This window comes from Abrus precatorius, unplaced genomic scaffold (genome assembly GCF_003935025.1).
Source record: "Abrus precatorius isolate BTA unplaced genomic scaffold, Abrus_2018 Scaffold10, whole genome shotgun sequence".
Classification (NCBI taxonomy): Eukaryota; Viridiplantae; Streptophyta; class Magnoliopsida; order Fabales; family Fabaceae; genus Abrus; species Abrus precatorius.
The window spans coordinates 15,303,064-15,375,152 of record NW_020874292.1 but is presented as its reverse complement, the minus strand read 5'-3'; the positions used below and the strand labels follow the sequence as shown (position 1 = coordinate 15,375,152).

General features: G+C 34.6%; 3 protein-coding genes and 1 non-coding gene across 8 annotated transcripts; 1 reads left to right on the top strand and 3 right to left on the bottom strand.

Moving 5' to 3' along the window:
* The first annotated feature begins 23,055 nt into the window (after positions 1 to 23,055).
* LOC113853386 lies at positions 23,056 to 23,162 on the top strand. The gene has a single exon (XR_003502558.1). It is a non-coding gene; the product is annotated as a small nucleolar RNA R71 (small nucleolar RNA).
* An 8,993-nt stretch (positions 23,163 to 32,155) lies between these two features.
* On the bottom strand, positions 32,156 to 40,238 carry LOC113868341. 2 transcript variants are annotated; one of them, XM_027503823.1, is made up of 7 exons: positions 40,038 to 40,238; positions 38,533 to 39,700; positions 37,878 to 38,072; positions 35,995 to 36,850; positions 34,894 to 35,740; positions 33,106 to 34,734; positions 32,156 to 32,239 (listed from the first exon to the last, which is right to left on the bottom strand). In XM_027503823.1, the coding sequence occupies exons 2-7, from the start codon at positions 39,596 to 39,598 to the stop codon at positions 32,210 to 32,212; spliced, it is 4,623 nt and encodes a 1,540-aa protein (XP_027359624.1). In that variant the 5' UTR covers positions 39,599 to 39,700; positions 40,038 to 40,238; the 3' UTR covers positions 32,156 to 32,209. The 2 variants fall into 2 exon arrangements, with proteins under 2 accessions (XP_027359624.1, XP_027359621.1); XM_027503820.1 differs by having other exon boundaries at positions 33,106 to 35,740; positions 35,995 to 36,892.
* A 3,617-nt stretch (positions 40,239 to 43,855) lies between these two features.
* LOC113870752 (transcription termination factor MTERF15, mitochondrial) lies at positions 43,856 to 47,532 on the bottom strand. The gene has a single exon (XM_027507199.1). It carries the CDS (start codon positions 46,316 to 46,318, stop codon positions 44,993 to 44,995), a length of 1,326 nt encoding a protein of 441 aa, XP_027363000.1. The 5' UTR covers positions 46,319 to 47,532; the 3' UTR covers positions 43,856 to 44,992.
* LOC113870758 (cleavage stimulation factor subunit 50) lies at positions 47,488 to 57,038 on the bottom strand. Of its 4 annotated transcripts, XM_027507218.1 has the most exons (15): positions 56,974 to 57,038; positions 56,704 to 56,883; positions 56,559 to 56,642; positions 56,369 to 56,475; positions 55,895 to 55,967; positions 55,724 to 55,807; positions 55,555 to 55,641; positions 55,267 to 55,337; positions 55,105 to 55,156; positions 54,961 to 55,018; positions 49,258 to 49,358; positions 49,010 to 49,164; positions 48,433 to 48,541; positions 47,987 to 48,043; positions 47,488 to 47,910 (listed from the first exon to the last, which is right to left on the bottom strand). In XM_027507218.1, exons 2-15 carry the CDS (start codon positions 56,803 to 56,805, stop codon positions 47,755 to 47,757), a joined length of 1,296 nt encoding a protein of 431 aa, XP_027363019.1. In that variant the 5' UTR covers positions 56,806 to 56,883; positions 56,974 to 57,038; the 3' UTR covers positions 47,488 to 47,754. The 4 variants fall into 4 exon arrangements, with proteins under 4 accessions (XP_027363019.1, XP_027363012.1, XP_027363027.1 ...); XM_027507211.1 differs by having other exon boundaries at positions 47,727 to 47,910; positions 56,704 to 57,005; XM_027507226.1 differs by having other exon boundaries at positions 47,727 to 47,910; positions 55,105 to 55,132; positions 56,704 to 57,005.
* Positions 57,039 to 72,089: the final 15,051 nt, after the last annotated feature.

Below are 72,089 nucleotides of genomic sequence, written 5' to 3'. Positions count from 1 at the left end.
CACAATTAATAAGAAAAATATATGAAGAAAGTAGAAAAACTCAGAAAAAAGAGAAGGAATTGAAGTTTATTTACATATGTAGTTATTTTAGTAATTGTAGAAATTTTGCTTAGAAATTAAGTTTTTAATCTTGTTTTTGAAGGAATAAATTGAGCAAGGATCATGGAAATGGAGGCATGATGACAAGGAAGAAGAAAGAAGCAAGTCTAGACTCCAAAAACACAAGACCAAGAAAGTGCAGACTAGGCGTGATCACTATTGTCAGTAAAAGTGATCACTCTAGAGTTCAAAGAAGAAGAAAGCTTGGGCGTTATCACTTTTATCAGTAAAAGTGAGCGTTCCAGAGAGGCAAATATCAGGAAAAGCTCTGCGTAACCACTATTATCAGCGAAAGTGAATGTTCCAGAGAGCCTTCAACCTGACGAGTTGCGCATAATCACTTTTATTCATAAGAGTGATCACGCGCAACCACTTTAGCTCTGCATAGTCATTTTTATCAGCAAGAGTGATAGTTCCAGAGAGCCTTCAATATCAGGAAAGTTGCGCATGGTCACTTTTTCTCATAAAAGTGTTAACGCGCAACCATAAACCTTCTGCGTGGCTACTATTTCTCATAAAAGTAATAATGCGTAAATCTGGGAAATTCTATAAATAACAGAAACGTGCAGATTTTTTGAGAGTTCAGTTTTATTTTTCCTTTTTTCTGTTAGATCTCGTTGAGAGAGATTGAGAGAGAAGATTGGGGTCAAGTCTTAAAGCTTCCACAAAGAGGAATCAGATTGGAGCTTCCGGCCATGGCTTCTTGGAGTTTTTCTTCTTCTTTCTCTATCTCTTCTCCCATGTCTAAGTAGTTTTCTTGTAGTTAGGGGTTTATGGAACTCGAATTGATGTATTGATTTGACTCTTGCTTTTGAATTTTGAGTTCTTGGATTAATTGAATTGTGAATTCTATTTTTCTTGCAATCTATGAATGGAAATTCGTTTGATTCATCTTAGAGGAACAATTACTAATGGAAGTTGGATTTGCTTCTCCGATCTGAGTTAGCAATCAGAATTTGGGGATTTCTTAGGGATAAGGAGACCTAATTCTGCAATCTTAAGGTTATAAGTCTTAATGTAACTTGAAATTGAACTTCACCTAAGGGATTAGGGTGGTTTAGTTGCTTATTAGGGTCAATGAGTTAAGGAATTAACCTTTGGCTATTGCTATGCAAAACTGATTGTCAATTAACCAAGTTCTTGAATGTTCAGAGGCATAATTGAGTTAATACTGATATTCTTGTGAAGTAAATTCGTAACTATTCTTCATTCCTATCTCATTTCATTACATACTCTATTTTTTCTGCAAGTTCTTTGCTTTAATTGCTTTCGTTTACTGTTGTTATATCTTACAAATCTCATTCCAAAATTCGTATGGTTTAAATGGTTAAAATTCTGTGAAGTGGTACTTGAAACCTAAACTCCCTGTGGAGACGATATTATGATCTTAAATTTACTCATCACTTGCTGCAATCCTAGTGCACTTGCTAGTGTTAGATTGCGAACAACAGTAAACCCTTATAGAACCAAAGCCCTGAGCTGAACCAGAGCAACCTCTTGAATCCCAGCCTGAGTGAAAAGACATAGCAGTTGTGGAATCATTTATTCGACCTATACCTCAACGCCCACTGAGAATTTCCCCTCCCCCATTGGATAGAGTAGGACCTTTTGTGAGACGTCCCTCATTGCCACCACCGCAGCTTGCTTCCTATTCACCACCTCCCACTGTAGGGTGGATTGACAGTGACGATGATTTACCACCCTCGCCTCGACCTAGGCAGGGAATGTTTTGTCTTGTTTTGATAGGATGGAGTCTAATCATAGTGAGGATTCCTTTCTATTAGATTATTTTGGTTAGATTTTACTCAGTCATGGATTGGACTTTTGCTCATAGGAGACAATTATCATTTTGTTTATAAATATCATGTATTAGGTGTTTGGACTTAAACTTGTTGGAACAAGGTCTGGAAGAATATGATGGAATTATCACTCCTATTATGATTATATGTATGTTGTTCATATACTTTTATACTACTATACTTGAATGTCGAATATTAATTTTATTAATGTGATGAGTGGGTGACGTAAATTCTAGTTGATGATTATTATGCTAAAAACATGAATAACAGGTACTATTGAGTCCAAATAGATTCCTATTTGATATGATGATGGTTGCTTGTGCCATGAGATCGATGTGGATTACTCGGTACATGTTAATAGGTTATAATGTGAATAGTATTCTCCTCTATGAAAAATACCATGATACCCTATGGTTGAGTATGAGTTCAAGACAAAATAAGAATAGGGGAAAAGCCCATTAATATTGTTATAATGGTGATAGCAGATTGAATCTATTTTGTGTGGTATTGGAATATCTGACACCCTTTTTAAACATAGGAAGTATGCTTTGCAGTTGCGTTATGCTCGTTAACACTTTTTATGAATTATGATTTACTTATAGTTAATAGTTAAAAATCGTGACATAACGCACCTGACACTTTTTAGAGGTGTATGATGAGCATTTTTTAGGATGTCAGGCCTGTGATTTATTATTGAGTAACCTATAATATTTTATACTTGTTAAATGTTAATTGAAGGATTAATTTGGTATTGGAATAGATTTAGATGGAGTTTGAAATTATTTATAAAAAAAAAAAAAAAAAAGTGAACAGTACCGTATGAACAGTGTCAGATGAACAGTAAAACCGCCTATGAACAGTGCAAACCGCGTATGAACAGTGAAAACCGTGTATGTACAGTGACTGCTGACATCATCAGTGACATCATCATAACGTCATGGCTGACGTCACATACGCGTACATAGTATTTTTCGGTGTTAATAGTGCCCTAAACAGTGTTTCCGGCGTGAACAGTAAGGCGGTGAACAGTGTTTCCGGCGATGAACAGTAAATTTTGAAAATTTTCTATAAAAAGGGGGCTTCACACGAAATTTTCATTTCTTCACCCCTATCCAAGGTTCTCAAAGATTCTAAGGCCAAATACCACCATTTCTCTCATACTAAACCTTCTTAAACTTAGATTTCTTGCCAGATCTGAGATTCTACGTCTATTCTGAGGGATTTGAAGTAAGTTTGTTTAAGTTTGAAGCTAGATTTACCGTTCGTTTCTCTTCTCCTTCTCTTTCTCATAGAAGTTCATGGTGTTCTTAGGAGAAACTTCGTTCTAAAGCTGAATCTTCGGTGAATCTTGCATTAAAACAAGTAATATTCGGTAGATCTAGTGTGAATCATCTTTCTGAGGTAAGGGGAGTTTACTTTAACCTATGAACTACGTTTTGAACGGTTAATATGCTATTTCAAGATGTTTTGATATGATTTTGTTAGATCTATTGAATAAAAGCTATTTTCTAAGCTGTAACTGCTGTTAATTGATTTAAAATGCTAAGATTTTGGCTGATCTATCTTAAACTTGCCTTAGCTGAGCTTTTAAAATAATTTTGGCGGTGTGAATCATGCTGAGATATATGTTTTGCATCATTATAGAGCCGAGTTACATGTTTAGGTGGGTAGACGTGTAACGGTAAGTTCATGCTGAGCTGCTGTACTGTGCTGTCTGGATCCAGATACCGGAATGGGTCGCTCCCGGACCGGCTCGATTCCTTCTGGATTACTTAGGCTGTGAAACTAGTTGGAAACCGTTTTCATGTTGTGCATTAGATGGGCTGGAAATGCATGGGATTATTGCTGTGAGAAATATTTTGCTCTATATATATGATTTTATTTTAAGTTTGGTAAGCTCACCCTTGCATTTCTTTCTATGTCGTTGTGTGCGTGTGTACTGCGATGATCGTACGCTGGTACGTGAGGAGATGTAGCAGGTGTTGCATCTACTTCACAGGCTGCGGGGCCAGTGGAGAAATGATAGAAGCTGAAGTTGAGTAATATTGCATCTAAGTCCTTTTTCCTTATATTTTAAGACCTCATGTAGAGGGAGCTACGTAGTATAATTTTGGGTATTTTTGAATATTATGAACTAAATGTAATATTATGTTGTTCTGTTGGATATTTGTTGTAAGAAACTCTGTTTTATTTTGAATGAGAAGAGAATTTCATAATTATATTTTCTATACTTTATTTCAAATAAGTTTGTGATGTAGAAACAATGTTCTCGGTTCCTTATAAAAGGGGTCGTGACAGAGGACTTCCTAGGGACCTCACTTGAAGTATTCATGGACAACTTTACTATTTATGGATCTTCATTTGATGCATGTTTAGATAGCTTGTCTAGAGTATTGTATAGTTGCATACAATTCAATTTGGTTCTGAATTATGAGAAATGTCATTTTATGATGACTAAGGGGACTGTATTGGGACATGTAGTGTCAAGTAGGGGTATTGAGATTGACAAAGTAAAGATTGATGTAATTGTTTCTTTGCCTTACCCCAGATTTCAACAGAATTATATCCATTGTCCAGCCTCTTGTAGAAAGATTCAGATTTCATCTTTAATCAGGACTACAAGGATGCCTTTGATGAGCTGAAGAGGCATCTCACCTTCACTCCTATCATTTAGCCTCTGAGTTAGGAGATTTCATACGAGTACATGTATGATGCCTAAAACTTTGCAGTTAGTGTTGTCTTGAGTCAGAAAGTGAAGAAGCAACCCCATGTCATATAGCCTATGCTGCTCGCACCTTGGATAAAATACAAGCGAATTATACCACTACAAAAAATGAGCTTTTAACTATTGTTTTTGCTTTAGATAAATTTTGTTCATATTTACTTGGTTCTAAAGTTATTGTTTTCTCTGATCATGGAGCTTTAGGGTACTTGTTTAAGAAGTCAGATTCTAAACCGAGACTGATTCACTGGATGCTTGATAAACAAAAAAATTTGTCGCGAATCCTCATCAAAATATAAACAGAAATTAATGTAATACTAGGGTGCTAACTTAGATCATCTACCATGAATCATTGGATGAGTAACCATATATCAAACATGTAGTGTGCAATGTATTCAGAAAGCAAGTAAAAAGGGGGGTTTTGTGATTTCAAGTTCAATCAACTTAAGCAGAAAATTAAATTGCAAAGTTCAATCGATAAAATGTAGTAACCCCTAGTTCATTCATATAAACTCTATCCCTATTCCTCTAAAGATTTAATACTCTTCCTCTCCTCCCAGAATCAGGTTGATTTAACAAGTGAAAATCAACCTTATATTTTCATATGCATTAAGCAATCCAATGAACTCCAATCTCTCATTCCTAGATTACGCAATTGATGAATCCATATTTTACTAGTATTTTACAATAGTTTTTAGTGCAATTAATAAAGAAAACATGCTAGAAATAGTAGAAAACCCTTAAAAAATTAATAAAATGTTGCATGTCACTTTTAAACATAGTTATTTTAAAATTCATTGATTTTCTATGTAAAAAGTAACATTTCAAGTATGCCTTTGTAAGGAATTCTGAGCTAAGTTCATGAGGATTGGATGATCAAAGGAAAAATAGAAGAAAAGTAGCAAAAATTGGAGGAAAGAAGTTGATAATTGAAGAACAGCCTCTGAGTGATCACTTTCGCTGGTGAAAGTGATCACTCCAGAACCATAAAATGGAGAAGAGCTTCTGTGTAATCACTTTTGCTGGCAAAAGTGATCGTTCCAAAGAGGTTGCAATGAGAAGAGCTTCTGCGTAATCACTTTTTCTGGAAAAAGTGAGCGTTCCAGAGAGTCCTCCAAGAAGAGTAGCTACGCGTGTTCACTATTTTCAACAAAAGTGAACACGCGCAAGAAAGCAGCTTTTGCATGTTCACTATTTCCAGCAGAAGTGAACACGCGCATGACATTAGCAAAGGAAGCTTCTGCATAGCTACTATTTTCAACAAAAGTGAACACTTTTAAGTGCGCGTGACTACTATCACCAGCAAAAGTGAATACGCGCAAGTGGAAATGAAGAATTAGCCTCTGCGTGATTACTATTGCTGGAAAAAGTGATCATGCCAGCAGAGCAGGAATTCTATAAAAGGCAGTTAGCTCAGGAATTTTGCAGTTTTTTGTTCATTTTTTATTTTCCATTTGTTTTTGTTGTTGAGAGAGTCAGAGAGGGAGATTGAGGACCAACACCAAGCTTCATTTCTTGAGGGATCAGATTGGAGATTGGGTTGAAGATGTTTCTTCTTTGTTCATTATCTTCTTCTCTTTTCTTCTCTTCTCTTTTTGTAATGTTTTCCTAAACTCTTTGTGGTTAGGAATTGTGAATCTGAAATAGAAATGTTGATTTGATTTTGGATCTGAATTTTGAGTTGTGGATTGGATTGAGTGATTGATTCTGCTGTTGAAGTAGTGATTGAATGGAAATTTGATCAACTAATCATAGAGGAACTCTTATCAATGGGAATTGAATTTGTTTCTCAGATCTGAATTAATTACCAAGGTTATTAGTTTCTTAGGGATAAGATATCTTAATCTTGCAATCTTTTGGTTTCTCAAACTTAATGCAGCATTTGATTGGATTAGATCTAAGGGATTGGAGTAATTTGATTAGATGCTAGATTCATTTAGGCAAGGGATTGTCCTTTGATTAATACAACGTGAAACTGATTGTCATTCCATCTAAATGCTTGAAAGTTCATAACTTTATTGATTCAATGTTGATGTTTTGGTGAAACAATTTCCTAACTACTCTTTCTACATTTGTTTACTATATACTTTTGTACTAACTGTTCTGTTTTGCTTTCTAATTTCATTTTTGATACATTCATACCAATTCCATCTGAAATTTGTAAAGCTCAACTAATTGTGATCTTGTGAAGTGGTAATTGAGAACTTTATTGCCTGAGGACGATACTTGGAACTCAATTTGATTCTAAGATTTTTTATAACTTGCTACAACAACACTAGTACACTTGCTAGTAAGTTTACCTTCATTGCAACAGCAGTTGTAAAAAGTGTGACAGTAATCTTGGAATTAAACAAGAATTAAGCAATTCAAATTTAGAATTTCCTTAAAACAAATTAGGGTTCATTACGCAATGCTCCCCTCATCCAACCATTAATTCAATTCAAGAGTTTGGAAGGAAGAAATTCATGGAAGAAAAAAAACAATATTAACATTTAAAAACCAAGGAATTCAAGAATCCATATGAACTCAGTAAGGATTACAAAGGTTTAGCGCTCCATGAGGATGGGTCTCACCATTACAAAGTAAAATTAAAGGGAAATCAATAACATCAAGATGAAAAATCAAAGAGAAGTACGAAGAAAATAGAAATCAAACCCTAGGTAGGACCCTTGGCTGTCACCCAAGGCCGACCTAGGCTCTCCAAGCGTTCCTAAATTGGTAAGAAATCTTCAAGTGTGTAAAAGCTCCTAACCTAATTTCCAAAAATCTATATATACTAAGTCTGACGCTACTTCATAGTGATCACTCTTGTTACAAGAGTGATTATGCGCAACATTCCTCAGGTTTTTTCCTTTCTAGAGTGATCACTCTCACTTCTGAGAGTGATTACGCGCAAGGGTCTGTGATTCTGGAGCTTTCTGGAGTGATCACTCTCACTTCTGAGAGTGTTTACGTGCAGGCCTAGGGGTTCTCTTTCGCTTTGGAGTGATCACTGCTGCTTCTGAAAGTGGTTACTCTGGCCTATCGCTTGGAATCAGCTCCCTGGAGTGATCACTATGGTACTTGAGAGTGATTACTCTCAGTTCATATTTTTTCCAAAAGCCAAAAATTCATGAAATTTGTCTAGAATTTCCTGCACAATTATTTAAATGATCAAAATTGTAAAATATGTTCACAAAAATTAGTGGAAATAAGACAAAAATTAAGAAAGCTATAATATTTGACCTAAATGAGGTTTTATGTTATTTACAGTCTCTAAGTCTATTTTTCCTATTAAAACTCTATGAAAAACCAAACAAAATATCTATAAAGTATGGATTCATCAATGCTTCTTTTGTAAGAATTTGACATTGAGATCGGGGATAAAAGTGGTGCAAAAAACTTAATAGCAGACCATTTGAGCAGAACTCAGCAGCCACTTGAAGATCTCCCTATCTGCGACACCTTTCCAGATGAGCACCTTTATCACATTGGAGGGCATAATCCTTCATATGCAGACTTGGTGAATTACTTGGCTGCCAAGGAGATTTCTACATATTTTACCAAAGCTCAAGCTGTCAAGCTTAAGAGTGATTCTAAATACTATATTTAGGATGACTCATACTTGTGAAATATGTGCATTGACAAGATTATCAAATTATGTGTGCCTGAACCTGAGTTCCAATCCATGCTCAGATTTTGCCATTCCTTGGCTTATGGTGAACACTATAGACCTCAGCGTACAGCCCAGAAGATCTTAGATTTTGGAGTTTATTGGCCTACCATGTTTCAGGACGCACACACTTTCTGTAAGACATGCGAACGATGCCACAAGATTGGGAACATCTCGCGTAGGAATAAGATGCCTTAACTACCTCTTCTTTTCTATGAAGTGTTTGATCTATGAGGTATAGATTTAATGGATTCCTTTCCTATTTCATTTTGCTATGTTTATATTTTGTTAGCAGTGGACTATGTCTCCGAATGGGGGGAGGCAAAGGCTATTTGTACTGATGATGCTTGTGTTATTGTAGATTTTGTCAAGTCACATATATTCTGCAGGTTTGAATTTCCTAGAGCATTGATCAGTGACTAGGGATCACCCTTTTCAAACGCACCATGGATGCCTTACTTTGAAAGTTTGGGATTATACAGAGTTTCCACACTATACAACTCCCAGACTAACAGACAAGTGGAGATCTCCAATTAGGAAATAAAGCAAATCCTAGAGAAGACTACTCAACCCAATAGGAAGGATTGGAGTCTGGGCTTGGAGGAAGCTCTTTAGGCTTACAGGACCACCTACAAGACACCCATAGGAATGTCTCCTTATCAGGTTATTTTTGGCAAGGCATGTCATCTACCAATGGAAGCGGAACATAAGGCATTCTAGGCGATCAAGCAATGTAATCTGGATATGGAGGCAGTTAGCTCACACAAGAAGCTTCAATTACAAGAGTTGGAAGAAATTTGTAGAGAAGCATATGAGAACTCCAACATCTACAAGGAGCGCACCAAGGCTTTTCATGATAAGCGTATAAGGTGTGACGCCTAAAAATAGCAGGATTTTTTTTTTTGGTACGAACATAAGCTCTCTCTTCATAGAGAGTTTTAATCACACAATGGGATAAGGATAAACATAACTCATGACATAAAGGTACCTCAAGGTATTTAAACATCAGTTTGGCAGAAATAGTAAAATGTTCAGATGGTGTCGAGAGCAACAAACATTAATCCAATCCATCAAACAGAATAGCAACATAAGTAAACCAAACGCCCTAAGAGCAGTCCCATTAGGACAAAAACAAACAACAAACATCACTCATAAGGTGAATAATCCTCAATGGGATCAGACTCCTCAGAAGATGTCGGGGAAGCAGAACTAGAAAAAGCAGCGTCCTCAGTGTCCTCTTCAATCCATCTAGCAGTGTGAGGTGGCAAATGGTCTGTAGTGAAGGGCGAATAGATGTTTGGGTAGGTAGGGAGCATGTGGGGCAATACATCATCATTCCTCACTGAGGGTTCTGCCATATGGACATCTCTCTCAGTGGCCACAGGGGGTGGAGTAGGATCCTCAGTAGGGAATGGTACAGGTGCAGGTACTGGTCTAGAACTAGGAGTACGGGGATCAACAGACATGGGAGAAGGAGTAGCTGCAAGGGGAGGATAAGGTAGGTGAGCATCTCCAGGTGGGGTGGAGAAAACAAGCTCGATGGGGGTGTCAACCATAAAGTGGGTAGTCCATGAGTGTCCGACATCCTGTCCATGAATTACTTGTGCCATTCCATGGAAGATGCTTTGCTGTGCTGCTGCGTCGAACACCTAAACGTCCTCGTCAGATGGCAGGATCCATACCTTCACTCGGAAGCTGGTCATCTGTATAAGGCATATACAAAAGTACAACAACACACACAAACAGGGGTGAGTTCTCCAAACACAAACAAACATCCAATAGCCATACCCTAAGGAAGGTGGCTTTTCACACCATTACCCAAACCACATCATTATCCAATCTCAAAACAAACATTGATACAATATAAGTCGGTTCATACTTCTCATAGAAAATTCCTAGGTTCATCAAACTAATAATGCACATGATGCATGAATGCAAGTTTCTTTCCTCGCTATCCATCCCTCGAATTTTTGTTTTAATGCATATGGTATACATGGGGATCCGTTACTCTACTGCCAGTGACTTGCCCAGCATTTAGTGTAGAGTTAACAATTTCATATCCAAGTCGTGTGGCGATCGGAGGACTCCATTCCCTGCATCACAATTGCACAGAAAAGAATTTGTATCATTATTCAAAAACACCCAAACTGGTGCTGGCCCTAAACTGGGTCTCTTCGGGAATGGACCTCAATGACCCTAGGATGTGGAGTTCTTGTCGGGCTTGGCTAAGGCTTGCAAGTAGGGTCACGACCCGGCCACAGAGAGCTCTGCTGCGCCATCTAGGTCGACTGTTCCCCCTTTCGCCACCCCCGTAGGTCTACTCGGGACCGAACCTCCAATACCTACAGTTATGCCTCTGTTATGCCATCAAGTCATTCCAAAGAAATGTTATAATGCATGGAGCATGATTTTCTTTTCCTTCCCCAATGTTTTCTCAATCTTGGATCACATGGAATTCAAGCACAGAATCAAAGCCCTCACAAGGCCTGCTCAATCATTATTCACTTTCTCATCCAGCATAATTTTGTTAAACGACAAGGTTTAGGAATTACATATGAGCTTCCAATCCCATCAATACACATCCACTACTTCTCAACACAGAAGTTTCAGTAATTTGACATAACCCACTCAGATTTTCCTCATCCAATTCCATTATAATAATTTACAATATCACCATTGCTCATTTTATCATTTCCCTCGCTATTAACTATACTACTTCCTATTTAGATATAACGTGTTTCCAGTTTCCTCTTTCCCTCTGGTTTTTCCATTTAGTTATTTTCTAATTACTTGTATTGATTCCCGATTACCTATTCAATTCAAGGTTACTTAGTTTAGTTCTAGCTCTCTTTAGGTTTATTAATATTAAGTCCTCACGCGATGGGTTCTATTAAGTAGTTAATAGTGAGATCTTTCCAAGAATGACTTTTATCAATTAACTACTATGTCCAGACCCTTAATTACCATCTCCATACCTTTAATTACTATCTTTTTAGTTTGGGTAAACTTTCCATCAAAAAGGGCTGCACTTGATTTTTTCTTTTTCCCTTTTCACTCCTTATATAATGCAATGAACATGATGCATGATTTATCTTAATACTCATGAATCCAGGTGCAAACAGCAAACACGCCCTATCATTACTCAATCCTTATCACTCATATTTCATCAAAATTAACACAATTTCAAGTACAACTTTTAGGATTCCTTATCATCAAAACCGAGAGTGAATAGTTTTCACTTTCTTGTCCACCAAAAATTCCCAAAGCACCACATGCATGAAACTTTTAAACCAAGTGGAAACATACATCACAATCAATTCAATCATCCATCATCCAAACTAGCAAGCAACCATTTTCATGCAAATCACACAAAGTCTAGCACGGTTTTCAAATTCTAAAGTGTAGTTCAATATGCTAGTCTTTTTCATGAAAGGTCAAATCTGTCCAGCCTTTCCACTAGATTTCTATCAAGTTAAAAATAGGTAACACAAAGGAAATTAACATACAATGACATAGTTTCATCGTCCAAGTGCAGCGGCAACATTTCCAAGTGACATTCAAACTTCCAAGGGAAAACCGAAACACTTAGGGACTGAAATCAACATGCAATGGCTTCCATTTCACATGCAATCCAAGGTTTATTGATTACAAGAGTAGATCGACATTTTAAACAAAGAATCCAGCTAAACAAAAGTGAAACCGAGGCATGCACAAAGGGATCCAAAGCATTCCATGGTTAAAATTCAACATGCAAGTGAAAGGATATGTTAATCAAGTTCACAGTTCATGGTTTCAATGAAGAAATATCATTAATTCAAAGATTTCTCCAAGGAGACATAAAAATCGAACATGCACAAGGGAAAATCCACATCCACACATCAAAGTTTCAAGCTTTTAAGGAACAAAGTTGATTAAAAGTGGAATCAAACTCTTTAGGATGTAACCGAGGCATGTAAACAAGGAAATCCACACACTTTTCAGATAAAATTTAACATGCAAGTTCAGATTTGAAGTTCTTCAAACATGCAGTCCAATATACACTATTTTTCAAAGGGAAAATGAGCAAAAACAGCCAAGAAATGGACATGCAAACACATCAATGGTGAGAACTCCCCCTTTGCCTTGAATGTGTCAAAAATTTGTGAGTAAAAGGAGTTGATCTTGGCTGGTTCTTCCAAAGAAAGGTGCTAGACCGAGAGGATGAGTTTCAAACTTCAATCTTTCTCCTCTTGGCTAGGTTGTCTTCCTCGATTCTTTGAAGAGAAAAGGGGAAAAGCTTCAAAATGGTTAAGATCAAAGTGAGAAAGGAAGTTTTAGGAGCTTTTGGTGTTAGGCTTCCAAGGTTCTTCAAATCAAAGAAGGAAAAAGGGTGAGAAAGCTTACCTCCTTGAAGGAATGGTCACGGTTTTGAAGAATCAAGCAAGAGAATGCAAGGGTGAAAGCTTGGAGCTCCTTGGCTTGTCTTGAAAGGTTGAGAAGATGAGAAATTTTGAAGGGATTTAGGGAGAGAGGGTCTCAGTTTCTTTGAAGAAAATGGAGAGAATGGGACTTGAAATAATTTTGAGAGAAAGAGTGGGAGGCTCACGGTTTTTAGAGTGAAAAAAGAGAGGAAATAAGGTAGCTTGACCTATTTATATGAAGTGTTCAATTTTCCTTTGCCAAATGTAACTTAATGCTCACGGTTTGGGCTTGTGGGACAAGATTCAAATGCCAAAACTGCACAAAATTGATTTGAAGCAATTTGGAAGTGAAATTTGGTGAAAAACTTGAATGATAAGGGTGCCACGGTTTTTGTGCATGAATAGTGAATTCATTTTGCAAACTTGCAAGTTAAGTAAATACAATTTGGCAAGCAAAATGCATGGAGGAATATGGAGGCTACATGCACACAGTTTTGGAGTAGAATATTCCAAGAATTGCACAAATTTCCAAAGGCTAGATTCTAAGCAGCAAATGCATGCAATGCGATTGGCCGACGAGGAATTTGATGTGACGAGATTAACTTTTGAAGGGACATTTGACATGGTGCAAATTTCAAGAAAAGCATTTAATTAAAGTAATCATGATGCCGGCCTTTTAGAAGACAAGACAAGAAAGTTCCGGAATAATTATGTCTACAAATCAGGAGGCAAGAATCTTTTGCATGAAATTCTAGTGGCTGATACTAGATTTAGAAATCTTTACAGTAATGATTACTAGATTTCGTGAGATTCCGTGCAGAATTTCGACGGCTAAGGAATGATTACAAAATCTTAGTAATGATTACAAAATCTCACGTTTTTCAAGGCGAATAATTTTGATTTGACAATTTAAATAAGATAAAATTTAACTTTTCCGGATAAAATTATCAGGGTTATTGCGGACAGTACAGCTGAACATACTCAAAGAAATCCTTGGATGATATTGAAACCATATATTGCATGCAATTATCCTAAAATGCCGAACTTAGAAATAAATCAATATTCTATAAAAATAAAATAATTTAACCTCTATCTAATTATTTCGGTACTAAAGAACTAGAATAAGCAAGTACGTATGATTCAAGGGTCGCTAGCTAAATCAGGAGGATCGGGGCGTTACATAAGGCGTAAAGAGTTTCACATTGGTCAAAAAGTCCTATTATATAATTCTAGACTTAAGTTGATGCCTGAAAAATTGAGATCTAGATAGGATGGTCCCTTTCTTGTTATTAATGTTTTTTCTTATGGTGTTATTGAACTGTAGGATATGAGATCTCAAAGGAGCTTCAAGGTTAATGGGCATCGGCTCAAGGTTTTTCATAAGGACTTGCAGGAATATGCACAAGAAGAGGTCACTTTTGGATTGGCCACCTACCCCGATTCATAGGAAGTTTTTTTTACATCTCTCTCATTTATTGGATTGCTTGAATTGTTCTTGTGCTTATTGTGTTTCCATTGAGACAATGTTAATTTCAAATGGGGGAGTATTATGTTTTTTGTGTACATAGTCTAATTAAGAGATTATTTCATGACTTTGATGATTAATTGAATCATACTTTGGTTTGATAGGTGAACTTTGAAACATCTTGTATGTTGGATTATTTGTGATAGAATATATACCTTATGAGTTTTTGAGCCATTGATATAGATGACAACATCATGTCATTTTACTTTCTTTCAAAGTGTGATCGCACTCATGGTTATATGACATTAGAACTTGCTTTGAACCTTTTTGAAACTATATTTCCATATGCTTGTATTAACATGATAGAGACATCATTTCTTTCTTGCAAACTACTAACCAAAAAGCCAGCCTTGCATTATTTTGATTGTTTGAGCCCCTTTGAGTTAATTGTCCTATTTCTTGTGATCCTATCTCATATCAAGCCAAAGGTGTAAAACAATGTCATGACCCAACACTAAGGTTGTTTGTTGAACAAGTGTACCTGTTGAGAAGTAATAAATGGTTCTAAAATAAGTTTCCATAATATCGTCTCACAATGATTGATTTTCAATTACTAAGAATTTCTTAATTCAATTTTGAGCCTAAAAGATGTGAAATTTAATAAGAACCAGAATTTAATTATAAAATTAATAATGAATAAAAGCAAATAAAATAACATACATCTTGGTTGAACTTATAGGAAAGGAACCTAAGGCGTGTATAGTTTTCTTATTCAATCCTTTATTTTATTTTTCCATTTAAATCTAAATTTGATTTCCTTATGATTACCAATTATTTATACAAATACTATTAATACCTAATGACCATACAATATTAATATTCTTTTTTTAAAATAAATATCCTCAATGATCATGCAAGATATCAATTAAAGAAAGTATAAAACATCTATGAACTTGTTAATTTAAAAATAATTGAAAAAGAAAGATTAGTTTGATCCACCTAATCTTTTGTCTCGTTTTACCCTTTAAATCTATTAATTAATCAAGATACGATCGCCTAATAATATAATTAATTAGGATTATAATTATGCGTAATAGGATAAAAGCTAATTATAAATGGAAACCAAATATAGATTCAAACTTCAAAATTGCATAAATTCATGAATAATAGTTCTCATAACCCTAACTATGGACTTAGTTACTCATGTTAAAGAAAATAATTAAAATAATCATAAACAAAGCCATAATAATAAAAATAGCAAACTAGAGTATGAGGTGAATTCTCGGTCTTCAAGTACGATCCCTTGAAGCTCCAAGTCCCACCAAAAGTATGCCCAAGATCCCGTACAAGAGAAAGAAGATGAGAAGCGTATCAAAGAGTAAAAAACAAGATCTAAACGATGTCCAACAAGATGTCTGAGGTATCTTTATAGGGTTTAAAAACCCTAAAAGATCCTTATAATTGAGCTTTCCGCAGATAAGTACAGTCGTGCAAGGCCATGTTGAAAGGGTTTGGGCTTGCTGACTGTTGTTAAACTCTAATCTATCATTAATTTGGGCCCAAAATTCACTTGTGGCCTCTTCATACTAAACTACACATTTAACATATAAATCAGTGCAAAATCCAATTAAAATAAAAGTTAAACATAAAATATATGAGTCATAGAAAAGGCCCTAATTACAAACTTCTCAATTTTCCCATACTTATCTTTTTGCTTGTCCTCAAGCAAAGTGCTGGTTAAGAAAATAACAAAATAACTTGAAATAAACTATACAAGGAACCCGAGAGAAATGAGATAAAAAGAGAAATAAGAGAAATATTACCGAGCATAAGCAATCAAAAAGATTCTCAATTAGAATATTATATTTTCATACTTTTCACTCAATCATCAAACTAAGTTACTCTACTTTTCTTTCTCAGTAAGGGACAAAATGAGATATCACTCATTTCTCCTAAAAAAAGTGTACCACCATAGGCTTGACTATAAACCGACTCTCTACTAAATAAATTAAATGCAAGTAAAAACTATGAGGTTTTATTTCAGGTTATAATGTAGCCAAAGGTTATAATAATTGAGGTGAGATAAATGAAAAGAGGGGTATACAAAGGGGTAACAAATTATAAAAATTACAAACATCTCTTAAGTTTACAAATGAAGCTCGTAGAGTAATTTTTTATATATTTTTTAATATGCAAACAATATCTTTACTTCTCTCTCCTTTCATTCATATATAACCTTTTTCTTTTCTTTTTGCTATTTTTTTTTCATACTTTCTTTCTTTTTGCACATGAGAGATATAGAGAAGAATTTGTCAAACAATTCAACAACCCAATTGCTCCATTCATAAACTCAAGGATATCACAATATATTATAAATTTAATTTAAGAACTAAGAAAAAATCAATAAACCTCAAAGTAGGTAACTAGTTGTATCTCAAACATGTTGAAGGTCAAGAATAAAAATCCTATTATGCCTCAATTGTAACACCTTAATTTAATTCCAAAATAATAAATTTCGCAAAATAGGAAGAATAAAATTATCATTTAAGAGTAATTTCCCAACACAGAGTTTCATGAAAGTATTTCAAAATAATAAGGGATTACAAGTTTATACCAATAATTGCTATAGGGCCAATTCAATTACATCAAAATTTTAAAATAAAATCTAAGTCCTATAGCAATTTCATCATCCCTTCATTGAGTCTGGTGTTGATTGTCTTAGTCACCTGAAAAATAAATATAAAGGTGAATACTCTACACTGGACACACAAATATAGAGACTCACCTTACATACTCCACATGTATTTCTCACATATTCTACTTAATTACAGTCGATCACAAGCAACAACTTCAAGCAATTCATTTCAATTCACAACCGGTGTGTTCAATGCACCAACAACATTTCACACACACGTGCGCTCACTGCACGTAACTACGCTCACTGTGGCACTATGATTACAGTTTCACACCATGGATGGTCGCCGGTTACCCCCGCATTGATAGCTCATATTTTGTTCTCACATTTATAGTCTTATTGCATCCTTTACATGTCTTTTCATTCCCTTATTTCTTCCATTTAATGTGTTTTCGCATTTATCATGTTAATTAGGAACTTTCGTAAATACTATACTTTTGTTCATGTTTTCCATTCTGACCTTTAGTTACTAATTTGACCATAACCTTTTCTGTAGATATCCTTTTTGGCTCATTCTTTTTGCATTGGATTCCTTACTTCCAAGGCTTCAATTTCAACATATGGATCGTACTATTTGAGTCCGGAGCTATTTTCTACAAATTTTAGAAGTTTAGACTTTTAGTTTGACTTTTGTATAGTTTTTATTTTGCTTTTGTTTTGCGGTTTTGTTGTATTTATTTTCGGCCCAGCCTTGGCCCATTCGGTTTTGCTCTTTTAGGACTACTATTTATAGAGGCCAGGGGCTGATTTGGAAGCACCTTTAATTCATTTTTTTGGTTTTTAAGTTTTGTAATAATTTTTTACCCATTCTCTTCTTCTCTTGCATTTTTTTCAGTTTGAATTTTCATTGCTCTACATTTTACAATGGAAAGGTGATTAAGTTTTTGCAAGTTTACGACGTTTTCTTCCATGTTTCCTCTTCAATTACGTTGCCGAAGTCCAGATCACATTTGTTCAAGACATTTTTTATGCTCCGAGTTTGTTTCCTGATCTCACACTTTTGCGATTGCATAGAAAGCATTGTTCGATTGAATTGTGCCCTGTTCTTAATCGTATAACAAGCAATTGATTAATTGATTGTTGTGCAGACGAGATTTAAGCAAATTTGGTTTTCGTTCTCGGTTTTGGATATTATGTGTTCTTGATCGCGATTTTAATTTTTAATTGCGGATTTATTAGTTGTGAATTAATTATCTATGTTTACTTCTCTACAATTTGATTTTTGTGTTTTAATTCTCTGCAATTCAATCATTAAACCCCAAACATACAACTTTTTTGCGCAATTGATGTTAAAGCAATGTGTATTTGCATCCTTGCGAGAGATGACCTAGGTTGCTCCCTAAACTACATATTTTTGTGAGGAATTTAGTTACTTTTGATACCACTGCGATATGGCTATCACGCATCACGGATACCGCATGTGCAGTCACGAGCTGTTAGGAAAATGTGTTGGTCAGAGCTCTAGTCAAGGGGAGAGTGTGTGGCCTGTGGTGCACCTATGCTCACTATTGGTGTCACCACCACTCTCTCTTTCCTAAGATATTTCTATCAACCCCATCTTCCACACCTCTAGTGTATCGTTGAACCATTTGTACCATATTTACAACCGCATTAACATGCTTTTTTACACACATTTCAGCTACATACAGTATTCATTCATAGTACACGGCACACAGGCCCACATTCATTCATAACACATTCAACGCACAGCATTTTGAACATAATTTAAAGTACGACAGCCGTTCTCAACACTCATTACTCAACACCGACTACATTGTAGTCAATCATGAAATTTTCATCATATACATCATACAATCTTTACTACATTATGCTCAATATCTATCACATGCAACATCCAACAATTACTATGTCATATTTCTACCCAAACACAATTTTTGAACTTCTATCTCGACTACATTGCAATACATAGCAAAAATACACGATATTCAAACACAATGAGATACAGTAAAGTCGCCTTTACCTCAAATTGAAGACGACACGAATTCAACCAAGGAATTGCTCCCCAAGCGAATTTCGTTCTAAATACATGGAAGAATCCCATGAGAACCAAGGGAAACCGAGAAAACGGAGAATGGAGGCAAGAAACTGAAACTCTAACCATTAAAACTTACCTCTAAGCGTTCCCAACACGATTTCAACCTTTAATCTAGCTCTCGAACAACTTTGAAGGCAATTTAATCGGTGAAATAAAATTTTAGGTCGAGAGAATCAGAGAGATTTTGAAGAGAGGAAAGGGAAAATGAGTTTCCCAAACCCTAACCTCTTCAAATACCCCTTTGGTCGAGACACTCTCGCTACAGCAAGACCCTCTGATTGAAATGAGGCATCTCTCACTGCGGTGACGCCTCTTGTCGCTACAGCAAAAATTTCATAGAAAATTGTACTCTGATTTCTGCAGAATCTCACTACAGCGAGACTGCACCTAGAAATGCACCCCTCACTGTCGCTCTCTCGCTCTTTCACTACAACAAGAAGGCGACAGTTTCACGCCTTCTTCTCAAGGCCCTCTCGCTGCAGCAATCATATTAAAATATGCAATTAAAAAAATAATTTAGTCTTGAGTCAATTACAAGTTAAGTTCTAAAATACAAACCTTAGGGAGATAATCACACAAAATAATGAGGAAAGGGAAACAATTAATTTAGAATAAAAATCCCTTTTAAGGCTCAAAACTCACATTTGTGAGTTAAAGTTTAATGTAGAGCAAAAAAGTAAGAAACTTAGCTAATTATTAGTTTCCAAATGAAAGTAAAATGCCAATGATAATTACTCAACATATTCTTTTATCTAAAAAAAATTAGATTCCATGAGAGAAAAAGTTTCAAATTATCATAAAAAATAGCATAGGCATTTTACTCAAGAACATGTTATAGCAATCATATATTTAGGAACCACTCCCCCGTACTTAAAGCAAAACATTATCCTCAATGTTTGAAAAAAATTAAATTAAATGCATGCAAAGAGAACAATTGAACAAAAGGAAAGATGTTTGTCAGGCTTGTGATTTATTATTGAGTAATCTATAATATTTTATACTTCTTAAATATTAATTGAAGGATTCATTGGTATTGGAATAGATTTAGATGAAGTTAAAAAAAAAAAAAAAAAAAGTAAACAGTACCTTATGAACAATGTCAATGAACAGTAAAATTGCCTGTGAACAGTTAAACCGTGTACAAACCGTGTATGAACAGTAAAAACTGCATATGTACAGTAACTGCTGACGTCATCAGTGACATCATCATGACGTCATGGTTGACGTCACATACGCGTACAGTGTGTATACAGTACGCGTGCACAGTATTTTCAGTGTGAATAATGCCCTGAACAGTGTTTTCAACGTGAACAGTAAGGCAGTTAACAGTGTTTCCGGCGATGAGCAGTAAATTCCGGCAGTGAACAGTAAATTTCAAAAATTTTCTATAAAAAGGGGGCTTCACACAAAATTTTTATTTCTTCACTCCTCTCCAAGGTTCTCAAAGGTTCTAAGGCCATATACTTCCATTTTCTCCCATAATAAACCCTTCTAAACTTAGATTTCTCGCCAGATCTGAGATTCTACGTCTATTCTGAAGGATTTGAAGTAAGTTTCTTTAAGTTTGAAGCTAGATTTACCGTTCATTTCTCTTCTCTTTCTCTTTCTCATAGAAGTTCATGGTGTTCTTAGGAGAAACTTTGTTCTAAAGCCAAATCTTCGGTAAATCTTGCTATAAAACAAGTAATATTCGGTAGATCTAGTGTGAATCATCGTTCTGAGGTAAGGGAAGCTTACTTGAACCTATGAACTATGTTTTGAACGGTTTAATATGCTATTTCAAGATGTTTTGATATGATTTTGTTAGATCTATTGAATAAAAGCTATTTTCTAAGCTGTAACTGTTGTTAATTGATTTAAAATGCTGAGATTTTGGCTGATCTATTATAAACTTACCTTAGCTGAGTTGTTACAATAATTTTTGCGGTGTGCATCATGATGAAAAATATATTTTGCATCATTATAGAGCCAAGTTACATGTTTAGGTGGGTAGACGTGTGACGGTAATTCATGCTGAGCTGCTGTGCTGTGCTGTCTGGATCCAGATACCGGAATGGGTCACTCCCGGAACGGCTCGGTTCCTTCTGGATTACTTAGGCTGTGAAACCAGTTGAAAACCGTTTTCATCCTGTGCATTAGATAGGCTGGAAATGCATGGGGTTATTGCTGTGAGAAATATTTTGCTCTACATATATGATTTTATTTTATTTTTGTAAGCTCACTCTTGCATTTCTTTCTATGTCGTTATGTGCGTGTGTACTGCGATAATCGTACGGTGGTACGTGAGTAGATGTAACAGGTGTTGCATCTACTTCACAGGCTGAAAGGCCAGTGAAGAAATGTTAGAAGCTGGGGTCGAGTAATATTGCATCAAAGTCCTTTCTCCCTTATATTTTGAGACCTCATGTAGAGGAAACTATATAGTATAATTTTGGTTATTTTGAATATTATGAACTAAATGTAATATTATGTTGTTTTGTTGGATATTTGTTGTAAGAAACTTTGTTTTATTTTAATTGAGAAGAGAATTTTATACTTATATTCTCTATTATTTATTTATCTTAAATAAGTATGTGATGTACAAACAATATTCTCGGTTCCTTACAAAAAGGGGTCGTGACAATGTTCCCTGATAATTCTTGGCATGACAGCTTCTAGTGAAGGAGCACGATCATGCTGAAACCTTAAGGATGCTCATGCTTATAATGTAAACTCTCCAGCTTTTACAAGTACATTCTTCATTATGCCTTTGGGGTATGTAATTGACCTATCTGCCAGCTGAAGTGACATGGAAGTTGGCTTAGGTTTATGCATTCTAAGCTTCCTGAAAACAGAATAAGGCATAAGATTAATACTTACTCCTAAATCACATAAAGCTTTATCAATATGAGTTTTTCCAATTGTGTAAGAAATAGTCAAACTTTCTGGGTCCTTAAGCTTAGGTGGATGCTTTTTAAGGACTATAGCTGAGCACTCCTCGGTAAGCTTCACAATTTCATGTGCTCTCAGCTTCCTCTTATTGGTCAAAATTTTCTTTAAAAATCTAGCATATTTAGGCATTTTGGATATGGCATCAATGAAAGACATATTAATGTGCACTTTGCCTAATAGGTAGAAGAACTTGTGGAACTCTTCATCATAAGGAAGGTGACCCTACAGCCATTGTGGGAAAGGTATCTTAGGCTCATAGGGCCTTGGTTGAACAAGAGACTTTTTTTTCTTTTATTTTTTAGGCTTTGCACTTGAAACACAACCTTGCTCATGGTGATGCACAGCCATACTTTTATGATTAACAAGGGCATGCTTGTATAAACATAGTACTGCTTCTATTGCAACAGAGGCGTGCTCATTGGTAAGCATAGATGTGCCTATAGGATCAATGTGGGCATGCTTCTTATTAAGCATAGGCGTGCATGTTCGGTGATTCTTGTAATTTCTTTTCACTTCTAAGGGTGATGGCATTGCATTGCTCCCTTGGGTTTGGTTCGGGCTGAGATGGTAATGTTCTCATCACTCTTTGACTAAGAAGATTGGTAAGTTGTTGAAGTTATGCTTTTATTTCTAATAACTGGGTTTTCACATCAGAGTTTATCTCAAAGAACCTTCTATCCATTGTTTGGGCTTGTTGCTCTATGCGAATGTTTTGTTGTTCGAACTTAGATTTAAGCTCAGTCATTCTCTTGTCAGAATAATGCATATACTACATCATTTGTTCTTGAAAGTTTGACTGAAATCTAGGAGCCTCATTTCTCTCTAGTCTTGCTCCTTAATTTTGTATATGGGGAGGACGATAAACATTTGAATTTGGAGAATTATTTTGCCATCCCGAATTGTAGTTGTTGCTTAAGAAGTTGACCTCCTTGGCCTTTGGAGGTTTTGCCGATAGATCTTGTGCTCTTAATAATAATTTCTTTTGTCTTGACAAAATTTTAGCTTATTTGTTATTGTGTCGCTGCTTTCTACCTAATAGAATGAAGCGACTTCCTTCTCTTTGCTTTTGTTATGATCTGTATGCCATTGGAAATTGTTGAAGCTATATTTTCTATCAATGTATAGACCGCAGTTGGCCCTTTGCATAGAAAGGATCCTCCAGCGGCTGCATCAACTGTGGCTCTATTTGAAGATGAGAATCCAGCATAGAAAATCTGCATTTGCTTGCACACAGGAAAACCATGATATGGACATCTCCTCAGAAGTTCTCCAAAGCGCTCCCATGTCTCAAACTGATATTCAAACTCATATTGTTGAAAATTGGAGATTTTTGTCATTAGCTTTGCAAAGAGTGATGGTGGGAAATATTTGGCTAAGAATTCCTAGGTTAGGTCATCCCATGTTGTGATTAAATTAGATGGAAGTGTAGAGAACCATGCATTCACTTTTTCTGTGACAAAAAATTGAAAGAGGCAAAACCTTATAGCATTTTGGTGACACCATTGTATTTGATGGTATCAGCGAGTCGAAAGAAATTTTTCAAATGAAGGTGGGGATCTTCATTAGGTCGCCCTGAAAATAGTGTGGAGATCTAGACAAGATTAATCAAGGCCGATTTTAATTCAAAATTGTTGGCCTCTATATCAAGTGCTCAATGCTCCCGGCATTACCCTCAATAGTAAGTGTCATATACTCTAAAATTGGTCGTTCTTCTGCCATTTTATTATATGTTGTCTTCTTGATTTTTGAATCAAATAAAAAAGCAGTAGAGCACTTAGAATGAGTGAAAATACACTAAAAAATATATATTAAAATAAAATAAAAAAATAACTAAAATAAATAAATAATATTTATTTATTACTTTTTGAAAATAAAAAAATAAAATTAAAATAAAGCAAAACACAAATTACTCAAATCAATTAAATTCGAGATTTTCTTAATATTGAAAAAGCAATTCTTGGCAACGGTGCCAACAACTTGTTCGTTGGGCAAGTGTACCTGTCGAAAAGTAATAAAGGATTCTAAAATAAATTCCTAAAATATCATCCCACAAGGATTAATTTCCAATTACTAAGAATTTCTTAATTCAATCATTTGCGCCTAAAAGATGTGAAATTTAATAAGAACCAAAATTTAGTTATAAAATTAATTATAAATAACGCAAATAAAATAACAACCACTAGGTTGTAGTCACAAACAACTTTTTCCTATCCTTATAAAACAAAAACACACAACACACAACATTGACGAACTAGTCTCATACCCTAGGCTGGTTTAGATGAACCAAACTCTGAAACCAAATTGTAACATCCTAAATTTTTAGTGTTAAAACTGCTTTCAGACTGGGAATAAAATAAGAATTTTAATATATGACAAGCATTATAAATACGATAAATAAAATATCTTTATATGAATAAGATTGTTTTCAGAATTTGCCAATCAGGCAATATTGATTAAATAATAGTCAATTTGAAGATTATAATGAACCAGAAACAAATTTTCTAATCTGGATAATGAACATGCTTTACATATATCAAGTATAAAAACTTACAAACTGTTTGTCAAAATATGTGAGACTTAAAATAATAATTACACAACAAAAATCAATTTATGCCCTAGAGCAATCCTAAAATATATCGAAACACTGAGGACCCAAAGCTAGTCATCTCCATGCCATCCTTCTATCTCTGCTAAATCCTCTAAATCGAGGTCATCATCTAATTCAATATATAAATCTCTTGAGTGGGCTGCTACCTCAACACCCGTGACTTGCTCACTGATAACTCGAGTCGACCTCCTAAGATGGCCATGATCATAGTACCTAAACAGATACGTGAAGGCTGCTAGGGTCCTAACTGTGCCTCTATAGATATATATACATAGAGTATGATGTATCCTACTTACAAGAAAATCAAAAGGGATACTATAATATAGTGTCATCTCTAACATAATAATATTCCTAGGTAAATTACCAACATGTATGGCTAACTTAAAGTGACATGTTCCCTGGTACTCATTAAATACATAATTAAGTTTATTATATACAGAACTATCTATGAAACTAATTCTTTTTGGAGGTGTCATCATCTTGGTTCTTGAAAATTTTAGTAAGGATGAGCGTTTATTCTATCATTTATAAATCATTACATCACAAAGATCACAATTATAGTATAAGAAAAACATAATAATTTTCACAATCATAGTCACATATGGCTAATTCAATAATCTGTTATAACTTATTGAATTCTCTCCTTTAAATATGCACTATCAGTACCCTGTGATCACAGACAATGATACCTCCAGCATTTCTTGAAGTCTTACTCAACTAGGTAAATAGTTATCAGCTAACTCATGTACATGGATACGTGTACAATAACAAACCCCTTAGCAAAGATATATAGTCAAGAGTCTAGTTAGGAAATGAGTGTAAGGTCATGTGGCGCATTTGCTCTCAAAAATAATGTTTACATAAATGCGAATGTCGCTCACCACTGTACGTCTCCCCCAGATTTCTATCGTCTCCGGACTCTATACCCTCACTGTATCTCTGTAACTTCACACTAGATCCATTCCATATTCGACACTTATAATCATTCAAAAATCATTCCTTTCTTTACTAATAAGATTGTGGTTAGTAAAGAACTTCCAGACTAAGTTGACTTCACTAACACCATCAAAATATAATTTCAATTATTAAGTCCTTCAACTTATATCATACTTTATCACAGCCAAAATTGCTCATACACATACTCGACAATAGTCTATATATTTTAACACACAATTGCAATATCATACTTCATTGAAACATCTCATGTAGATGTTACGTAAATTTGAGAGGGATACTAACTAGCAAGTGCACTAGGTAGTTGTAGCAAATAATAAAATTTGAAAATCAATATGAGCCCCAAGTATGTCCACAAGGATCTTATTTTCAATTATCACTTCACAATTTAACAATTAGTTGAGCCATACAATTTGTTTGGAAGGTTTGTAACATGTAAAAGTAAGAAATAAGGACAATAAGAGGTAATAAACTTACTGTAAAAATAGAGTACGAATTTTGTATTAAGAATACTATATGAAAAATAGTTATGAATCACTTCACCATATTTTCAATTGCAATATAATCATGTTCTGAACTCTTGAAAAATTTAATTGATTAATAATTAATTTCACTTCTTTAACGAAAGGACAATTTCTTGCCTCATTAATCATAATACCTAATTAAATCTCCCTAATTCCTTAGGTGAAATTTAATCAAATATTACATTAAGTTTTAAAAATTATAAGATTACTAGATCATGATACTTATTCCTAAGATTTCAATAACCTAGGCATATGATTTAGATCTTAAAAATAAAATCAATTTCCATTGATGAAGACTCCTCTAAATTCAATTGAATGAAGGATTAGTTCACAGCTGCATTAAGAATAGAATCATATACTCAATTCAATTAAAATCTCAAGATCCAAATCCACAATTACATCACAACATCAAATCTGGATTCATAGATCCTTAACCAAAAAGGTTTAGAATAACATTACAATGGAAAGAGAAGTAAGAGAAGAAGACAAGAAGCAGAAGAACATCTTTCAAGACCCAATCTTCACACTGATTCCTCTAGTAATGAAGCTTGAAAGTCACTCCCAATCTCTTTCTCTAACTTTCCTTGGAAGTTAAAACAGTTACAAGATGAAAAATAACAAAAATGAACGAAAAATCCCATTTTCTAAATCTCTAACTTTTATTTATAATGTTTTTCCTACCTTTTTCTATTTCCACATAATAATCTCTGAAAATTATAGCATAAAAGGTCTTCTAGAAGCTTCTATAACTGAATTAGGAACTCAAATCGTCCAAAGTTGATACTTAAAAATGATATTTAAAATTCTGTTACTTTTGCGTAGCTACTTTAAGTGATTGAAGTACCTACGCGCAAGTGTTCTACATGGGAAGAGCCTCACGCGTAACTACTCTGAACACTTGAAGTGGGTGCATAAATGAATTGTCCTTGGGCATAACTACTCTGAATGCTTGGAGTTGCTACTCTTTTGATTTTCATGAATTTTCTTCTTCAAAGTGTTAACTCTATGTACTCAGAGTGGTTACGCCCTACACATAACACTTGATTCTTCATCTTTTAGGCTCAATTCCTCTACTTTCTTCACTTCAATCTTCACCTCAAATTCTCATCTCAAGCTTCTACCCAAGGATTACGTCATTTTAAGTCAAATTGTTTAGAAATGGACTAAAAATCTAAAACTCAAAACTATTTACACAATTATGAATATTGATGCACTTTTTATGACATTTTCAAGTTTACTTAGCACTTTACTACTTATTTATTAACAAAACTATACTAAAAATTATGGTAAAATGTGAATTTATCAATAGACATATTTCATATAATCATACCATAATAACTTAACACGTTTTGATAACATTCCATATTGAGTACTCATCATATATTTCATGTGAACATATCACAGCCACTTAATCCAAACAACCAAACATGCTTATTCTCAGCTATCATTCATATATAATATATTTCAAACACATATTTTCACAAAATACCTATGTAATAGCGTTTTAATGAGCACAAAATAAACATTTTAATAGAATAACAAAATAGAGCTCTCTTTACCTCGATCGGAGCATGTGAAGAGATATTGACAAAGATTTGAGTTCAACCATGGAAGTTCTCCTGAGTGCCAAGAGGTATCTATGAGGAATGAAAAATACGAGAAACGATTGGAGAAAACAAAATTTTATTCAGAGAAACTTACTGAGAGTCGTTTAGATTTAACATCCCAGCTTGGATTCGAAGAGTAATCGCAGTTTGAAGGAGTTTTATCTAAGAGAAGAAAGTGAGAGTTAAGAGAAAATAAGAAGGGAACGTGAGATTTGGAATGAAATGAAATTTCCATGGTGAAAATCTCTTAAATACCCCTCATCCCCATGCGCTCTCGCTTGAGCGAGGAACAACTCACTTGAGCGACGCTTTTCTCACCTGAGCGAGGTACAGCTCGCCTAAGCGACAACACCAGACAGTGGTCTCACCAAGCATTTCCTAATACGCTCGCCTGAGAGAGATCGAGCTCGCCTGAGCGAGATAACATCCAGAGAGTTAAACATTTTTTCTGAGTCCTCGCCTAAGTGACTCAATGCGCCTCGGCGAATGGTTGGGCTAAATTTATCCTATCTCGCTTGAGCGAGAATTATCTCATCTAAGCGAGAATCATCTCGCCTAAGCAAGATTGTCCTAAAATCATATAGTTTTAGGTGCTTAGTCTTTCTTGAGTGAGATCTCCTGCATTAGACTTCCACCAAAACACCCTTAAATCATTCCAATACACTCTGAAACTATATAATACCAAACAATACACTCTTATGCGTAAATGTTTTACTAAAAACAATGTACTTAAAATTATTTTTGTCTTAAAATTCAAGTATGATGTTATTTTATTTATAATTTTTGTATGAAAGAAGACTTAATAAGGAAAATATGCTCACTGAATTTGAAGTTAAAATGAATTACCTATAATTTTCTCAAGATGCTATTATATAAGAGTAACGTTTTTGTGCATGTTATTGAGAAACTTATTTTGGTATGATTTTTCCAAGTATGGTGTTATTTTATTATTATTTTTGCATGAAAATATATACTATAAGGAAAATATCATCACTGATCTGATGAATTTTAAATTTAAAATAAAATACTTATGATTTTTCTATTTAACTAATTCTTAGAAGTACTATAAGTAACAGAGAATGTTTAGGACTTATGCTGAAAAATGAAAGAGATAAATTTTTACTTGTATTTTTTGTTAAACTAGATAACCAAAGTGAAAGAATGCCACTAGTTTCCTGAATTTTGGTAGTTAATTGAATGATTTATGATTTTTTCAATATGTTGTCATTAAATTATACTATTTTGTGACATGTATCAAGAAATTAAAGCATGTACTCATAGTGAACACACGCAAGTTTGTTAGAGATAAATACCCTATCCGTGATCACTATTCACACATAAAGTGATTGTGTAGAGCTATGTGTGGTTACTTTCTACACACAAAATGATCACTATAAAGAGCTATGACTTGAAAGGAGATGCGCTTGTTCACTCTATACACTCAGTGAACACGCATATGCTAAATTATGGAAAAATACCACAAAGTGATCACTTTCTTCACTAATAGTGATTACTTCAACCAAGAAAAATTACAAAAAGCCTTCTATATGATCACTTTATGCGCTCATAGTGATTACACTAAAAAGGAAAAAAAATTATAAATACAAACTTAGTTTAGAGATTTGAACTATTTTCTCATTTTTTTCAATTAGGGGTTGAATTTATGATGAAATTCTATTGCTCTTCTTCTACTCTTTCTTTCTCTTTTTCTTTTAAGATGTTTTGATTTCTTTTTGTTAAGGATTGATGAATCTGATTTTGATATTGTAAATTAATTATAAATCTGAATTTTAAGACTTTGATTGTGTTGAACATTTAATTATATCATTAATGCAATTCTTGAATTAGCTATTCACTTGAATTGAACTTAGAGAATTTTCATCAATGGAAGTTGAGTTAATTTCTCATATCTAAATTGAATGTCAAGGTAATTAATATCATAGAGATAAGCATTCATGATCTTGTGATCTCTTAATTTCTAATGCTTAATACAATGTCTCATTGATTTACACCTAAGAAATTAGGATAATTAATTGAATATTAGGATTAATGAGTCAAGAAATTGAATTTTGATTAATTTAATGAAACTGATCATCAATCAATTAAGGAACTTAAAGTTCAGATCTCATTCAGTTTTACAATTGATAAAGAAGTGAAATCATTCCCAACTTCATTCACATATCATCTCATTTCCAAACTCTACACTTTGTTTTGCTGTTATTTTCTAATTTTCTACATTTTATTGCTTTTGTCTTCACATGTTCAAAATACTTCAAATTTTATTTAGTTCAACTAGCTATTGATTTGTAAAGTGGTAATTAAAAGAATTAATCTTTGAGGACGATACTTGGGACTCAAAATTGTGAAATTATTTTATAACTTGCTACAATAATACTAGTACACTTGCTAGATAGTACTCTGATGAGCTATGTGACATTGATTATCACTTCATTAAGGAACTTGTTTCTGCTGGAAAATTGTCCACTAAATTTATTCCTTCTCAGTTGCAAATCGTTGATGTATTCACCAAGAGTTTGTCTTGTCCATTGTTTGAATTTTCCAATCCAAGCTTCATGTCGTCATAAATCCCATGCTTTGCTTGCGAGAGATGTTAGCATGATTAAAGAAAAATATCTAGTCAAAGCAGCTCAAAATGATTCCCAAAATTAATATGAGCATAATTATAGGGATTGTTGTTAAAGCTCCTTATTTCCTTTTATTTGTAATTAGTTATTTCCTTATATATCATGTAGTGATATGCTATATTATATCCTTCAATATTGATATACTGTATTAGGGGAAGAAACAATCTATTCAATCTATTAATAGACTTCATTGACAATAATTGAGGGTGCTTTGAACTAGCTAAGTTCCACTTAAAAACCCCTCCTTTGTTGCTACAAAACACACACAAAGGTAGGCCACTCAAGATCCTCTCAAAATTTCTTTATTAAAATAGAAATTTTGCATGCATGCATTCTATTTCCTCACACTTTACACCTTTATCATGCATGAAATGCCACATGCAATTGTACTTTCAAATTGTATTCAATTCAAGCTTTCTATAGCATTTTTTTGTAGCCTGATTCATTAAGATATGCCAAAAATCCTAAATACAGAAAAAAATGAGATTTCTCAAACACACTATGTTTTATCGATTTTGACCACCTGAACGACTTTATTTTTATCAGGTGCATTTAAGCTTGTGTATTTTTGTGATATTCAAATTGTATTCAATTCTAACACACTTTGTATAATGATGATTCATCGAGATAAAAATATGAATTGCGTGTTGGTAACAAAACAATTTTATTTTATTGTTTTTTTATATTTTGGGATTAGAAAAAGGTCACTATAATTGTTTGTCCAACCATCAATTTTTTACAGTTGATATATTGCAGTAGTTAAGGCATGAAAATAACAAACAAATAATGAAGATGATGTACAAGTTGCTCATGGCGATTGGACAAGGCGTGATCAAGTACAGCGGTTATCCAATTTGTAATAATAATAATGTAAATATAATGTTTAATTTTTAAGCCAATTTCTAGAGATTTGCATAATGAAAATATTTATATGTCTCAGTTCTGGAGGTTCTAATCCCCAAAACTTATATGGAGGAAGAGCAATTTGATGGCCCTTAAACAAATGAAAGTGACGAAAGATCTAGCACAAAGATAGAGGATATAAGTCAAACACAACAACAGTTCATGTCACAATCTCAGTCTCAATGGTAGCCTACTTACTACTCAACATTGAATTTGGATGGAATGAATACAAGTAGTGTTGATTGGTTCTTAAGCGAAGTAAGTAGAACTATTGGAAGTGTTAGTTTGGACTGACGAATAAAGTCAAACAATTGTTCAAGGACCAGAATTTTTCACATGCTGGACTGACGAATATGAGGGTACAAGAAATATTTCCTTTCGTGAAAATAGTATTTTCACATGCAAGCTAAACTCTTGTGCACTATACACAGCGAAGACCAGTGCGATTGCCACTTGAGTAACAACCTCAGGTGGTGTAACCTGGCTATCTGCAGAAGGGGGAACTTGGATCAAATTCCCCCCCTCTAGCAATCAAATGCCAGTTTCCTCAAAATAAGATCAAATGATGTCATATAATTAATCAGAATATAATAAAGCATCAGCACTCCTCCTAGATTATAAACAAATTGGACTAATGGTATCTCTGCATGAAAAGCTTCTTAGTTCCATGTTTCGGGGAAAATATGATGAAGCCACCAGTAAGTCCCTGCCAACCACCGCGCGAGATGCTTCCAAACACAGCACTTGTATATTAAAAGGAAAGAAAATTTATGCACCACACAACATTACTCTTTTCTTTTAGTAATTTTTTTTACTGCAATTCCTTCTAGTGATTGGCTCATAGAAACAAAAGAGAGAACTAAGGGGAAACCAAAATTCCAACTTTGCAATATTCACGGGTAAAAAACATTGAAATGCTAATATATAACATGGAGCGGAAACTATAAAATAAAAACAAATAACAAGAAAATACAATACATACATATTTGTGGACGACCAAAAACTCTTCAGGAACTGGAATGCTGATCAATCAGTCTGGCATATATCTCGTATGCCTTTAATTGAGAGGTGACAGTTCACCGATGTTTCCTTTTCAAATGCCGCACCTATTAACATTGAATGTTGAAGAAACATTGGGACAGTTCACTTTCAGACCTTGACATACTTGTCGACATAACCCTGCAGAAAAAGTAGGGATGAAACGTCACTAAAAGCAATTTGAATATTAAAACCAAGGCACATTGTTATCCTTAAATCAACTTTCCAGTCAGATCATTTATTTGTAATTTTCTGGTGAAACAATTCATATATACTGCTTTCCATCTCCAATTTCTTTTGAAAAATAAAAGAAAAAAAAAAAAACAGCAGTTCCCTGCATATAAAAAGTCACTGAAGAGAGACCACCGCTGAAGTTCAATAGAACTCCAAAATCTTACAGACACAATATATGAGTAGACACACTCATGAATCTTGGATCTAACTATCCAGTAAGTAACAGTTCAGAACAGAAGTAACTTTTAGTTAAAATACTGAAAGAAACACTTAAAATTCAATTAAAATAACAGCACTGGTTCAAACAAGTTACAAAGAATTTTCTTTGGACAAAACTTAGTTGTTTTATAAGTGCTTGTGGAGGTATTCTCCAATCAAAATTGGAGTTGCACCTTAGAAACCCACACAAACCCTTTAAGATAAAATTCTAATTTTGATTGAAGAACAATACCAAAAACACAAAAGGACCAACCCAAATTCTTTTGTTTTTCATTTTCGTTTAAATAAACTAATATTCCAAGACAGAAAAAGAAGGTAAGTCTGTGTATCAAGACCTTCGGATTCTAAAGGAAAGAATAAATTATAACTGCTGACCCTAAATTTCAATTGCTTTACCAATGTCATAGCAAACCTAGGCTAGGGTAGAAGATACAAAAATGAATGATTTACTGGGATATTCAAGAGATCAAGTATAAAACGACACACCTAAAAGCTACCTTCTCACCTCTAATGAGGGGAAAAAACACATTATAAGGGATGAAAAATTCAATTACCATCACAAGTTTAGTCAACTTTCGCTGAGACGAGTCAATATATTGACTTATTTTTGCTTGAGACTTGGGTACACGATGACCTTTCATGGCTCCTGACACCTTATCAACAGTCTTTTTCACAATGGTTTTGAAAGCCACCTTACTCATATTACCTTGCTGCCATGATGGTTTCAAAACCTCCTTTACAAAGTTTGCAATGGAAATTTTGAACAATTTCATCGATCTGGATTCCTTACTCTTCTTTCTTTTCCCTGGAGACTTGATCTGATTAATCTCAACGTCCCCTGTAGTCATTTTTGCAACATCCACATCATTACTTAGGCTCTCATTTTCAACAACACCAACTTCAGCATCTGCTGTCTCACCATATTCATCATTATTTTGAGAAGTGGTAGAGGCAACAGCCCCAACCTCCTCATGCTTGTTTTTCTCATCCATGTCCAAAGACATATGAGAACTTTTGGGCCTTAGGCTGATGTTAGATTCACCTGTAACTTCCTGCTTCTGATCAAAATCATTTTTTCTCAAAGAGGATGATGGTTCAATGCTGTCAAAAAGTGGATCATATTGGTCACCGCCAGATCTAGGCAAAATCTGACCAAAACCTCTAGCTGATTTTGGTGATGCTGACTGTCTTGATCCAACCCCACCATCACCTGTCCTATTTATAGGAGTATGGTTTAATCTAGAAGAAGCATAATTGTTACCATGGATTATTTCACTTTCTTGTCTATAAATACTTGAACTGAATTTGGAACTTAGTGGTTTCTCAAAGGTTGATGCATAAGGATTATAGTGAGCAGATATTCTTGATCCCCCAATAGTTGGAAGAGAGGTTGAATGATTGCTATCCAGAGAGTCTGGTGGATATCTGGATACAGTAACAGTCTCCCCAGGCACACCCAAATTAACGTCAGATGCAGGACATTGAAAATTATACATTGATTGTTGCTTCTGTGATAATGAATGAATCTGGGAAGATGTCATAAAATGTCCCTCAGGAGACAACCTGCCACCCAGAGAAGGTTGTGGTCTGTTTACATCTGACTCCCAGGAAAATTGCTTGGATTGAGAATGTAGGCCTCCAAATGATGTGTAGCTTGAAAATTTTGAATCCTGCATTGAAAGCGGAGTATTAAGGTCTTCTCTATTGATATTAGAACCTGAAAGCAGTTGACTAGGTGGGTTCCCCTGGGGGAGATGCTTCGGAGAGAAAGGTTCAGTATGCATGAATGTTCGTGAATGATCCTGCATTGGAAGGTATGCTTGATCCTGAAACTCAGAATTCAGAGAATGAGTTGGTAACCCAGGCTTCGTGGGAGTCTGAGAAACAAAGTCAGTTCTCAAATGCAATTGACTCTGATTGAATTCTGAAGAAACATGTGATTTTGCAACTCCTGAGTTTAAACTGGAATTATACATTGCTCTTGACGGTGGTAGTGGCGGTGGTGGTGGCAATGATGTCCAAGTGCTATTAGGTGTTACACTGAAGTGAGAATTCTGCGTGTGTAATGGAGCTGGGTAAGGTTCAAACTTTTCTCGTGCAGTGGATTGAAAAGGAAAGAATGCACTTTGTTGCATCCCACCATGCTGCCTTGAAATTTGTGGCATATGTACAGTATTTTCACCCTGAGAATGAGAAACAACAGAAGGCAACTGGTAAGTATGAAGCAGTAATTCCACTGAAGAACCACTATGCGGAGGTAACTCTTTAGATGCCTCAGAGTGCAATGAAGGCTTCTCTGATGTGACAACACATGGACCAACAGAAGTAGTGGCTGACTGTACCTGAGTTGAAGGTAACATATATGGTAATGGTTCACTACCATAAACCTCATTAGCAGTAGCAGAAACAATTGATCTTTTATCAGGTGATGAATCAGTCACAAAGGATGCATATATAAGCTGAGATGGGTAACCAGAATATTCTGGAACACCAACAGAAACTTTGGGTTGTATTTGCTGAACAACAAATAAACCATCTTCTGAGGGAATGACGTCTTTATATGTACCAGATGTTTTAGAAGCATCACCACTGCTTAAAGCTTCAGGGTTAAAACCATCAACCAAGTGTCGCTGATGAGAATTCCCTGCTTTCTGAAATCTATCATTTTCATGGATTAATAAAGCCTTGGGTTCCTCCATGACTCCTATGGTTTCCTGCATTTCAGGAGCAGCCTCTCTGAAACCTTCAGATTTACTTGGATCACTATTATTAACTGATTGACCATCAAGACAAGCAGTAATAGACACAACAGCATGCCTCCCTGAATCTTCTTTCTTCTGCACTACTTTATGGCTGGCTAAATTATTACAAAGATTCACATCCTGATTTCTGATTCCTCCATGCTCATAATCTGACCCTTTAGAAGAAATATTCTCCATACCCTCATTAATCCTGGCTTCCTTTGCATGAGATCGGACTTCCAGATCCTGTTTATTCCTATGGCGCTTTGAAGTAGCATTTATTTCAGATTCATGGTGAGCATACTTGCAAGATGCTCCACGATAGCACTTTCCTCGAAAGAAGTTCATGCACTGACCCTTGTCCCTTTTCACATTCTCACCACGAAAGTCTCCTGAAAGTCTTAAGATTGGAGACCTGCTCCTGCTTCTATGTTGCCGAGGCGACCAGCTGAAACGATCAAAAATTGAAAATTTCTATGTATTCTTCAGAGAGATAATTGAAGTGATCAAGATCCAAGATTCTAAAAGCAAAGAGACAATTGACCATCACTAACAGGAAGGATGATTTACGTTCAACTCATACAACAAAATAACCTAGGAAAGGAAGATTTGTGCATCCTACACAACTGTTTGCTCAGGGACAAGATTCAAGATAACAGAAGGTAATTGGGGGCATCCTACAAGCATGACAGAAGTACATACCTGCGAGACCGGTTTCTTTTATCCTTTCTCCTCCAGGGGCTCCTCCTCCTCCTCCTCCTCCTACCCCTCCTGTCAGGAGGAGACTGGCTGTGACCCCAGCTTCTATCTCTTTTGTTTATCTTCCTTGTCTGAAGATTGCGTGAGTCATCAGAATCACTGTCCGTAAGACATTCTCTAAGATGTCTTCCGAATTCATCAACTTTCAGAACATTTGGCTCATGTTTTGAGGTTTTCCCCTCATTCTCCAGTTCACCATTGGTGCTCTTGTTACCACAGTCAATGCCAGTACCTTCTAATCCATCTTTGCCATGGAAAGATTCCACCAAAGCAGCAAAATTAACAGACACTTGATTTTCAAGGTTATGCTCAATACATTCATCACTAGTCCAACGTGAGACATATCTTTTCCGGGTCTTAGACTCTTGTACTATACATGGAGATGTTCCTGGATCATCCCGTGATGTTTTGGACGGTGGCCTAAACTCCTTTTGAGTGCTAGAGGGATTCTTCGATCCAGTACTGGTCTCCATAGAAATCCCAGAATCTTTATGGGCAGCCAAAACACCAATGTCAGCACCTCCTGAGACTGTGAAAACATTAGCATCTGCGGCACAGCCATCATCTTCATTATCTGAAGCATCATCAGAAGCATAATTTTGAAGAAGTCTTTTTAGGCTGCCACTCCTTACGAGTAGCCTATCTTTATCAGGATTAATGGTTTCTTTATGATCAGAAATACCAGTTTGCATGAAATCTTTATCTCCAGGAGCTGTAGATTTCTCCAAAACAGTGCCCAAGAGAAATTCAGCTACCTTTGTTGAGTCATTCACAGGACTACAGACCTTGGTAACTGATCCTGCAGATTTCATGTGCTCCACATCAGATAAAATCCCTGGTTCTGTATTTTATTAAAAAGCCTTTTAAACATAAAACCAAAATCCTCTCAATAAATTAATATGTCAGAGAGTTAACTCTAGATTGGATTCATTCAACATCAAATATCAGACTGAATTCTCTTAATATTCTACCACTTCTGAATTCTTAGGGATTTGTCAGAAACAAGATAAGAAGTGATTACTTCTGAATGTATTCAGTGAAAAAAGAGCACGTGATCCACACACAGTGATCATAAACAATGGCTTCCTACTTTTATGCATGAACAATTATAAACCTATCATCTTTTTCAATGATATAAGGGGAAATTAAGTTAATCACCTCAAACTTATTGAAATTGTTTAATTAAATGAAACAAATTGCCAAAAAAACTACAGAGATTTTAAATGAATTTTTATATTATGAACAATTTCTACATCCAGTGCATTCAATCTTCCAAAAATACCGAAAGTGATTAATGTCATTGGGAATTATGGGAATTAATGTATCACTGAAAATATTAGAGGTGTACTAATTACTGTTCTTGTAAATATAAAATATATTTCTTCATTTTTGTCTATAAATATCAAGGATGCTGAAGCAATTGGCAGGACTTCATTCTAATAAAGTTTCTTAATCTTAAGTCAATCCTCAAACTGTAAAATCAGATTCAGTGTTTGAGCCTTTAAGGTGAGAAAGTTAAGATATCAAACACTCTAAATTAAATAATTAAGAAACAGAAAAATCAGTGCTGAATTTCAGCACTAAACTTCCAGTGTAATAAAAAATTGCCCCTGTGCCTAATTTTGACATATATCAATCACCAGCATTACTAAATTGATTAAGTAAATAAGAACAAGTCTGACCTTTCAAAAGGAATCTCTAATAAAAGATTCAAACAAGTAATACCAAAATTAATCTAACATAATGAACAGTCAACAAAAACAACCAAGCTTTGTCCCACTAAGTGAGGTAAAACATAATGAACAGTCACTTTTCTAAAATGAAACCTTCATTTTGTTTGCTGACTCTTATGGATCCAAAGTATGAAACATCACAGGATGAGACGTCCTTGGCTATTGAATTCTGCAGCTGCTGTATATTCTGATTCATGTTAAACATCTCATCAAGCCGATTATGTGGCTGAGTTAGGGCTTCAGTAGCATAATTTGAGCCTTGACCTTTGTCAGAAAGTGTGATATCATCTAAATCCACCCATAGAGAATTAAAATAAAGAATATCAGATTTAGAATCTAAATGATACTTTATGTTTACAATATTAATGGAAATTAAAAACCAAATAAATATAGTATACTTTGGCTATTCCTGTTCTCTCCTAGGCAATTAGCTACATATCATCCAAAAAATGCATTATGTTGGCTATTTAAATATTACTTTTGCATGAGGTAAGCTCGTCGCCCTTAAGGCTACAAATAGAAAAATTATATAATGTGAAAAGACTCCTTTACTTTTATAGAGCTAGTGGTCACCAGTGATGCAAAACTAAAGAAGTGGGTTCCCGTATATCCAGGATTTGTGGAGTATCATAATATATTTAACATAAAAAAATGTAAAATATCAATTATCATGAGTATTAATATAAGAGACTAAGAGAGATAGCACATAATATATTTATGAGCCAGAATCACAACAAAGAAAACTAACCTTCCATTTCCATGTCAGAATCGGCACTTACAGTTGCAACGTGCATATGATACTGTTTCCCTGAAGAGTCTACCATCGGTGATTCCCTTTTCTTTTCATGCCATTCAGTATCCAAATTATATTTCTTCTTCATCCACAGGAAATATGTGTGAGAAATTGCAGCTTCACTTCCTGGGTCACCACCAAACAAAAATGCATATTCAGGATTCCGAAATTCATCTCGACGAGTCTTATCTTCAACATCAGCACCATTTGCAGCTATAAGCTGACACAAAGCTTCAATCTTCTTCACAGTTTTTTCTTCTGTTGGCTTGGGCGGGAGCAGATCCTCATCTCTTGCAGCAACAGCAACTTCTCTATAACTTCCACCATCCCAATTAGAATCAGAATTACACACCGGCACAACACCAGATGTATGAGAAGCTACAACTCCATCAACTGAATCCACAGACTTCAATTCCAAACCAAACATCTTTGCATCATCAGCACGTGTAGCATGGGAGGACACAGAAGTCATAGGAGGGGTAAGAGGCGGAGGAGATGGTGGAACAGGAGGCGGAGACGATGGCAAAGGTGGGGGCACCTGGTAATTACCAACAGTTGAATGGAGATACACTGAAGGGGGGGGTGGCGGAGGAGCACTACGCATATTCTGAACATCACCGGGCTGCGGAGGTGGTGGATGGAAAGGAGGGTTATACAATATCTGTCCTTGGGAAGCCGAGGGAGGCTGCGGTGGAGGTGGCAACGTTCTAGCTGGTGGCCCGGGAGCCCAAGACATTTGTGGCGCCACTGTGTTCCCATGGTGCAATTGAGAAGGGATAACATAGGATTGCCCTGCATTTGGCATCACATTATGTGAACCTTGAATGGGAAGGTTCAAGGGAACCGGGGATGACGAAGTAGGAGGGGTAGGTCCATGTAAATAAACATTAGGTGGGGGTGGCGGTGGGAACTGATGGAAATGAGGTAGAGCCTGTTGATACGGTGGTGGTGGTGGTGGTGGCGGCACTGCAGGAACAGAACTCTGTCCGAAATGAGTACCACGATTCACTTGATTATACATCGCTCCAATGCAAGCGTGATATTCAATTCAACTAACAGTAGCAATCAAACAACACCAAAAGCCCAATCTTCACTGTTGCTACGCTCGATAATAGAGGATTCCCTGAACAACATATAAACAATTCAGAGCAACACAAGCAAAACGAAAAGCAACAAAGTATAAATTCTGCGCCCTTTGATGCCATCCAACTCAGATATTGTGACATATTTGATTCAAATTATCCATAAGAGAAGCAACACGAAATCAAATGCAACTGTCAAATAGTAACAGATTTCGCAATCGCCTTTTTCTTCTTTTCTATTTATTTTCCAATTATGGACATTGGCTCAAACGAAACGCTTCGTTGCGTTTTACTTCCATCAATATTTTCGCGCTATCCATAACGATTACGGAGAAAGCAGAGTTTGGAAGAAGAAGCATCGAAACAGGAAGCACTTACCGTGTGGGAGAGGGGGAATCGCGAGGGGCGAAGGGAGAATCGAGATTGGGGTTTTGTAAGGAATGGGTGGGGTTGTGTGTGATAAACCCTAGCTAAGGAAGGAGGGGGTTTCTGGTTAAGTGCATTGGATTCACGGAGGTGTGGTTATTGCGTTGTGGGCGATGAGTGAAACGAAGAACAAGTTTGGGGAGTGGAAACAGATTACTGTGGCGGGGGGATAAAGCATTTGCCTAAACGCATCTCGATAGCTTTCGAGCTGTGTTGGGTCGTGTTTGGCAAAATCATATTCTTTTCTCTCTCTTTCTCTCTCTTTATTTTCTTTAAATTTTGTTTTTCTTTAAGAGTTACAATTTAATTTTCCCTGAGTATATATTTTTTTAATCTTTTTTATATAAAAACGTGTTAATGTTCTTAAATGAAAAGAACTTAACCATAAAAAAAACATTTATATAAATATTAAAATATAAATTTTAACTATATGAACTAATAATTTATAAATAAGTGTGGCCTATAATATCTTACTTTTTGCTCTTACAAGTGAATGTAAATGTGATTTAATTTATTTTTAATAAATAAAGTGTTAAAAAATGATTTAACATCGTTATAAGACTTAGTTTAAACTGTTTTATTATTTAAAAAATTTGTTAACCATCAATAGTATAGCAATTTTTATTTTATGAAAATGTTTGCTACCCTTAAACCACTATATTGAAACTTAGGTAGGCCTAAAATTTTAGACCCATAGCATTTCAATTGCAAATTCTATTAGTTCAAGTTGGAACAAAAAAAATTAGCAAAGTAAATGATTTATGTTTCCACAGAGATATGTAGAGATAACTCAGATAAGTTGAACAACCCCACACTCTTCTATTCACTAAGGGGAGAAATCCCTTCATAGAAGATAAATTCCTGGTTATTTTCTGGCTGAATATTGGCATATTCACGTGTACTCAGATTCAATCACCTATTCTCCTCCCAAATTGAAGTTCAAGACTCAACACACTAGAGTTGAGCAAAAAATTCAATTATACAAGTTTAATCTATAACTAATGTTTAAAAAGCTAGGTTTATATTAAACTGATTTTTTATTCATTATATTTTTGTAACCAGTTTAATAATTTTAATCCATTTTTTAAAATTGAATTTTTCTTTTTTTATCCAAATTTATACTGTACATGGAGATATTATTTCATGTTTTAATTTATTAGACCTTCGTGGTATATTTTACGGATGATATTTTTTTATATTTTACAAAAATTTATAACTAATATTTCACAAAATTTTTCATGACTACATTATATAATTAATATTTTTTTCTTAACCTTAATTCTTATAATTAAGACTAAATATTTAAAATAATATTCTTTAAAATATAATTATTATATTAATGATATAAAAATATAGCAAATATTTTGAATTAATTACTGTTATTTTTTATATTTAAATTTATGTTTTTAATTTTAAAAAACATAATAACAATATTTTATCATTATTTAATATTAATATTTTTTATAAGTTTTAATTTAAACTTTCATCATTAACTCTGTTTGATGAAAATAAGTTTTAAAAATAATATATTTAATAATATAATTAATTAAGATTACTAAAATATTTTTAAAATGCACTAATTTAATGTAATAGAAACAAAGTAATTTTATATTAAAAACTAAATTTACAAATTTATTAAAAATTAATTTTACCTTAAAAATTAAATTTAAAACTGAATTTAAAAATAATTTAAAATAAAAATAAATTTAAAACTAATTTAACATAAACTATTGAATTTAAAACTGGTTTTAACTAAAATCAAATTTTAAATCAGTTTTAAACCAAATCTAAAATTTAAAATTAGTTTTAAAATAAAAGAAAATAAATTAGTTTAAAATCTAATCTATATAATTAATTTTTGTGTGGTAGATAGATGATGCAAAATAAAAAAATATAAATTTAATTTTAATACAATATGAATGCAAAAAATTATATTATTAATTTATTAAAATATATGTAGATATTATTTTATATTAATTATCATAAAAATATTTATAGTATATTTTTCTGAATTTAAAACTGATTTTAAATCAAATCTAAATTTTAAAATTAATTTTAAAAAAAATTAAATTAGTTTAAAATTTAATTCATATATTTAAATTTAAAATAAATTTAATTTAATTTTATACAAATCCAATCTATACTCACTCTTAGAACACACATCGTATCTCCACCGTTTCAAATTTGCAAAGGATGACAAATGCTAATCTAATATTATTCTTCTCTCTCCCTCTCACAGACGTTGCAGCTCATGAACTTCAATATTAATTCCACGTTGTCCCAAGGGGTGAGAACACCTTCAAGATCCATTTTTACACACCAACCATGTAACATCCCTATTTTTTATTATCTTGATTGAAAAATAGAAATTAGAGAATAAATATAAGTTAGATTTCGATATACAATTAATAAAAAAACTCAAAATTAGACTTACTAAAAATAAAATTGTGAGATAAAATTAAAGTATAATCTAGTAATTGATGGAATATATCTTTGAGATTGATTTTGTTTAACTTTTGTTTACCTAAAGCAAGACATATATGAATTAAATTTAGTTATTAGAAAATAAAAATAGAAATTTAGCAAATAGGCTATGAAAATTAGTCAAAATAATAAAAGTTTTAGTTCAATAAGCTTTAAAATGTTAACCTTTTTCTTTAAAAGTTAATTATCTCTTAGAAGCCCAAAAAATTTATGACATATTAGCAAGTGAGGAAGCACATGGGACTTACAAGGAAATGTTTCAAAAGGTCAAAGAAAAAGTGCACAAAAATAATATATTAAAAGCTTGTATTTCATGTGAAATTGGCTAAGGAAAGGAGAAAACTTTTGACAATTCAAGGACCACAATTAGATTGAGTGGAAAGATAAGTCAAAGTACTATTAATTATGAGGTAAAATAGCTGGATTAGATCAATTAGATAAGAGAATTAGTCAAATGAGAGTTCGCAAGAAATTATTAGGAATCTTGACTAAAGTCAAGATTTAGTTTCTCACAAATTCAAAGAGTGGAAACCATAAGTTATATCAACAAATGGAGTAGAAAATACAACTAAATAAGAGAAAAGATACTGGAATGGGAACTATGGAATTGGAACTCAATTGGATAAGAAATTAAGTACAATTAGCTTCACTGAATAGAGTAAAAGCTTTGAGTTTTGTGGCAAGGGTAACCATATAAGTAAGTCACAGATTGGACCACCAATTGAAGCAACAACATTTGACACATTTATTAAGTTGTATCATGGACTTTCGTTCAACATAGCATTTAACCAAACAATTAGACTCACAACACCTACTATAATAACACATGCAAATATACATATCTTATTCTTAGACAAAAAACTTCTATATACTCTCAGAAGAGTGAGAAATTTCTAGTTTTTAACTACGCATCACTCCTAATTATTCTTTAAATCTCTAACGCAGAGACATATGAAAGTTTTCTCCTTACCCCCACCTTAGAGATTTACTTAACTAGGTGAGGAAGGACCGTTCTACGCTCGATCCAGTTCGACTCGTACTACACATCATTTTTGGTGAAACCATCAATTGTCATTTTGCCCAAGGTTCACATTTAGGTTCGTCATTTGATCGTTAGGTGTCCGCGAATGCGTGTAAGGTACCGTTGTGTTCCATTTTCAAATACAAAGAAATAGAATCCATTAACAAATTGTTTTGCTCGGATTTACTAAATTTAAAGCACCAAAAATTAAGAGAGAAATAGCGCAAAATTTTGTATATCAGATTTTTTTTTTTTTTAAGTTCAACATACAAAAATGAGCATAAACATGTGCAGTAGTGTTTGATTCACGCCCGGAAAGACTCGTCGGAAAACTTATACAACGAGGAATGCAACAAAACGGGTGTCTGATCAAGAAATACAAAAATAGTTACTGCTCACGTAAAGTGAGTTCAAAATTGTGACACTTCGTCTCTGGGTCAAAGGCAGGTAAAATTATCTCCAAACGATGCATAGAAGGATGCAATGGAAAGGGGTCGTTGTGATGATGGAGGAAATGCAATTATATGTTAGTTTTATGGACAACCCAGGTCATAAATATAGAAAATAGCCACTATCCATAGGAAATTTCAAAATGTGGGGGCACTTACGATATTGAACTGAAAATGCATAAAATGAACTCTTATTTACAATCCGAAAAGAGCGTCAGAAAGCTCTCACTAGAGAATTAAGAAAATGCATTTTCATGTCAATTTTGTAAACAATCCAGATAAAGAAACGTGAAGAACAGTCACTGTACGCGCAGAAAATTTCAGAATTGAAGTTGGATCAAAAGCGTATGAAATCGACTCCAATTTGTGCTTGGAAGGATGTGTTGGAAACCTTATTCTGTGAAGATTCGGAAATCGGGAAACACAATTGCATGTTAACCCCCAATGTAATACCCTTATTTCTATGGACTTGTCTGTCAGACCCATTTAGTAAAAACAAAACAAAACCTAGCTTCCTTGGTTCCATATTCTGTTTCAGTGTGTTAATGGAATAAGGTCGAAACAATCAAAATTGAAATCAATAATAGCCTGCGAACAAAAGTCCTTATCGTCGTTTTAGCCATTTATTTAGCATGTCTGAATATACATCACACGTCTACGCAATATCAACGTAAAACGAAACCCACGCGTACTTATTCAAGAACATCGCATGTATAGCTATTGTTAGTACTCATCAAATAATTAGGCATAAAAGGGAAATAACTAATTTTTGGAAGTATTAAATCAGCTCTCATGCACTTCATTGGCATTCTGAAAATATACATATTTCCTATACTAGTTGATTTAAGAAACAAATCAAAGAACCAAAATTGTTAAATTAGTACAAAGCCCGGCAACTCATCAATCACGCAACCAAGATCCAACCAGCACTTTACAGAGATCAGAGAGACCCATTACACCAGTGAGTCCATGAAGCACTTCATGTTCCTCACATCTTCATCAGACTCCGGAAACTTGTGCGGTTTAAAGAGCTTCCACAGTCCAAGAGGATGCTTCCTTTTAACTTGAAGATCCCCTGAAAATCTCCCATATATTTTTTCACACTCTGGGTAAGGCTTGACATAAAGATTGTAAAACCTAAGCCTAGAGGGCTTGATAAGGTCCTTCAACCCAACCTCAAAACCAATGGCACCTTTTGCCTCCAAATACTCGACCACGTTGTACCTGGGAACAATCTGCTTCTCAAAATTCACACCCAAGTATTCAGGAGCATCAAGCAAACAATCCACACTAAATTTCATCCTATGCATCAAAAACTCAATCTTCTTCTCAATATCTCCCACATCATAAGTGATCACCCTCGGTTCTTTCCACAACACCTTAAATGCATCTCTTCGAGTCAAACCATGACCACACAAACAATCCACTCTCAATTTCACCTCAAAACAGGCCCTCATCAAACGCTCCCCCAAAGCCCTCTCTTTTATCGCTTCTCTGCACTTCAAAGTCTCTAACAACCGCAAACACCGCGAGAATTCCCCAATTTCCATTCCCAGGATCCTCGGATCCCTCACGATCTCTTTCCTAATTTCACGCCCGGAAAATCCCAAACCTCTCAACTCACAAATCAAGGGCTTCAACCTATCTTCAACCCCAAGTCCCAAAACCCTAGGGAACAGCCCAACAACACGATCAATCTCATCCCTGGGAACCCCGAATTCGACAAGAAATTCAACGACACGCACGGCTTCACCGCCGCTCGTCACGAGGCCAGAAGGGAACCCCTCCAAAACCCTAACCACGGTAGCCTGGGAAAAGCCTAAACCCATAAAAGAGTCAAGTTTGTGAGAAAGATGAAGGGGGTCGAGGTGGAACCTTCTAGAACAATGCAAAAGATTAACGAGCGTGGAAGGGGAAGGATTGGGGAAGCGAGATTTGAATTCGGGGAGACGCGATTGGAAGTTATTGAGGAAGGTGCAGTCCAAGATGGAGGGGCAATCGCGGAGGAGTGAAACGATAGCGTTTTGGGGAATTCGGAGGGAAAAGAGAGTGGCGAGCGATTTGTTGAGCTGCGGAAGAGGGGAATGGAAGAGGGAGGGGTTCTGAGAGAGAAAGGAGGGAAGAAGGGAAGAGGGGAAACCGTACTTTTTGAAGAGATTTGCGAGTGAAATCTGCTTCCTGTAATGGGATTGTGATTCAGTTGAGAAACTGAAACTGTAACTGTCTCCCAGCATACGCATACGCATACCCACCTTTCGTGATGCTGCTACCAACGCCATTGCTCTTTTCTTCGCTCGCCATGCTCCCTGTACCCTCTACTAATAATGCGTTAGTTAAAATCTCTTTATTAGTTCACTTCAAGCTAACGATAATATGACATTTATCTTTGATTTTCTTCGTAATTCTAAATCTCAATTTTAAAAATTCTAACTTTATAAGCTACAATTTTAATTTCATAATTTTATTAATGATGCATCTTATGTTATGTCTCAATCAAGTTACATAAGTTCAGATGTTATATATACAAATATTAAAATTAATTAACAAATTACTAAGAGAAAAATTAAAATCATATTTAAGCCTAAATTAAATTAGTCTCACATGTTTGAAATTATACACAACATTATTCTTTTTATTTTTTCAAAATTTGTAATTAGTAATTTATTTTTTATTTTTTATTTTTGAAATCATATTTTATAAAAAAATTATTAATTAATATTCCAATTATTCTTATTCTTATTTAATTTAAATACTATGAAATTTGACAGTTTTCTACAGTCAATGGCATCCAACGCTACGAATCACAGTTTTTTAACATAAGATAAAAGACGAGTAAATTTGTTTCATCAAGTAAAAAGTATTATATTAACTGACGTACTGGATGTTGCCTTTCTTCATCCAGAACTAGCTGCTTCATCCACATTCCAGGAGGAGATTTTTTGGGTTCCGGTTCGGAAGCTGGTCTCTTGCAGTTCCCATAAGGTGGTTAACTTGTTTTATTTTCTCAGTTTGAGATTTTTCATTTAATTCTTTGTTTATTATGTGAGAAAGGCTGAGTTTCTTATGAGATTTTTCATAGTTGAAGATCGGTTCTCAACAATTATCTAGCTCAAACCTCCCCTGTTTCCGTTTTGTTTTTTCTTAATAATGTTTATTATCTAGTTGAATATGAAAATAAGTTCTAACTTCTAACAGGTTTTTCGAAAGTTCCATTTGAACTTGTGTAATTTAAATTAATCGTACCCTGAGCACAATGTCAGCATTGAAGCTACAAATTTATAATCAATCACCTATAAACCTATAATCCAATTTTACTAGCTTAACTGAGTCAATTCTTGTCAATTCATCGTTTTCCTGTTGTGTATGGAGCTTCAGATTTGAGCATGTAGAACATGAAAGTGGAAGGAATGGGAATAGGTAATATAAAACAGACTGGTCAAGGTAATTCATCCAAAACCATCTTTAAATTACCTAGATGTCAACAGGGAATATGAAACAGAAATAGTTATTAAGAATTTCTTGAAAGATTGAGCACATCATATCAGCAGAGACAGAAAATGTTCCAACTCCAAGCGCTGAATGCATTAACTGATCCTGCAGGGTATACCTATTGACAGAAATTGAAAAAAAAATAAAGGGAAATTTCACAGTTAATTTTCAATCAACCATCTCTTTAATTAAGGCCTGTATATGCATTCAACCTCCTTCCACTTTACTATACAGTTCCTTTCCAGAACCGAATTGACCTATCAGTTCCACAGGAAATAAAAGCAGACTCTGTTGGTGAGTGTTCAAGCCAGCGGGGAGCACCAACATGATTAGAAGGCCATTTTGCTACTTTTTCTGTTGTCATTGCGTCCCAGATAACGATCTGCAATGTACACCAGATCCCTCAAATAAAATTCATTTTATAAAAAGCTAACATCACCACAGTAGATAGAACAAACCTCATTGCTCAATTCATCTATGAATAGAATAAATTCTTGTGTCTCATTAAATATAGCCTGCAAAGAGAATTCACAAAACAGTAACTATTAGAATATGGATGAGAATGTGATATGGGCTTAGGCTCAGGTGATTAGATATTTGAATAGAGATCATGTGTAAGTTGTAATAAAAAATAATTCCAACGTAGTGAATGTACCAAGAAAAAACTTATGGAAGAAGATCTACTAATAATAACTACTTGGGAATTGTGTTTACGGACAATAAATCAAAAGCATTTTTCAAACCAATAGACCACATTAGCTAAGGAAGAAAAAGATGAGCACAAATGTCTCTGGGCAAGGTAAACATCCAAACATCTGCATCACTACTGGCAGAAGGTTAGCTTTTCAATATATGAATTGACCAAGATTAATAAAAGAATACTACAGAGAAAATATCTATGTACCTGGCATCTCATCTGTGTGTGGATGGCTCCGACATATTGTTTGACTAATCTTCCAGAGCTGACTTCCCAAAGCTTTATGGCAGAATCCTTCCCACAGGAGAGAACAAACCTAGAAAATTGACAGTTACATTACTACACATCTACACCAATCTATGCCTAACAGAAACTTTCAGCAATGGGTAAAAAGCCGGGCAATGGCCATCAGCAGCAATGTCCATTGCATGATTGCATCAAAAGCAATGAACTAGTAAAGAACGCAATAACATTTGTTTTCTGTCTTATTTTTTTCAGTTTGTTGGTAAACACGAGTTCTTAATGAGTACTATGGTAAACAAGAGGATCAATGGAGATAGTTAATTATGATGATAAGAGGACTAAGGTTTGGGACAATTAGGGAAGCACCCACTTCAAAGTCAAAAATATTTTTGCATTGGTTTCAAAGTCAACAATAGCACAACATTTCCAGACATACACATGATGTAGCAAGCAGTGGTATTATCATCCTCTCAAGGTCTGTTAGTGCATCAATGTATGTGTTTTCATTTCATCTAATATATGCACCAAAATGTATTTATACCTTTCATCTTTTGTAAAAATTGCACTGGTAGCCTCCGCTGTTCCATGTGCTCCAGTTATTGAGCGCACACAATTGGCAGTGATGCCATCCCACAATCGAATAGCACCATCTTTAGATACTGTAACATACATAGCACCCGTACAAGAATATCTGACCTACACATCAGACAGAAATTTTTGCATCAGAGCAGTGTCAACGAAAATAAAATAGTGATAACTCAGTTTATGATTGAGAGAGAATTGACATGCCTGGTTTATGGCTCCATTAGGGCCAACCTCTGGGGTATTTGCTGACAGATAACACTGAAAGGTATTTATATCATACAAATGTGGAATTGCATGATCAGTTCCTGTCAGAAATTGATATTCATTTTATTTCACTTCTCTTAATGGAAAAAGAATATCAAGGGAGAAAAGAAGGATAAGGTAATCTACATACATCACAAAGACAGGCTTCAGGTAAGAGTTGAGACAGAGAGAGAGAAGGAAAAGTTAGATAGGATAGTTATTGTAGTTAGTTAGAAGGGGTTTTGAGGTAAATAAGTAGGATGAAGATGCTGTGGAAATGTAATATTTGAAACTTTCATGTGTATTGAATTTGACCCGTCTGAATCTATAAAATAATACATGAATCTATATTAATTACAAAAATATTTACTAATAAAGGTAATTGTTCCAATTTATCGTGTTTATATATCAATGAGTCTAATTACTATATTTACATATTAACACTCCCTCACAAATTGGAGCATACATATTATATGCACCAAATTTGTTACAAATATATTCCACCTAAGGTCCCCTCAACGACTTACACAAATCTAACAATTGTCATTGGACCCAATAGAGCTTGATGCTGATGCATTTTCACCTGAGAAAACCTTTCTCTAATAAAATGACAATCAATCTCTATAGGCTTGGTTCATTTATTAAACACTAGATTATATGCTATATGTAGTACATCATGATTATCACAAATTAAAATCATCTTATCGACCTTTCCTATTTTAAGTTGTAGGCATAGTAGTTAATCTCGAATAGCGGTGCGAAGCGGCCAACCTGAAAAACGCTATAGCGGCAGTTCTAATTATTATACCGAATATAAAATTAATATCCAAAATAGAGAGAAATAAAAAACAGAGACGGAAATAAAAAAATAGATAAGGAAATAAGAAAACAGAGAATTGGTCAGTCACTAGAAAATGTACAGGTTCGTCACATGTTTTATCATAGATGAAGAAGATGACCGGAAATGCCTGAATCACATTGGAAGCTTCACCGGAGTTGAAGAAGACAACCGGAGATGAAGATGACCGAAACACATTTAAGTTACGTCAAAAGCTTTCCTGGAGACAAAGAAGATAACTGGAGGATGACTCTATCACGTCAGAAGCCTCGCTGGAAATGAAGGACACCGAAAGCAAGAGAATGTCGCAGAGAACGAAGATGGGGAAGAACAAACCAGAGAACTGAGAGACGAAAATGAAAACTTAGGGCTCATGAGGAAGAAGATATTAGAAATGTAAAAAGGGGCGAAATCCCAATATTACCCCCATTTAAAGATGTCCAATGTTAAGAAAGCAAGCGCAAAGTCGGGTTTTAGCCAGGGATGAAATAGCAGCTGCTTTGGCTGCTATTCGTGGCGCAATGGCCATTCCACTGAAACGTGATGCTATAAGCTCCCCATAGTGGCGACCTGCAGCTCCGCTCTGCTTCTCCGTGATAGTAGCCGCTATGGCCGCTATTGACTACTATGGTTGTAGGATTGATAGCTCATATTTTGTTCTTACATTTTTAGTCTTATTGCATCCTTTGCATGTCTTTTCATTCCCTTATTTCTTCCATTTAATATGTTTTTGCATTTATCATGTTAATTAGGAATTTTCGTAAATACTATACTTTTGTTCATATTTTCTATTCTGACCTTTAGTTACTAATTTGGCCATAACTTTTTCTGTAGATATCCTTTTTGGCTTATTCTTTTTGCATTGGATTCCTTACTTCCAGGGCTTCAATTTGGACATATGGATCGTGCTATTTGGAGTCCGGAGCTATTTTCTACGAATTTTAGAAGTTTAGACTTTTGTATAGCTTTTGTTTAGCTTTTGTTTTGCGATTTTTGTTGTATTTATTTTCGGCCCAGCTTTGGCCCATTCGGTTTTGCTCTTTTTAGGACTACTATTTATAGAGGCCAGGGGCTAACTTGGAAGCACTTTTAATTCTTTTTTTTTTTTTTTTTCAGTTTTGTAATAACTTCCCCGCTTCCAATAGAATCTCTGAATTTTTTACCCATTCTCTTCTCTTGCAATTTTTCACTTCAAATTTGCATTGCTCTACATTTTACAATTGAAAGGCGATTAGTTTCTGCAATTTCCAGACGAATTCTTCCATGTTTCTTTTCCAATTACATTGCCAAGGTCTAGATCGCATTTGTTCAAGACGTTTTTGATGCTTCGAGTTTGTTTTCTGATCTCATACCTTTGCGATTGCATAGAAAGCATTGTTCGATTGAATTGTGCATTGTTCTTAATCACATAATAAGCAATTGATTAATTGTTTGTTGTGCAGGAGAGATTTGAACAATTCGGTTTTCATTCTGGGTTTTGGATTTGTGTGTTTGGATCTCGGTTTTCATTCTCTGCATTTTAATCTTCTGCATTTAATCATAAAACTTCCCCAAACATAAACGTTTTCTGCATAATTGATATTGAAACAATGTGCATTTGCATCCTTGTGAGAGATGACATAGGTTGCTCCCTAAACTACATGTTTTTGTGAGGAATTTAGTTACTTTTGAGACCTTAGCGACAAGGTTATCAAGGATTAATTATTTTAACCAAGAAAGTTCTCACGTAGTTTCAGTCACAGCACAAGTCTTTGCACTAGATCTAACAACAGTGTGTTGCTTCTTACTCCTCCATGAGATTAAGTTTCTAGCAGTAAAGATACAATATCCAGAAATAGATCTTGCATCGGATGGTGACTCATTCTAATTAGCATCAAAGTAACCAACAATTGTAGTATTTCCAAGTTCTAGTAAAGTAATATTTCCCTAGTGCACTCTTGATGTATCTGAATGTGGAGAACAACATTCCAAAGGTTATGTATGACAAGGAGCATTTAAGAATTGGTTGACTACACTCACAAAAAATGTATCAACTAAGCGTTGATATTTTTCTAGGTCTTTCACAGGCTCCCCCTAATCCAAAAGGAGCTTGAGATTAGACTCCATAAAGGAATCTGTTAAATATATATAAATATGTTATTTAGGAAAATAATATCCATGTATTTATAATAATTAAATAATTATATATTTGTCCTTAATTTGTAGTTATGATTATAATTACTGTTATTAATATAAAAATATACATCTGGTAGTATAGTTGAGACACAGAATTCATCTCATACCTTTTCTTTTTCTCTCATCTTAACATGGTATCAAGAGTCTAACGAGGAGGAAACTCTAATCCGTCCTTCCCCTGTGGGCTCACTGCTCATTAGTGTAAATTTTTTCAAAAACCATGTGTCTCCTGTTTCCTTTTTTTTTTTTTTTTGTCTGGCATGCTTTTTTGACTGGCTTCCCACCACCACCAGTGTTGCCCCACCGTGAGCAACACAACCTGGTTACTGCGCCAAGAACAGAGCTCCCAGGCGTCCACATGTGCCACCTCTGCCACACATGACTACGCGTCCGACAACCTTTTTGCCTCCTTTGCCAACTAGACTTGCCTTTCTAAGATGGTTCTAGATTTGTTGTCATTTTCTCCATTTGAGTTTCAAACACTGTTGTTTGCCCTGTTTGATTGCATTTCTTTTTCTTCTAGGCTGACCCATGGTGGCTCTAGCTCCTCCCAACTGCTCCGCTGTCTATTGACAAGCTGGATGTCAATAACTATGATTCTTAAGTCTCTTAACATCAAACTTTGGCTCAAGGGTCAAGATTATCCCGACCATCTCACTCCCAAAGAAAAAACCGTGGCTGTGACTGAACGTACTAAATGGAGTAAGATTGATGTTCAACTTTGCAATGTCATCAACTACTATTCATTTATGTGAAGCAGATTTTTCACTCCTATAATATGTGTGAATCGGTTTGGTCACAAGCCAAGTCTCTTTACACTAAGGATATACAAAGTCTATAGAGTATGTCAAACTCTCAAGGATGTTATTGCGGCTCGAAAACTTAATGGCACTATGTCAACCTATTTGGGCCGTGTGAGTGGTCTTCTTCATGATTTCAATGAACTTCTACCTCCCGCTACCATTGCTGCCAAGGAATTAGGGAACCGTCAGATGCTTTTTATGTTACTAACTTTGTATGGTTTACCTACAAAGTACTCCCAAGTTTGCGATCAAATTTTAGGCCCCACTTCTGCTCCCACTGAGGCTACTGCTTGGTACTCTTTGCTACACATTCCTACCAAGACCACCACTACCTCAGACATTCCTCTAGCTCCTATGTTCTCTACTCATTTTGACTCTTCTACCTTGATCTCACAGGAAGGTGATCGTGGTTGCTCTTGTAAGACTACTAGTGATCATCACTCGCGTTTTAAGTGTGATCACTGTCACAAAATTAGCCACACTATTGATCGTTGTTATTCTCTGCATGGTCGACCTAGAACAACCAAACATGGACCAATAATGGGTTATTATATAATCTAGTAAGTCTGTCACCACAATTTGAACATTGGGATCAAAATCTTCATTCGACAGCTATGACGAATGATATTATACAGAATCTGGTTGTGGTCCCACTACCACTAGAGCTGCCATGTGTGAGCTCACATGCAAAGAGTGATCAGGGGTTTGTTCATAGATGAGCAGCCATGGGGCTTACGCAAATACCTGTAAATGCCTTGTTCGACAAAAAAATTGGTTGAGTTGAAGAACAAAGGAGGAGCAGAATTGGATATCTACAAATTAGGATTAATGGACCAAGCCCAGTTCACTAAGGAGGAGATCATGAGCAGGCAGGGAGAGTATGGGTTTAATCAAAGGAGGAAGATTTACTTCAAGGGCACACTTTGGGGCATACATTGACCTGCAACCCCGTCTCATTCCTAGAGGCTTTCAGACCCAATTTGCAAAGACACCATTTTGTGTTTCTGCAGCATGTTCATGAAAGCTCAGCATCCCACATCCCCTATTTTGTGCACCTAAAACAAAGCTTTGGATTCCAGTCGTCCATAATTCCAACCATGAGGACAAGGTTGAAATTCAAGGGTGTGGTATTGTTAGGAGTTAAGAGAGAGAAATAAAAGTTAGTTAGGATAGTTATTGTAGTTAGTGAGTGAAAGAAGTCCATTAGTTAGAAGGGGTTTGTGAGGTAAATAAATAGGATGATGTAAAGGAAAGGACATTTAGATTTGTTATAGTTTTTAAATTGAGCTTTAGTTATTTGTAAAAGTAGAAATCCTTTATGAAGGGAAAACCCTTGGAGAAGAGATCCCTCCTATTTTCTTTTCTTTCCATTCAATTCTATAAAATCTTTCTTTTCTTTCCTGTTTCGATTATTGGGTTTTTAACACTTTCCCCCTTCAATAATTACACTGCCGACAAGTCAGCCAGTGGCACAAAACCATTGCCTAAGTTCAGAAATAAGAGAAGATTTGTAGAAAAATAAAACCAGAGAAACATGAATATTTCTAAGCTAGTCCCGTTGGCTAGATTCAGAAAAGATATTGACAGAAATCATAAGTAGTTCACAGAAGCACCTGATTTTCTAAGCTTGGTTGCAAACATAACAATTTGACACTGAAAAGTGAACATGTTGTGTAACTAAGGAATATAGCCATACAAAAACAATTACAGAGCAAGGTGTTTGTAATTTCTTCTTTACATACCATTACAAAATGCATGAAAACACAAATGACATTCAACAGCAAAGAAAGGGATACACGATTAGCAGATCATAAAGCTTCAGTAGGAAAACGTGATAAAAATACATACCTGCCAGCAGAAAGTCCCCAGAGGGATGAAAAGATACGGATCGAACATTGTGTGTGTCCTGCACAACAAAATTCAACAGAAAGTTTATAATTAATTCTTATATTTGCTCATTTGTTGCTAAAGCTTAAAATAGGATAACACAACCTGAATAACCCTGTATGCCCTCTTTGCACTGGATTTTGAAATATCAAAAAACCTAAATATTAAACCCGACATGCCAGATTGTAAGAGAATTTCCAAAATAAAAAAGGACAGAAACATGAGAAAAGAATATGGGTGAGGTGCATAATACAGAACAAATCTTACTTTATTGTTTGATCTTTGGATCCAGAAATCAGGATAGTACCTTGTGGATGAAAATCCAAATCATTTATTGGCTGCAGTATTGTTATAATTTAAAAAATCAATTACCCAAGTACAGTTTCATGCTGATGGAAGACAGATAGAAGTTTGCATGCTCATACACAATGCTTTGTGCTAAGTAAATTCATAACGAAAATATAACTGATAAAATATTACTGAAAAGAATCTCATAACAAAAATAACACAACTTCAAGCTTCAGTTAATAGTATAACTGGAAAATGCAAATATACTTGTATATGATCATAATATGTTCGTATGACAGGCCGCACAGGACCATCCTTTGCATCTGGGAGCAACATCTGCTTGATCTTCGAAACCTGAAAAATATTGGAAGCAAAAGTTCAAAGCAGTGTCAAAGAAAGTGAATAGCACATCTAATTCTAAAAGACAAATCTGCACCTCAAATAGTTTTATTGATGTATCTGCACTTCCGGTGGCAACAAACCTTCCATCAGCACTAAATCTAGCACATCTGGCAATATTCTAGAAATTAAGCCAATCAGTCCAAAAAAGCACAGCATTTCATAGTATTTTGAATATCCATAATCTATTAAAGCACATATTACATACCTTGTGTTCTGAAAGGTGTCGTGTTTCATGCTTCGGGAAGCTCTTTGAGGAACCTTTCATATCTGGCACAGAGCTGTTATAACAGAGCACAATTTTCAAGGTTCATTTCCGAGAGCATATAATATCACTATGGATGACTAAACATTACATGTAAAAACCTATTTCTACATGAAAATGAAGTAACTTCAAACTCATGTTCAAAATCAAATATAAAGGTTAAAATACACATTCGATCCCTATAATTAATACTTATTTAAAAATTAATCCATGCTAAAAAATCTTAAGTTTTAGTCCCTATATTATAACGTAAGAGACCGAGACATAACAAAAAAACTCAGAATATGAATAAAAATATGTGTGTTTTTAGTACATGGTCTAACTCATAAACAAGTGTCAACTGAGACTAAATGTGTATTTTATTCTGTAACAATTTATATTCAATGATGGATACGAAATGTGGGTTTGGAAGTTTGCCTGAAATCAACGGCTTTTGTGTGAGGAAGGGGCAGCGACGTTGCAAAATTGTGGAAGGGTGAAGACGAAGTGCCTCTTCTGATGTCTTCTTTCTCAGCAGAAAGCCCCTGTTATTAATTTTTCTAAAACAAAGAGTGAGAATTAAATAACATATAAGAGAGTGTGTAAGTGAATAATAAGCAGTGAGAACCTTAGCAAGCAAGTCGAGAAGCCTGTTTGGTGGGGCTTCCACATTCAGAGGTGTCATAGTTGCGGTAGCAACCGCACTCGCAGCCTGATGAAATGAAAAATGATTAGTCATTTATTATGTTATGATGAAAGTGAGGTTGGCTTGCCTGAGTGAGATTGTTGTCGCGAAGATGAGCGACGATGAGGGAATTGAGGTGCCTGTAGTGTTTGCCATCTTGCACTGTCTGCTCCGAAGCACTGTTATCCATTTGTGCTCTTCTTCCTGCAAATCCCACCGAAACTGAAACCCTTATTTTGATGCCGCTACTTTCACTGCGTTTTCAAAACTAGAAGAAAATCAAATAAGTTCCTTCTATGGAAAAAGCTCACATAGGATTTTACCAGAATTTTTAAAAGAACAAGAAAAAGTGCATTACTTGTACGGGTAGAAATACTACGGGATGAAGGTTGTGGATTCTACGCAGCCCATTTAAATCAACTCATCAGACACTAAAATTATGTTTGATTCTAAGATGATATTCAACTTGTTTTGCATCTTATTCGACAAAAATTTTATGCTTAGGAACAAGAATTGATTTTCACAGGAATGAAGAGAGTGCTTAGAAATTAATCAAGCTCAAATTAAATTATGTTTTAATTAGTTATAACTTCAATGAGCTGTGTGAGTTTATTTTAATTTTAAAAATTTAAATTGAATAGTTGAGATAAAAATATAATTTTATTAGTAATATTAAAGAGAAAAATTATTTTTGACTGACCTCAGTTAACAAAGTAAATGGTTTGAGTGAATGAATATTTTTAAAGTGTTTGATATATTTTAAAAAATACAAATAATTTAAATATTTGACATGCAACTTAATAATACTAGTTTTTATATATTTATAATTTAATTTTATATTAAAATTTATAAAATTATTCTTTATATTTTCAAAACTTGTTATTTTATATTTTTATAACTTGTTATCCTTTTCCAACTTTCCAAACTATATTACTTGTATGTACTTTGCATGGTATAATTTTTGTAATTTTTGTTTAAGTCATTTTTGCTAGTTTAAGTTAAAATTACCGAAAAAGATGACTCATTAGAATTATTTTGTTTAAGTCACACAAGATATTATAATATTTATTTAAGCGAATAGTATTTGGCTTAAGTGAAATTATATTGGTTTAAGCTAATTTTGATGAAAATTTTAGGATCATCACTATCTATAATTCACTTAAGCTAATTTATATTGACTTAAGCGAGTTTTGACAAATTTTGCCAGTTCTTCACTGTCCATAATCTACTTAAGCGAATAATGTGTGGCTTAAATGAAAATTACAACTAGCCAATGAATTTCTTGCCATTTTTTTTTATCGTTCAATTGCATCTCTTTAATCATTTCTCCTATTTTGATTATAACAAAGTGTTAATTTCTAAGATAGTTAAAATAAGTATATAATGTTTTCAAATTTAATTGGTTCGAATTACAAAGATCATAATTCAAAGTATAACAATATAAAGAGAATATGATTATTTAAGTTTAGGGTAGATTTGGAAAATAGGTTTGCATGCTGTTAAGAAAAGAGAAATAAAGAGGGACTGAAGTAGAATAAGTAGAAATTGTTCTATGACAATATTCTAAGCGAGTATTATCTTATTTCATTCGATCTTTTGCCTTAGTTATCTCTTTTTTGACTTTTATCACTTAAATTTTAATCACAACCACTCAATTTATCGTTGAACTAGTTGTAAAAAAAAGAAATTCTTGAACTTGCTTCAAAAATAAAGATGTAAATGAGTTTGAGAAAATATAATTGAGTTTTATGTAAATAAATAATTATATTCTTAAAAGATAGTTGCTTTAGAAAAAATATACATATTAAAAGACCTATTTTACATATATAAGAGATTGAAATCTTAAATTTTTAAAATTTATTAAAGATTAAATTATGAATATTATAATTTTTAAAACATATTATAGATTATTATTTTACTACTTATTTATGAGTCATATATTACACTAACTCATGGTAGCCTTCACCACTATTCTTAAAAAAATTAATACTTAATAATAATTATAACATTATTGAAAGATGTTTAGTATTAAACAAAATTTTTAATACAAATTTCAGCATAGATACGAATATAAATAATATATATTATATAAAAGAAATAAAAAAAAAGTATGCGGAACAAAAGATGATAATATTAAATTAATATAATATATAATAAAATTAAAATTTGATCTTTTTAAAAATGTTACCTCAAATATTTTTGTGAATAAGTAATTAAAAATAAAAAATTATGAGTATATATTTAAAATAATAATTTACATTAATATACCTATATATGTAGGTAAAATTGATGGTGAAATAAACGTTATAATATCATAAAAAGGGTATTACATAAAACATTAATAATATGGGTGGTTATTAATTTTTCGTCAACTTTATCTCCTACATAAGAATTTTTTACACCTAAGAGTTAAAATATCAAAATTAAAAAATTGAAACTAAGCTAAAAAAATTTATAAAATATTAAAAAATATATAAATAAAGAATGTATTAAAACTAAATAAAACTTTTAATTATTAAAAGTCTCAAGAGAAAACTTATAATTTAGTTATTAGAATTTTATTGTATATAAAAATTTTATTTTAATGTCTACAAGATGTTAAAAACAAAAATAGAATATTGGCCATGAATTACATTCAATAATTTCTTAAAAAATAATAATGAATAAAAGTGAAAATTTTGATCATAGAATATTTAAAATAATTAAAATATTAATTATCTTAATTTTTTTAATTTAAATAATATTATTCATTAATTAGTTTAATATATTTGTTAATAAGAATGTGTATTTTTTAAAATAAAATAAATTAATACATTTTGCTTAAATTTATTCTTTCAATTTTTGTAATAGTTAAAACTTGCAAATATCATTACCATACAATTAGATTGATGCTATAGTTTGAGTGTTGTTATGATAAATCTATATTTTAAGAGTGTTTTTATGATTTATTTATCTGTGTTTCACCTTTATTTGATGATAATTTTATATTATTATTTTTATTAATTATTGTATATTATAACAAATCATTCATCAGTAAATTCAAGTATTTTGATCCTAATAAGAGAAAATTTGATAAAAAAAAAAAATGTGCCACACTCAACAAAAAGCATGACCATGTTGAGAGTGTTTTAAGGTCATACATAGTCATATTTCCTAATTTGTTTCTAAATCTTAATCTTCATTATATTTCTCACATAGCACATGTCACAACCCCTTTTTGTAAAGGATCAATGACATTCTGGTTTACCATTACTAATTCAATACTTATTCATGAGATAATGTACGCATATAATAGGGAATATATTTTTTCTTAGAAATTGAACTTTAACATCTTAATCAACAAAATAACAAAGTCCCAAAGGCACCTTCATATAATTCAAAACTTTACATAAGTGTGTGCGTGTGTATATATATATATATATATACAACAATTACTCTGTGAGGAGAACAAAATACAAGTTTTTGAATAATAATTACATCATTGAAGACTGTAGCTAAATAGTTTAGACTCACTACTAAGACCTAGACTAGTAAAATAAATAAAGCTACAATCTCTGCAAAAACTCGACTCTATGGCTTCCTCAGCCAGACCTTCCAGCATGAAAAGTAGATGCGTTACCTATCATATCTACTCACATACCACAGTACGATCATTGTAACACACACACACCAACATAGATAGAATGGCAAGGGTGAGCTTATGAAATAACCATCATGGTTATAGAAATAAATTGTGAATATAAACATTCATACAACTTATTATCTCCACATTAGCACTCAGCACAACAATGCAACTCATCTAATAAAAGATGTAACAACTCAGTACCAACTGGCTTCACAACCTTACTAATCCAAAAGGAACCTACAAATCTCCAGTTTGGGAGTGACCCATTCCAGTATCTAGATCCAGATATACAGCATAGTACAACTCAACATGTTATCTGATCGATACATGTCTATCCTATCTAAATATGTAGTTGGGCGCTAAAATGATAAATGTCAAGATAATAATACAGCTCAACCACAATCATGCATTTAACAGCTCAGCTATGTCTCGCAAGGCATATACATACACAGTGACAAATCAACATTCATATCAACACTCATTCATTCATTTCGGCACATAGGATTCACACTATATGTTAAATACTTTACCGTCCCCATTAAATATTTTAGCCTACATGCCTCAACATAATCGTCCTACTTTCACAGTCAATCACATAGCTACTTGGTATTCTACCTTAGGATTTGTCCCTACATCAACTTAATCTTAGCTAAAATGAACTTATGCACATAAAGTTCTAAACATTTAATGAACGAAAAGGCCAGCTTAGGTAAGCTCCCTTTACCTAGAACGAGATTTTCTTAGATCAAAACTTTGGTGAGTTCCCAGAGAGAATAACGTTCAAGGTCCTTAGATCTTCCTATTACCACAAAATAGAGATCCTTGAAAAAAGAAATCAAGAAAAGAGGAATGAAACAAGAAAACCAAACCCTAAAACTCACCTAGATTCGTACTAGGTAGAGGTTCTCACTTAGATATTGGAGAAGCTTGGCCTTGAGAGGGTTTTCTTTGAGTGAAGAGGATGAGAGAACAGAGGGGATGTGAGAGGAAATAGTGATTTGGTGAGAAATAAAGGTTTTCAGCTCTTGTCTTGCATTAGTACACATCCCAAACCCTGATGCGAAGCATCGCAATACACATAAAAAGGTTTGTTAGTATCAGGAAGAATTAACGCTAGAAAGGTCGTCAATTTCTGCTTCAACTCAATGAAACTTTGATTACATTCCTCCGTCCATGTAAATGGTTAGTTTTGATGAGTCAATCATGTTAAAGGTGAGACGATCTTTGCAAACTCCTCTATAAACCTTCGGTACTAGCCCGCTAAGCCCACAAAACTACGAATCTCTGTAACTGTCTTCAGCCTTTCCCATTGCAACATCGACTCTACTTTTGAAAGGGCAACTACAACCCTTCAGCCGAGATCACATGACCGAGGAACTTTACTTTCTCAAGCCAAAATTCACATTTTTTAGTTTGGCATACAACTGTTTTTCTCTAAAAATCCCAAGGACAATCCTCAAATATTCAGCATGTTCCTCCTTTGAACTGGAATAAATAAGGATGTCATTGATGAACACCACCACGAACTAATCTAGAAAAGGTCTAAAGATCCAATTCATGTAGTCCATAGATATTGTTGGGGCATTGGTAACTCCAAAAGGCATCACTACATACTCATAATGCCCATACTGAGTGTGAAAAGCCGTCTTAGGAATGTCATCATCCGTAACCCGAATTTGATCCTCAATTTGATCTTTCAACTCCATTAGTTCCTTTGACGCTATCCGATAAGGTGCTATCGACACTGGTTCAGCTCCGGGACTAAGTATATCCCAAGGGTCGATGTGCACAATCAATCAGAACATGATTGGCATTCAACCAATCCTTGCCTAAGATTACGTCCAAGCTCAACATAGTAATACTAATAAGATTAACCTTATACTCTCGTCCTTCAACTACTATGGGACATCCAACACAAATGGTTAACGTTGTTATCGAATTCAAAGTGGGAGTCATTACCACCAATTCACACTTCAAGTCACTCACAGGAAGTTTTAAGTCCCTCACAAATGCATCCACAATAAAGGAGTGTGTGGCTCCAGAATCAAAGAGTATGGAAAGGGAGGTACCTGCTACCACTTCTGTTCCCTGAACAAGGTCCCCTGCTTGAGCTGCTTTCATTGCAAAAGTAGTAAAAACACGTGCTTCGGCTCTAGGTCTTATTGTCTGCGGAACTCTGACTAGAATCAAAGAGTATAGAAAGGGAGGTACCTGCTACCACTCCTGTTCCTTGAACAAGGTCCCCTGCTTGAGTTGCTTCTGTTGCGAAAGTAGTAAAAACACGTGCTTCGGCTTTAGGTCTTATTGTCTGCGGAACTCTGATGACACTGGCGTATCGCATATAAAGCACTAACGGAAGACAACACTGCTTTACTACGCGAGTGAGAACAATCCCTAATAAGGTGTCTTGGCTATTGGCAAGAAAAGAAAACTCTACTATCAGCTTGAGGGCACTGGTTCATGTAATGGGGTCCTCTACACCTAAAGCATATAATCATGGAATGTGTTGAAGATCTAAAGACCGGTGCACTCGCCCTTTTTGGATGGAGGGTGGGAGTGGCAGTCCTCAAGGGCCAAGGAATTGATGATGTCGCTATCCCAGACTAGAAAGGTTGAGACTGCTGTTAACGATACGTTCTGTTATATGGGCCTCTCTTGGCACCTTTATTTCCCCTAAAACCACTACTTTGCTTGTTAGATTGAGCCTTTCCTACTCCAATGACGTCCTCTTGATTAAGACTTTCTATAATGGTGGCCTGGTCCACCAAGTCAGCAAACTTGGTGATTCTAAGTGGAATCAAGATCCTCTTAATATCCGTCCTTAGTCCATCTGAAAACCTTTGGCATCTCCACTCCTCAAAAGTCGGGTGGGAATAAAATTGGTAGAGATGCTCGAATTGAATTGCGTACTCATAGACAGATGAGTTCCCTTGCACCAAACTTAGGAACTCTTTCTCTTTTACAACACGGACATGGGTGGGAAGAATTTTTCCAGAAAGCTACTTTTGAATACTGCCCATGTAATGGCTTCTCCTCAGGCCTCCTGTCACGACCCCTTTTTGTAAGGAACCGAGAACATTGTTTCAACATCACATACTTATTTAAGATAAATAAATAATAGAGAATATAAGTATAAAATTCACTTCTCATTCAAAATAAAACAAAGTTTCTTACAACAAATATCCAATAAAACAACATAATATTACATTTAGTTCATAATATTCAAAATACCCAAAATTATACTACGTAGCTCCCTCTACATGAGGTCTCAACATATAAGGAAAAAGGACTTTGATGCAATATTACTTTACTCCAGCTTCTAACATTTCTTCAGTGGCCCCTCAGCCTGTGAAGTAGATGCAACACCTACTACATTTGTTCACGTACCACCATACGATCATCGCAGTACACACGCACTGTTCACTGACGGAATTTACTGTTCATTGTCGGAAACACTGTTCACCACCTTACTGTTCACGCTGAAAACACTGTTTAGGACACTATTTACGCCGAAAACATTATGCACGCGTACTGTACACGCACTGTACGCATATGTGACGTCAGCCATGACATCAGGATGATGTCACTAATGTACACACGGTTTGTACGCGGTTTGCACTGTTCATCGGCAGTTTTATTGTTCATTCGACACTGCTCATATGGTACTGTTCACTTTTTTTTTTTTTTTTTTTAATTTCAAAATCCATCTAATTATATTCCAATACTAAATAATCCTTCAATTAACATTTAACAACTATAAAATATTATAGATTACTCAATAATAAATCACAAGCCTAACAATTCTTCTCCCGAAAATAAATTTTTGTCCTCGAAAATTTCATTGCTTAGAGAAAAGATGAGGGTACAACTCTTTCATTCTTTCCTCTAACTCCCATGTGGCATCACCAGTTCATGAGTCCCAAACAACCTTTACTAACCGAATAGACTTGCCTCTAAGTTCCTTAACTCTAGTATCCTCGATACGAGCAGCTGGGACCTTCACAGACAAATCATCTCGTAACTCCACAACATCAGGCTCAATTACGTAAGACGAATCAGAAACATACTTTCTTAGTTGCGACACATGGAAAACATTATGTAGTCTTGACAACTGATGTGGTAACGCTAATTCATAGGCTACTGGTCCTCTACGATGTAATATCTAATACGATCCTATGACCTTAGGTGTTAACTTCTTGGCTCTTAAGGCTTGCCCCACACCTGTAGTGCGTGATACTCTCAAGATTACGTGATAACCAACCTCAAATTCTAGAGATCTTCTGCGTTGGTCAGCATAAGATTTCTGTCGACTCTACGTGGCTCTCAGCTTTTCTCTAATAAGTTCAACTTTCTCCTTAGTTTCTTGCAGCATTTCAGGCCCAACCATCAAATGTACTCCATCTTGGAACTAGCAGATAGGGGTTCTACACCTTCTACCATACAGAGCCTCAAATGGTGCCATATCTATACTCGAATGGTAGCTATTATTATGAGTGAATTCTACCAAAGGAAGCATATCCTCCCAATTACTCTTTTGCTCTACAATACAAGTCCGCAATAAGTCCTCTAAGGTTTGAATAGTACGCTCAGATTGACCATCTGTCTACGGATGAGATGCAGAACTCAACCTCAACTGTGTGCTCATAGCTTCTTGGAAACTCTGCCAAAACTGAGAAGTGAATCGAGGATCCCTATTAGAGATAATACTAGAAGGTACTTCGTGTAACCTGACAATCTCTCTAATGTACAATTCTGCTAATTTCTCCAAGCTAAAGGTCATGTTAATTGGCAAGAAATGCGCATTCTTGGTTAGCCTATCAACTATGACCCATACGACATTATGATTTTTAACTGTTCTAGGTAGATGGGACACAAAGTCCATAGTCACATGGTCCCACTTCCACTTTGGAATTTCCATCATTTGCAACTCTCTTGGAGGGCTCTGGTGCTCCGCCTTTGCCTTCTGGCAAGTCAAACAAGCTTTAACAAATTCAGCTATCTCTTGCTTCATGCCTGGCCACCAAAACATCTGCTTTAAATCTTGATACATCTTGGTAACACCAGGATGAATGTTGAGACTACCCTTATGTCCTTCTTCTAGAATTGCTCTCTTTAATTCAATATCTCTAGGGACACAAACTCGACCTTGACATTTAAGAATACCATCAGCACCTTTACTAAAACCCTTTGTCTTATCTGTCCCTAAGAGAAATACAATCCGATATAACATTGGATCCCACAGTTGTTTGTCTTTAATTTCCTGTAAGAAATTATTAGTCACCACAATTTGGCTGCAACTAATATTTTCAGGTGATAAGTCCACATGTATGTTCAGGTCTCAGAATTGTTCTACCAAAAGAGTTTCACTAACTCTTAAGGAGAATGCCTGAACCACATTCCTACTTAATGCATCGGCCACCATGTTAGCTTTTCCTGGATGGTATTGGAGCTGAAAATCATAATCCTTAAGGAATTCCACCCAACGTCTCTGCCTTATATTTAACTCTCGCTTATCAAATAAATACTACAGACTCTTGTGATCACTATACACATCAAACTGAGCTCCATTAAGATAGTGCCGCCACACCTTCAAAGCAAAGACTACAGCAGCTAACTCAAGGTCATGAATCGGGTAATTTCGCTCATGAGTTTGCAATTCGCGAGATGCATAAGCTACCACTCTCTTATCTTGCATCAACACACATCCCAATCCCTGATGGGAAGCATCATAGTACACCTCGAACGGTCGACTAGTATCAGGGAGAATCAACACTGGCAAGGAAGTTAATCTCTGCTTCAACTCATTAAAGCTTTGTTCACATTCCTCAGTCCATACAAAGGGTTGATCACGGCGAGTTAACTGTGTTAATGGTGCAGCTATCTTCGCGAATCCCTCTGTAAATCTCCGGTAGTAACCTGCTAGGCCCACAAAGCTACGAATCTCTGTGGCTGTCTTCGGCCTTTCCCACTGCAACATCGCTTCAACTTTGGAAGGATCAACTGCAATTCCCTTAGCTAAAATAACATGACCAAGGAACTTCACTTCCTCTAGCCAAAACTCACACTTAGACAATTTAGCATACAATTGTTTCTCCCTTAAAACACTAAGTACAGTCCTCAAATGCTCTACATGTTCCTCTGACGAACTAGAATAAATCAAAATATCATCAATAAAGACTACCACAAATCGATCCAGGAAAGGTCTAAAGATCCAATTCATGTAGTCCATAAACATAGCTGGAGCATTTGTGACTCCAAAGGGCATCACTATATACTCATAGTGGCCATATCTAGTGCGGAAAGCAATCTTAGGAATATCTTCATCCTTCACTCAGATCTGATGGTACCCAGACTTCAAATCAATCTTAAAGAATACCTTAGCACCTCTCACCTGGTCCATCAAATCATCGATCTGCGGCAATGGGTACTTATTCTTAATTGTCAACTTATTCAACTTGCGATAATTAACAAATAATCTAAAAGTTCCGTCCTTCTTTTTCACCAAGAGAACTGGTGCTCCCCAAGGCGATACACTCGGCCTAATCATCTGTTTCCGCATTAAATCCTCAATCTACTCCTTAAGCTCTATCAACTCTTTCGGCGCCATTCTGTAAGGTGCTACAGACACTGGCTCAGCTCCAGGAATCAAATCTATAGAAAACTCCACCTCTCTACGTGGAGGTATTTCAGGAATATCCTCTGGAAAAATCTCAGAGAATTCTCGTACTACTGGTATTCACTGAAGGCTTTGCTCCACTTCTGCATTCATAACTCCCAACAAAACAAAACAAGATACCCCCTCACCTAAAGATGTGTCTACTTGGCGAGTAGAAATCAATTCCACACAGCCTTGCTGCTCAGGAAAAACTAAACACCTCCTGCCACAATCAATTAGCACACGATTGGCAGTTAGCCAATCCATACCCAGGATTACATCTAACCTTGACATCGGGATACAAATAAGATTTACTCTGTACTTTCGTCCCTCAATTACTATAGGACACCTAACACAAACCGTTGAAGTCTTAATCGAACTTAAAGTAGGTGTCGACACTACCAATTCACATCCTAGATCGCTAAACGGTAACCCTAAGTTTCTCACATAAATGTCCGCAATAAAAGAGTGCGTGACTCCATAATCAAACAACACAAAGAGAAGTACTTGCCACACCCTCCATGGCGTGAGCCATTTGGTTCACGTCAGCAGGAGGAGAGTTTGTAGCAGATCTTCTTGGTCTAGCCATCCTAATATATAGACTAGCTTAGATTACTAACGTTTAACACATTCAGCAATACCACCACATAGCTATATTCACAGATTCAGCTTACAGTAATATATTTATATTTAGTATATCATAACAATTTAATCAATTTAGCACTGAGCACAACATCATATCAGCATTTCACACAACATAGCAAACACACTTTTCACAGTAATCATTTACAACTTAGCTTAACAACCTATTATTCATGCAGCATGAATCGCCTATAGCTCACCCCAGTATCATATACCAAAATTTCCTACATCTGTCGTGTCTAAAAATCGAGGTGATCAAGCTCGTTCTCTCAAAACTTGATGAATTGAAATTATGATATACGATTCACAGCTAAAACTCACATGTCTAATATGCACAACTGACGCCTAACAACCTCACCCCGTAGGTTTACCTAAACCAGGCTCTGATACCACTAAAATGTCATGACCCCTTTTTGTAAGGAACCGAGAATATTGTTTCAACATCACATACTTATTTAAGATAAATAAATAATAGAGAATATAAGTATAAAATTCACTTCTCATTCAAAATAAAACAAAGTTTCTTACAACAAATATCCAATAAAACAACATAATATTACATTTAGTTCATAATATACAAAATACCCAAAATTATACTACGTAGCTCCCTCTACATGAGGTCTTAACATATAAGGAAAAAGGACTTTGATGCAATATTACTTTACTTCAGCTTCTAACATTTCTTCAATGGCCCCTCAGCCTGTGAAGTAGATGCAACACCTACTACATCTGCTCACGTACCACCTACGATCATCGCAGTACACACGCACACAACGACATAGAAAAAAATGTAAGGGTGAGCTTACAAAAATAAAATAAAATCATATATGCACACCGGAAACATTGTTCACCGCCTTACTGTTGACGCTGGAAACACTGTTCAGGACATTATTCACTCCAGAAACATTGTGCACGCGTACTGTACATGCACTATACGCGTATGTGACGTCAGGATGATGTCACTGATGACGTCAGCAGTCACTGTACATACACGATTTTTACTGTTCATACACGGTTTTTACGCGATTTGCACTGTTCATAGGCAGTTTTACTGTTTATTCGGCACTGTTCATACGGTACTCTTCACCTTTTTTTTTTTTTTAAATTTCAAAATCCATCTAATTATATTCCAATACCAAATAATCCTTCAATTAACATTTAACAAGTATAAAATATTATAGATTACTCAATAATAAATCACAAGCCTAACACCTCCAACATATCGTGGGCTCCCTGCCACCACATCTATGCGTCCCCTGTCAACATGTACAAAGCATACATAACTTTCCTCTCCTCAGCACAGCCCATGGTGAGGAAGATCTTCTCAATCTCTCAGATCCAGAGGTCAGCTGCATCAGGTTCGTCAACTCCGGTAAACTGTGGAGGGTCACTCTTCCTAAATTTGGATAGCCCGTGGTACTCAAGCGACAGTGCTGTTGTGGCAGTAGCTGCTGCCTCCTAAGCTGCAGCGACTGTTTGATTTGCAGCTTTCTGCTACTAAATAGCTTCTAAGCTTTGCCTCACGGTTATTGCCATAGCCTCTATAGCGTGAGCCATTTGGTTCACATCAGGTGGAGGAAGATTTGATGCAGGTCTTCTTGGCGGTCTTGCCATCTTAACACAAGGCAAAACTATCTTAGAATACTAATAGCCAACTCTATATTATATTCAATTATTCAACTACACCAACCATCTACCAATTACAACATATATATACAAACCAGCACATAGCAACATAGTTCATACATAATTTCTGGGCACAATAGTGTTTTAAAATTGAGCATATCATAACAGTTCAACTTATTTAGCACAACATTAACATCCATGAGAAAATAACTAAGAAACACACTATCTCAACAACACATTACAGTTCAAATCAATGGCACATTACTCAACAACATGACCCCTCTAATGCTCACCCAAGCCTTATATGCCAAAATTTCTTACGTTTATATGATAGAGAATAGAGGTGATCAAGCTCGTTCTTCCACATAATTAGCCGATTAAAAATTTTGACTTATGATTCAAGGCTAAGACTCCCTGCTCATAATACACAACTAAACCCTAGTAACCTTACCCTGTAGGTTTACCTATATCATGCTCTGATACCATTAAATGTCACGACCCCTTTTTGTAAAGGATTAATGACATTATGTTTTACTATTACTAATTCAAATACTTACTCATGAGATAATGCATGCATATAATAAGGAATATAATTTTTCTTAGAAATTTAACTTTAACATCTCAATCAACAAAATAACAAAGCCCCAAGGGCACCTTCATATAATCCAAAACTTTACATAAGTGAAATATATATATATATATATATATATATATATATATTATACAATTGAGTACCATTTTGTAGAAAGTTTGATGAGGTGTCAGCACCTCATGAAAAGCTTCTCCAACACTCTTCTTTATCCCTTTCTATTCTTAGAAACTTTATTATACTTGAGATTTCAAATTTTAAATTATGAAAAAGTAATAATTACATGCTGACAATGTCATTTATTATTTGTCATTTTCTATACTAGCATGTTATCTTGGCAAGATGTATTGGAACCCATTCCAATAACTTATAGAGGAAAGGAAACCTAATGAACACAAAAAAAAAAAACTACCACCAAATAGTCTATTGAAAATTTGAAATCAGTTTTATGTGTTATGTGGTATTGAAGCTCTTTCTGCCTACCATTACAAATTTTTGCAAGTGAATAGAATAAGAGGTAACCAGTGGGTTTTATTTCTTCTGTCATCATGTTTGATTATCCCTTATTTTATTACTTCTTCATATTTGGTTTACCCTTCTTCACATTATTTTTACATATTAGGTTCTATCAAAGGATTTTACTGTGGACTTTCCTTTCAACGTTTTCTTGCCTTCTGCTTTCACAAAGAATCTTTCAAATGAAATCACAAGGTAACATTACGCATGATTCTTATATTATTTTCCTATAGTATAAATTTAAAATCAGTTTTATATACTTTGCAGTCTTGAAACACTTCTGCCTCCCATTACCAACATTTGCAGGTGAATAAAAGAAAAGTTAAGTAATGAAGACAAGTTTCATCTGCATTTTGCTTTATTGTGTGTTTATATTTTGTTCTTCCTTCTTCACATTATTTGAAATTAGTTTGGTGTGTCTGACTTCATTGCTCTTTCTTTCGACAAATAGAAGAAATATTAACCAATGTAAGTTAGGTGTAATTTATACTTTATCTTTTTATGTATTCATGTTTTGTTTATTCTTATTCACATTGTAACTGTATAAACACACTAAAAAATAAATTCTCTCAACACTAGCAGCAACCTCTCTCAACTCCTATTTTTATTAGTTTTGTGTACTTTGCTACTCCGTTATTCTGCATTCTTGACGATAAATCTTGCATTTGAATAGAAGAAAGCTTAAGAAAGCAAACTCAGGTATTATCTCCATTTTTTTTCTTACACCTTCATGTATGATTCATACTTCTTCTTCCTCTTTCATTTTTTATTACTTCCTTTGTCCTTTATATGATTTATAGAGTATTATCATTTTTTATATTTTGATTGCTTACACACCATTGTTATGCATTTTTCATTGCTTGACAAGAACAAGATCAAGTATCATCTCCACTTTGGTTCACCCTTCTTTCTTTTTATTATTATTCATTACTTTGTTTTTGTTTTATATAATATTTATATAGTATTGATTTTTTAATATTTTGATTGCTTACATACTTTTGTTATGCATTTTTCTACTATTTGGCAGGAATAAACATTAATAAACATTAACTAAGGAAACAGAAGTATGACCTTTGTTATGCATTTTTTCATTTATTTTTATTTTTTCCATTGTTATGCTTTTTTTATATTTTGATTGCTTACACATATTTGTTATGCATTTTTCTATTGTTTGGCAGGAGCAAACATAAATAAATGTTAACTAACGATATGATCTTTTTGTGCATTTTTTCATTTTTTATTATTATGCTTTTTTATATTTTGATTGCTTACACACCTTTAACATGTTTTCTTTTTCTTTTTTTTGTCTATGTTCTTCACTTTTTGTCTACAATAGTATGTTGTTATAAAAACAGAGTTATTTTATTGTTAAGTAGTGTAAATTTAAATTCAAGGTTGACCATTATTTCTTTACATTTTTATTTTTTTGAAATGATTTTATAATGTATATTCTATTCAATGGTTTGTTGCTATTGTATTTTGCACAGGATCCTTCAGATGCATTCAAATTGTTAAATGAAATTATAATATTTTGTGTATTTAATGAGTTTGACAAGGTAATGTTAAAAATGAAATTAATTATTTCTTTGCTATAGCATATGTTTTATATACTAATATATGAAGTGATTACTATACATGTTTTTGAAATATTAGTTAAAAAAATTGATTTATATACTAATATTTAAATAGATATCACTATATAATCGATAAAGTTAAATAAAAGTTAAGACTTTTGATTCTTAGAGTTTTTCCATTCAATTGCATTAACTCATTATCATACTACTAGAAGTCAATTGGTATTTTCAAATTGTTAGACATCTA

Bases quoted from the DNA above. Each gene is read 5' to 3' on its own strand.
- LOC113870752 (XM_027507199.1), bottom strand. From the start codon at position 46,318: ATGGCGTTGGTAGCAGCATCACGAAAGGTGGGTATGCGTATGCGTATG.
- LOC113870758 (XM_027507218.1), bottom strand. From the start codon at position 56,805: ATGGATAACAGTGCTTCGGAGCAGACAGTGCAAGATGGCAAACACTAC. The intron at 55,968-56,368 runs GCAAACTTCCAA...CTGTTATAACAG, and splicing joins ACAAAAGCCGTTGATTTCAG to CTCTGTGCCAGATATGAAAG. The intron at 55,019-55,104 runs GTTGTGTTATCC...TTTGTTGTGCAG, and splicing joins GGGCATACAGGGTTATTCAG to GACACACACAATGTTCGATC.
- LOC113868341 (XM_027503820.1), bottom strand. From the start codon at position 39,598: ATGTATAATCAAGTGAATCGTGGTACTCATTTCGGACAGAGTTCTGTT. The intron at 38,073-38,532 runs GTTAGTTTTCTT...GGGTGGATTTAG, and splicing joins TTCTGACATGGAAATGGAAG to ATGATATCACACTTTCTGAC. The intron at 36,893-37,877 runs GTTTCATTTTAG...AATAAAATACAG, and splicing joins AGTCAGCAAACAAAATGAAG to AACCAGGGATTTTATCTGAT.